This window comes from Caretta caretta, chromosome 7 (assembly GCF_965140235.1).
Source record: "Caretta caretta isolate rCarCar2 chromosome 7, rCarCar1.hap1, whole genome shotgun sequence".
Taxonomy (NCBI): Eukaryota; Metazoa; Chordata; order Testudines; family Cheloniidae; genus Caretta; species Caretta caretta.
The window spans coordinates 30,371,830-30,439,290 of NC_134212.1; the positions used below are offsets into that span (position 1 = coordinate 30,371,830).

Genomic DNA, 67,461 nt, shown 5'->3' on the forward strand with positions numbered 1-67,461 from the left:
GCCAGAGCATAAGTTTTGAGGTCTAACTTCACCCACACTCCTAGGGGTGCTCTGAGTTCAGTGAGAAAGATCTGGCCCTAACTTCACCCCCACACCTGGAGTCACTCCAGTTCAAAGAGCAAGATCCAGTCCACAGTCAAGATAACAATTCTGACCTGGCCCACTCTCCCCCCTGCGTCAACTGGCTTCACTCACACACCCATGACATACCCAGGCAGCCCCTGCAGGAGGTGCTGGAGCTACACTAGTACCAGCTCAATTCTGGGAGCGATGCTGAGGGAATGGGAAGCAGCTGAATGCTGGCAGGGGCTGCTGCTGATGGGGTGGTTTGCGATAGCATGGGACTTCATGACCCAGGAGGTCAAGGCCCTCCATGGACTGTCTCAGAACAGATCTCTATTTGCCAATAAGAAGCCGGGGGCTGCGCTTTGACTCAGGTTTATTAGGAACATAAGTCAGCGGAAAAACTGGGCACGGAAGCAAGTCCCTGCGCCCCAGAGATAGCAAATACATTAATAATACGTGTCACTCACGGTTAAAACCGTCCAGCTACATTTAGCCAATAGTAAGACAAACGACAGTGGAAGCCAAAATATAGGGTGAGGAACGCTATACAAACCCTGCAATGGTGAATGCAGAGAGGGGCAGGAGGCCGTGATGGGCCCAGGTGCTTTGTAGCACTACTCTCTGGGCCTTCCTGCTGCAAGCCGGTGCCAGCGGGAGGAGTAGCTCAGAGCCTCTGATAGGTTCATAGCCTCTCTTACGACACCTAGCAGGGCCAGCTTCATTTTACAGACCTGGAAGAGTGCTCTGTGCAACAGGGCACCTACTGCTGGCTGTTTTGGGCACTGCCCCCACCCCAACTGCAGGCCCAGCTGAGTCCTCTGAGCCATGGAGCAGGGATGGGGAGATCCAGGGGCACTAGGCATGGAGGGGCAGTGCCACCCCTTCCTACCGCATAGCAAGGCACATTATAATACAAGAATTGGAGAATGCCCCGAAACAAGGTGCAGCAACAACCCTCATCCCCCTTACACAGCTTGCAGAGCTCTCAAAGCCAATGTGCAACAGGGGGAGGAGACCCCCCCAGCAAGGGGGTGCTGGGTCTCCCACAGCTCACCACAGGCCCTCTGCTGGGTGGGAGGGGTCCTGTTCACACTCCCCAGCTGCAAAGGGGTGGGGGGAGTTAATGCTGCTTCTGCTAAGGCACCTTCTGAGGGTGGGAAGGAGAATTCCCCCTCCCACAATACACCCACAACACAGAGCCGGTCTGGATGCCAGAACCCCCCAGCCCTGCCTTGAGGGAACCCTTTCTGATTGGCTGCCCATCCCCAGGAGGCTGGGAATGGGGATAGGCAGCCAATCAGAGCTGCTGCAGGAGCTAAGGCAGAGCTCCCCCACCCCAGCCAACAGTTTTCAGGTAAGGGAGGACAGAGCAGAAGGAACCCAGAAGCTCAGGGCAGCTTCACTCCCCTCCTCTTCCCTCCTGTGAATAATGGGTGAAGCCTGTCCCCTCCCAGTCCTGACAATGGATCAGTCCATTGTCTGCTCCTCCCCCCTCTATTCCTGTGAAAAGAGGGTCAGGCTCTTTTTGCTCCTCCCGCTGCAACAGGGGAGGGAACTAACCCCTGGCGCTGCCCCCTCAGCCTGACAAGTGGGAGACCCCCCGTAGTGCAGGGGATGGAGTGGGGGGGGATACAGAGCAGGGCTCTGGGGAGGCATGGGGTGGGCGGACAGTGAGATTGATAGCCAAATGAAGCCAGTAATACAAGGCCCAGGCAGGCCGGATGGGGGACCTGAGCTGACTGAGTCCAGGGCAGAGTCCGATCCCCCCGGTGGGAGGGCTCTCGGTGGATGAGCAGTTACCCCCCGAGTCCCTTGCGCAGAGCCAGGTGGGGGGTGTCACCGTCAGTCCGTCTTTCCCAGCGTCCCAACTAAGAGGAACTGAACTGGCTGAGCAGGGCGCTGAAGTCCAGATCCCCCATGGAGGTGAGGTTCTCTTCCGGGAGGCCGCCCAGGACCCCGTTGATGAAGCTGTTGGCACCGCTGGCCCCCCCACCCCCGCCGTTGCCCTGTGGCTCCTCCCCTGTCACGCCCACCACACCACGCTGGCTGCTCATCAGGCGGGTGATCGACTCGGGATAGGTCAGGAGCATGCTGTGCCCGTCAGCACCCTCGGTGGACGACCCCTGGCTCAGCAGCTGCCGGAACTCAGTAGTGTTGATGGACTCCAGGCTGGTGTAGGTGGTGTCCTCCAGCAAGGCCCCCAGCTCCATGGCGACTGAGTCGCCCCCGCCCTCAAACGGCAGGTGGAAGAAGGGGTCAAAGTTGGGCTCGGCCTCGGGAGCAGGGGGTGGGGGCTGGGCCCGGCTTGAGATGCCCAGGCTGGAGAACTCCTCCAGGTTGACTGTACTGAAGCCCAGCTGGGGGGTGGGAGGAGGAGGAGCTCGGCTGGGCCCGGTGAAGGGTAAGGGGGGGTGCTGGGCTGTGGCCTGCGGCTTCTGGATGGTCGGCAGCTGCCCCATGGCGCCCGCCATTCCGGTGAGACCTAGAGAAGGGAGAGGTTAGTGCTGGGAGGTGGGGGGGCCAATCCCATGGGCAGGGACCCCAGTGCCTCCCCTCTAGGACAGCATGGTACAGAGAAGCATTACGGGGGATTGTGCAGTCCCCCCAAACTGGTGCCCCCTTGAGAGGAAAGGCCCATTCCCCACCCTGCGTAGAGTGGCTGGAGCCCCCTTACCACTCATACTGGGTCGGATGAGGCTGGGTTTGGGCATGGCAGCTGTGCGGGCAGGGACAGCAATCCGACGCGGGGAGCGTGACTCCGGAACCACCACTGCTGGGAGGAGAGACAGGGTCAGTAACATGGGGGGGCACCAGAGCAGAGGACCCCCCCACAGCAGCGAGGCCACCCTCAGTTCCCCCTCCATGTAGGAGACTAATGGGCTCCACCTCCCAACACCACAGTCATACCCCCGACCCTCGTACTAGAGACAACCAGGTTCAGTCTCCTCTCCCTCAACCCCCCTTGGCTTAGGTGCCTGAAGCCCAACTCTAAGACCCCCCCACCCCTGCCCCTCAAGAGCCACCCACCCTCCTGAGCTGCCCTCCCCCAAAGAGCCCCTCCTTCCCAGCCCCCTTCCCAGCTAAAAGGCTCTCCCTGCCCAGCTCAGAGACCACCCCTTCCCCCCTCCCAGCAAAGAGACCCCCCACAATCTCCTCCCCATCCCCCTAGATACTCTGCCCCCCTTGCCCGTTAAGAGTCATCGCCCACCCCTGGCCTCACCTGCGAAAGGCGCTTTCTGCACAAAGTTCTTGAAGGTGTCCCGCGTTCGCTTGCGCTTCTCCTCGATGCGGTGGAAGTCACCTAGGGGAGAGCATGGCCCTTTATCCCTGGGGGCTGATTCCGCCCTGCCCCGGGGTGGGGTCACATTCCCCACCCCTGGAGCCAGCCAGTCCCGCTGCCCTCGAGCCAGGGTGGAGCTGGCGCCCCCTCGAGGAAAGGCCCCCCTGGTACCTTCATCTGGTAGGTAGCGGAACTCCATGGCCTCGCTGACCTCCTTGTCAGATGGGCGCCGGAGCTGCATCTGCACCGTCACCGGCTCCCTGAGCGCCTGGTCCTGGTAGGGCGGGGTTTTGAACACGATGGCAACCTGCCGGTGCACGTCTGCCTGCGAGAAGGAGCCCTTGGCCTCCCACGAGTCCTTGAAGAACCGGACCTCAATGTCCTCTGGGGGGAGGCAAAGGGGAGGTGAGGGGGCTGCAGGCACCAATGGGAGAGCTGGAGATAGAACCCGGGAGTCTGGGCTCCCAGCCTCCCAACCACTAGGCCTTACTGCCCTCCCAGAGCTGTGGATAGACCCCAGGCCGCCCCATTCTAACCACTGGCTTCCGCATCAAAGAGCAATGGAGCCAGCTGCTTGGGGGGTGGGAGTGTATGGGAGTGGGGTGGGGTTGGAGTCACCATCCCTGTGGGAGGAGCCAGGCTGGAGATCCAGCATTTGGGGATAAAGCCAACTGTGCCCTGATGGAACAAGAGGACCTCTGTACTCATCCCCTCTGGGGATGCCCAGCACACCCATTCATCCCCCCACCACACGCTAGGAGCCCAAGGCCTGCACCCACACCCTCAGGGAGTAAGCCCCAGCCTCACGGCTCCCCCCCAAGCACTTACCTTTCTGCACCTTGTCGCAGAGCAGGAAGATCTCATCCCCACCCAGACAGCTCCCCGAGTTGCGATTGACCCGGCAGATCTTCAGCTCAGCCGTGTTGGGGGCTCCTGGAGAGTGGAAGGGGGAGTCATAGAATCATAGAATCATAGAATCTAAGGGTTGGAAGGGACCCCAGAAGGTCATCTAGTCCAACCCCCTGCTCGAAGCAGGACCAATTCCCAGTTAAATCATCAGGGACCCCAATACAAACCAACATGGGGGCACACATGAGTCTCTTCCTCTGGACCCCACCACATCCATGTGCTAGGGACCCCCTCCCCACTGCAACCCTCAGCCCCTCCATTGTCCTGTACCACCCCCCATTGCCGCTCCAGAGACCCCCACCAACTTCCCCAATCTCTGGGCCAAGGACCCTCCCCAAGGTACCCTCTCCCCCGCTGCTATGCTGGTGACCCCCACCCCCAACCCCTGCAGCTGGGCCCGGCTCCCTCCCTCCGGGGCTCACGGTTGTCGTAGATCGGCTGTGACACCACGAGGGACAGCGGGACGAGGTGCCCGGTGCCCACAGGGTCCTGCACCCACACCTGGAAGCAGAGCCGCACGGCGTTCAAGTCATAGTCCCCCTTCTGGTTGTCCAGGGGCACTGTGGGGGCAAGAGAGGGGCAATGAGGCTCACACAGGGTGGCTGAGATCCCCATCCCCACCTCCCCTCTCCCGGGATCCGTGGCTCCAACCCTGCCTGGGCAATTTCTCCTCCTCCCACACTGCATGAAGGGGCTATTACTGGCTCTGGCCCCCTCTTATATCGAAGGGGCTGCGGTTGGTTCTCCCTCATCCCCAGGCAGTCCCCCCCCATCGAAGGGGCTGCGGTTGGTTGTGCCCCACCCCCCCAGGCAGTCCCCCACTCACCATTGAAGGGGCTGCGGTTGGTTGTGCCCCACCCCCCCAGGCAGTCCCCCCCCATCGAAGGGGCTGCGGTTGGTTGTGCCCCACCCCCCCAGGCAGTCCCCCACTCACCATTGAAGGGGCTGCGGTTGGTTCTGCCCCACCCCCCCAGGCAGTCCCCCCCCCATCGAAGGGGCTGCGGTTGGTTGTGCCCCACCCCCCCAGGCAGTCCCCCCCCATGGAAGGGGCTGCGGTTGGTTCTGCCCCACCCCCAAGCAGTCCCCCACTCACCATTGAAGGGGCTGCGGTTGGTTCTGCCCCACCCCCAGGCAGTCCCCCACTCACCATTGAAGGGGCTGCGGTTGGTTGTGCCCCACCCCCCCAGGCAGTCCCCCCCCCCATCGAAGGGGCTGCAGTTGGTTGTGCCCCACCCCCCCAGGCAGTCCCCCCCCCATTGAAGGGGCTGCGGTTGGTTGTGCCCCACCCCCCCAGGCAGTCCCCCACCATGGAAGGGGCTGCGGTTGGTTGTGCCCCACCCCCCCAGGCAGTCCCCCACCATGGAAGGGGCTGCGGTTGGTTCTGCCCCACCCCCAGGCAGTCCCCCCCCATGGAAGGGGCTGCGGTTGGTTGTGCCCCACCCCCAGGCAGTCCCCCCCCATGGAAGGGGCTGCGGTTGGTTGTGCCCCACCCCCAGGCAGTCCCCCCCCATCGAAGGGGCTGCGGTTGGTTGTGCCCCACCCCCCCAGGCAGTCCCCCCCCATCGAAGGGGCTGCGGTTGGTTCTGCCCCACCCCCAGGCAGTCCCCCCCCCATTCGAAGGGGCTGCGGTTGGTTCTGCCCCACCCCCAGGCAGTCCCCCACTCACCATTGAAGGGGTTATTGTTGGTGCGGATGCGCTGTGCCACAGCCTCGTCCAGCTCCCGTTTCTTCACGCACTGGATGCCCAGGTTCTGGAAGCTGAGATGCAGGCAGCAGTTACCCACCGCTCCTCCCTGCACGGTGCCAGCCCAGCCCCGGGAAGGGTGGGGGGCAGGACCCCTGGATTCCGTCCCCAGCTCTGCCCGACTTGCTGAGAGATCCTGGGTCAGGCCCCTCCCATCGTAGTGCTGCAATTTCCCACAAAGCAAATCAGCAGCAAAGCTGAAATAGAACCCAGGAGTCCTGATGCCCGGCTCCCCACCCCGCTTTAACCCACTCGACAACCACCCTTCCCCCAATCCAGGGACAGAACCCAGGAGTCCTGACTCCAGCCCCACATCTCTACTGCAGCAGACCCCCACGCCCCTACCAAAGCTGGGCATTGAACCCAGGCGTCCGGGCTCACCTGTGGATGTTGCGCTCAGGTGAAAGCTCAGCCTCATAGTAGCCGTCCTTGCAGTCCTTGCCCACCAGCTCGTGGGGGTGGGGTCGGTGGGGGGCGTCCTTGGTCACCAGAGAGATACGAACCTTCCCGGGGCCTGTGTAATTATTGATCTGGGGGTGGGAGAAGGGGGCAGAGGTTAGGGGCTCCAAGGATCCTCAGCAAGGCTGGAAAGGAGCCCCTCCCTCCCATTCCCACTGGAAATCAGGCTGAGACCTTCCATACTCACCGCACCCATGAGCCATGACACCTGCAGTTGCAGGGGTCTGGGGCCTTTGGCATCAGGCATTGTTGGGGTCCTGCTCCACATGGGAGCTCGGGAGTGTTAACACTCAGAGACCCTCCTCAAATCTCACGGGGGCATGGGGGGGGACTGAGTCACAGAGTGGGGGAGCAGCACACTCTGGGGTCATGCAGCAAATCAAGACAGCCAGAGAGAGAACCTAGCTCTCAGCTCACCCTCACCCCACCTACTCTGTCCCACGAGACTCCACTCCCTTCCCAGAGCTAGGGATAGAACCCAGGAGTCCTGGCTCCCAGCTCTCTGCTCTATCCTTTAGGCAGTGATCCTTCCCCCCAGATTTCGTTAGGGGGTCCAGGCCACCCGCCCAGAAGTGAGGGATTGGGAATGCCTAGGGGGCATGGGAGGGGGCACTGGAGGTGCAAAGACCTTGTCTGTGAGTGCAGGGAGGGGCTGATCTTGAGGTGGAGTGTGGGGGAGAGGTGCACTGGGGCAGGGCAGGGGCTGACCTTGATGGTGGGGTGGGTCTTGGTGGTGTCAGTGCTGTGCTCCCCGGGGATGCTGCCGGCCGAGCGCCCCTCACACTTGTAGCGGAAGCGCATGCCGCGCTGCTTGGGCTGTTCGATGATCTCCACGTAGGGGGTGCTGCTGGGGGTAGGGTCTGAGGGCACAGAGAGACAGACATGAGCAATGGACAGACCCACCCTTGGCATCACCCACCTGTGCCCACACCTCTGCAATCAGCAATGGGTTTAGCCTGAGGGACGTAAATCCAATGGAGGGAAACTGAGGCACATGGATTGGGTCAGTGGCCAAACTAGGGAATAAAACCCAGGAGTCCTGACTCCCAGTCCCTCCTGCCCTATCCACTAGATCCCACTCTTCTTTCAGAACTGTACAGAACCCAGGAGTCCTTCTGAACAGCCCCTATGCACCCCTCCTTCCCCACCCCCAAGGTGGCTGCAGCTCAGCATGGGGCAAGGGATCCCTGTATAAACAGCCCCCACATCTCAGCACAGGCCTGTCAAGTCTGGGGCAGCTACTCCCTCTTGTGGATTTCCCCTGACTGGAGCTTTAACACAACAGTGGTATGTACAGCCCCCCATGTCACACTTCGCTGGCATTAGGCCAGCAGCCCTGCAGGGAGGAGATGGAGTCCCCAGGAGATCTCCATCCAGAGCCAGGCTTGAACCTTGTCACTCAGGGCACAGCCACCGACTGCAGCTTCCACTGCAGGAATCCACCTCACAATGTGACTAATCCAGAGTCCACAATGAGTCATCCCAACTCCCACCCCGCCAGGCTGGGGAACCCCTGACACCAGGATCCCAGAGTGCTGAGATGCAGCCGCCTCTGGGGAGGGGTAAGGAGGCTGTTTAGACATGCATCCCTCACCTGGTGCTGAGATGTAGTGTCACACTTGTGTCTCCTGCAGTGAATGGCACTTCTAGCACCACGGCGTACCCTAGAGACATGCTGCGGTACTGGGGTAGCATTTACTCTGGGGAGAGAGTGCCCCCTACTGAACCTCTGCCCCACTCACTGTAGCACAGCAGCCTCCTGCATTCTATTCCTGGCTCTGGGACGAGAGTGGGATCAAGTGGGTTAGAGCAGGAGGTGCTGGGAGCCAGGACTCCTAGGTTCTACGGGGATAATCTCTAGTGCTTGAGATGGTTTTGCAAGGGACTAATGCTTCAAAAGACATAACAGACTTGGAGGGCAGCTGCTAGTGAAATACATTATTAACAATCATAATTTTGTTAATTACATTCAGTTTAGTTACACAAATTGAATCATGACTCACCCTGGAGGCCCCAGTCCTGCTGGAGGAAGGCAAGTGGCAGCAGGTCTGAAAGGCAAGAATGGGAGTGGTTACTGGCATGACAGAGCCAGGGTTTTTGCAACCTCCTGCAGCAGGGAGTTCCACAGGTACAGCATGCAGCTAGGGCGCTGGTATTTTCCCAACCCAGAAAACAGCTCTCTTGCCATCAATCAGCTCCACCTAGTGTACAGACCTGGTATTGCACCTCATCCTCTCCACTCTCACTCCCCATGCCTATTACATGCTTCTATGAGGTCCTCCGTGCTGCCCCCTGCTGCCCAGAATCCTGACTTGCCCACCGGCAACAGGGCTCATGCTTCCCCAGGGGAAAGAGTGGGGGTGAGATGCAACTGTCTCTGGGGTAGGCACATGGCTGGCTAGCAGCTGCACAGTCATTTGGAATTAGAAATAAAAGATAATGGTGAATGGGGTTAAAACAGAAGGGGGTTATTCAGGGAGGTAGAATGGAATCTTCTGGGGTGGGAGGTGTCCTGGACATGGGGGTTCACATGCCAAGTGACATGCAGCTCCACTCAGGGCTATTTCACTCCTTGATGTCCAGGCAGCATGAGGATTTGGGGAAGTGGGCAGGCAGTGCAGGGGGCTCATGACGGGAGTTAAAAGCTCCTGATCTCAGATCCTGTCCCAGAGGTGGCAAAGTCCCAGCTCCCACACAGTGCTGCCCTTTCCCATAACTCACATGGGGCCTTTGCCAGCCTGGCACCACTCCCAATTGTCACAGGGCACCCAGACTGCAGGCACTGCCAGGTCAGGATGCAGCTGGCACGCCTCCAAGAGAAATAAAGAGTGCTGAAGGAAACAGGCTCTCTCCCATTGCAGTCAGGGCTGGCACAGATGCCCCCGTGCAGCACTAGGGGACACTGTGCTGATCCTGACCCCTCAACCCCACTGTCCTGAGGAATTTCCAGCTCAGGTAATTCCATTGCTCTCCCTAGATGCACTGGCAGTTCCAGCTGTTCTTACTCGCCCCAGACACCCTTGTGCGGCGTTGATGTGCGGCTCTTGTACACTGCTATGCTCCACCCTAGAAGTGGCTGCATTTCGTTGGAGGATGAAATGAGGCATGCTTTTTATAGCAGCTGTAGAATGGGCCGCACACTAGACACGTCATTCCTACAGGACCAGAGAGGCCTCCAACTTTCGGTAACAGCAAGCACCAGACAAACCCTGTTACAGAGAGCGTCCCCTCCCAAGCACACATCTTTCAGAAACACACCTAAGGGATCCCTTGCCTGGCACTGAGATACAGCCACTTCTGGGGCGGATCGTGGGAGGTTGTTTATAAATTATACAACACAGGGTTTTCCCATTGAACACCCCCAGGCACCTGGCTTCTGGTTGCTTCCTTTGGGAAGACAATCCCCTGCCTTCTCCCTGGTGCATGTTGTCCCAGCCAGGTGATCTGTGTGGATTTCAGGCATGGGGTGATCAGGGCCTGGCCCGTTTGTGAAGGACCCTGCCCAGCGACACACCCAAATCCTTCCAAGTGGGGAGGGAGTGGGGCACCATCATGTAGGGCTCGTCCACACTTCCAGCGCTGCAGCATCTGCCGTCGGCGTAGGTACTCAAGCTCCCCAAGAGGTAGGGGTGGTTGGTGGGAGAAGCCCTCCTGTTGACTCAGTCTGCCCTGGGAGTTAGGTCGGTTAACGGTGTCGCTCAGGGGGATGAATTTCCCACATCCCTAAGCAATGTAGTTATACCAGCGTAAGTCGGGAGTGTTGACCCAGTGGAGATGCAGGCAGGTCAGCACGGAGTAAGTATTAGGACTCCTGGGTTCAAGTCCCAGCTCTAGGAGAGTAATGGTGACTAGTGGTTAGAGCAGTGGACTGGGAGTTAGGACTCCTGGGTCTCATTACTGGCTCTGGGAGAGGAGCCGTGGTTTTGGGTGCCCCAACCACCTCCCAGGCAGGGCCCTGAGCCCCCAGTCCCCACAGAGCACCTCCATGGAACAAAGGCTCCAACAGGGAATTCCTGGGAAGACCGAGCTGCTGAGAACCAGAAGTGGGACTTGACCGGCGCTTGAGGGCAGCCGGTTGCCCTGTCACGTACAAGCAACTGACGCTGCCCTCCAGTTCCCCACTCCTCTGCTGGGCGAAGACATCACAGCCTTGGGTGCATCTGCAGCACCGTGCACCCTAGCACCAGGCAGGGATGCTGGGGCCAGGACTGACTATGAGGGGAGATCGCCCCCTACTGAGCTCCCCCAGCCCGCTCCCTTTGGCATGGCACCCTCATCTCTGGGCTGGGGCCAGCACAGACTGTGAGGGGAGAGCGCCCCCTACTGAGCTCCCCCCCGGCACACACTAAGGCCTCCAGGTCTGCAGCCTGATTCCGCCAAGCCCAGGGGCTCCCAGCTTGGCTCAGACCAGCAGTTAGTGCCCTCGGTTTCTGTTTGCAGAGCTGGGAGCTGCACCCTGGTTCCCAAGGGGCCCAGCTCACTCATTAACCAGGTGCCATTGTCCCAGCAGCACTGCTAGTGGGAGGTGATTTATGGGGCCTGTGCAGGGACCAAGGGAGGCAGCAATTTAGGAAGAGGAAGAACAACAGAATCTGTATTTCATATCAACTCAAATCCCACAGGTGGTGGGGGAGGGGAGGAGTAACCCAGGGCTGGGCTAGCAGAGGGCTGTGGGGCAGGAGGGAGGGGCTCCAACAGAACTGTTGGGGGGGCCCAGGACTGGCCTAGCAGGGGGCTGTGGGTCAGGAGTGAGGGCACCTGAAGGGAGTTTTCTGCCTGTTTCAGCACTAAGTTTTTAAAGTGGAAATAATGAGGGGTGGGGGGCAATATTCTAACCACTGCCCCATACGTATCCACTGATCCCGGGACTGCCAGCTCCGGGGATGGAGAGCCCTAGTCCCCTAGGATCCATGCCCCCTCCCAGCATGCTGCAGCTGCTGGGATGCAGAGGGAGGGGCACAGAGAACACAATTCTTTTCCCTTGAGGACATTTGTTCTGTGCGGGGAATCTTGTGGCCAGAGGCTGGGCTGACAGCCCCCCAGCCAGGGGTGTGGCAGGAGCCCAGCACACAGAGGACAAAGAACTGGAGCCCTGGGGGACAATCCTGCCCTGGGTGCTGGAGCGGAGGGGACAGAATGGAACTAGATGGGGACTTCTCATCTCTGTGAATTACGGGCATTACAGTCGTGCTGGGCCCCGTCACGGGGGGGCGCTGCACAGACACACAGTGAGAGACAGTCCCTGCTCTGGAGATCTAACAATTGACACAGAGAAAGGATGGGAGGGGAAACTGAAGTACAGAGAGGGGAAGGGACCTGTCCAAGGTGACACAGCTCATCAAGGTGGCAAAAAGAACCCAGGAGTCCTGTGCTTTATGCACCGACCGGGCTCTGCTGCCTCCATATGCAGGTCCATTCAAGTTTCAGGAAACATTTGGTGACTTGTCAGACTCCTGGGTTCTAGCTGCAGCTCTGGGAGGGGATGGGGACTATGAGTCTGGGAGGCAGCAAGGTTTTCCTCCCGTCCCCTTCCAGAGACAACCCAGCTATGCCTCCCCACTGACCCCTGGGGCCAGTACCCCCCCATCTCTCCCCAAAAGCCATCAAAGTTGGGATGCCGTCAGGAACCGCCTTTGTGTCCTGCTTGTCTGCAAAGCAGATGACAATCATGCATGTATGTACAGTGGAGTAGGATAGTGTGTCCATCGTCTGTAAGGCCAGACGGGCCCACTGCGATCTGGTCTCTTGTGTGCTTTTACCCTATACTATATAGATTTCACAGGGGAGACCAGCGTTTCTCAAACTGGGGCTCCTGGCCCAAAAGAGAGGTGCGGGGGGGGGGTGTCACAAGATTATGGTAGGAGGATTACAGAATTGCCATCCTTACTTCTGTGCTGCCTTCAGAGCTGGGCAGCTGGAGAGTGGCAGCTGTTAGCCAGGTGCCCAGCTCCGAAGGCAGCGCCCCACCAGCAGCCGCACAGAAGTAAGGGTGGTGATACCATACCATGCCACCCTTACTTCTGCATTGCTGCCTTCAGAGCTGGGCAGCTGGAGACCGGTGGCTGCTGACCGAGGGCTCAGCTCTGCAGGCGGCAGCGCAGAAGTAAGGGTGGCACCACCATACCAGGCCATCCTCACTTCTGCACCGCTGCTGGCGGCAGCTCTGCCTTCGGAGCTGGGCTCCCGGGCAACAGCCGCCGCTCTCCAGCTGCCCAGCTCTGAAGGCAACCCCCCCCCCCCAACTCCTTTTGGGTCAGGACCCCTACAATGACAACACTGTGAAATTTCAGATGTAAATAGCTGAAATCATTAAATTCATGATTTTTAAAATCCTGTGACAGTGAAATTGACCAAAATGGACCCTGAATTTGGTAGGGCCCTATATATAAGATAGGCTGGCCTGGAATTAGTTCATCCGGGACAGAGCAGATCTGCTAGAAAACCATCCAATCTTGATTTAAGTATTGCCAGTGATGCAGAATCCACCACAACCCACGGTTGGTCCACTGGTGAATTCCCCTGACTGGTAAAAATATGTTGCCTTATTTTCGATCTGCATTCCGCAAGCTTCAGTTTCCAGTTGCTGGATCACGTTACACCTCTGACTGCCGAACTGAAGAGCCCTCATGTTATCCAACTTCTGTCCCCAAGTAGGTACTTTCTGTTCCCTGTGTATATGCCCGAGAGGTGCATACAGGGGAGTGTGTATGTAAAATACACACATGCAGGACAGCCACAATCCTGGCTGAGCCCAGGGACTGAACTGGGGATTTCCCGAGTTAAAAGACTGAGGCCAGATCGACACTCAAAACGTTTGCTGGTAAAAGCAATGTCACGGGTGAGATCTGTTAACATTTTATACTAGCAAAAGCTCCAATGCAGATACGGTTACAGCAGCAAACAGACTGAGAGCACTGATAATTATGATAAAAAAGTCCTTTTGTCAGTGGCTTGTTTTGCTCAGGGACCCGGTATAAGGAGTGTTTTGCCGGTATAAGCAGAGTCTCCACTAGGAAGGTTTGCCGGCATGACTGTACTGGTTTGGCAATACCGACAAATCCTTTCTAGTTTAGACTAGGACAGCGTCATTACAGTTTGAGCTACAGAACTAGGCTGGGTAGCTGGGGGCTGTGAGACTCCCATCCTCTGTGCATCATCATACAGGGAGGTGAATATTACATATGGACCTCACAGTGTGGCTAGTGGGTAGAGCATGGCACTGGAGATCCGGACTCCTGGATTCTATTCCTGGCTCTGCCACCAGCCTACTGGGTGACTTTGGGTAAGTCTTCCCTCTTTGTGCCTCAGTTTCCCCATCTGTAAAATAGGGGTAATTGCAGCTGCATTTCAGTGCTGGGCAAAAGGGATCTCTGTATAAACAGCCCCAGTGGCCCACACCAGAGGTGGCTGCATGAGAATGATATCATTCCCCTTTGTAGCGTGCTTTAAAATCTGATTAAAAGTACTAGATAAGAGGTAAGATTATTATACACACATGAGATTGTCTACAGAGCAGTGTGTGTGTGTGTGTGTCCTGTGTGCATAATTCACACAAACACACTCCCCTGCGCATGCATCTTGTGAAGGAGTTTATATATCCCTTAAACCAGTGATTCTCAAACTTTTGTACTGGTGACCCCTTTCATATAGCAAGCCTCTGAGTGTGATCCCCCCTTATAAATTAAAAACACTTTTTTATATATTTACCACCATTATAAATGCTGGAGGCACACAGCTCATGACCCCCACATAATAACCTCACGACCCCCTGAGGGGTCCCAACCCCCAGTTTGAGAACCCCTGCCTTAAACTAAATAGATTGAGCTCCTGGAGTGTCACTAAGCCATTAGTTAGCAGGCAGCTTGTGGCTTGAAGCAGGAAGCTCCAAAGCCCTTCCAAAAGGCTTGCTTGTCTTTTTTTTAATCTTTTCTCGGGATGTCTCGATTGCCCTATGAGCATCCAGGCCCTATGCAATTCCTCCTGAGCTCTCTGCCACAATAAAGTCATGTGGCAGTGAGTCCCATGGATTAATTGTTGCAGTGGGAAAGTATTTTCCCCCACAAAAACAGTTTTAAATTTGCAGACACTCTGTTTCCAATGAACATGCTGAAATCAGACAAAGATGGGCCAGATTTAAATCCTCATGGCAGCGGCTTCTAAACTGATTTTGTTTCCATGATTGCAAAAAGACAGAGACTGTCTACATTAAGATGACTGTAATCAAATCTCATGCTTCAGGGCTTCAGCCAGTCACTTTCTGGGGTCAGGAAGGGATTTTTTCCCACAATGTACAGCTAACTAGATCCGTTTAGTTAGTTAAGACTGGGACTTTTCAGCTTGGAAAAGAGACAATTAAGGAGGGATACTATAGAGGTCTATTAAATCATGACTGGTTTGGAGAAATAAGGAAGTGTTGTTTACTTCTTCTCATAACACAAGAACTAGGGGTCACCCAATGAAATTAATAGGTAGCAGGTTTAAAACAAAGAAAAGGAAGCATTTTGTCACACAATGCATAGTTAACCTGTGGAACTCTTTGCCAGAGGACGCTGTGAAGGCCAAGACTATAACAGGGTTCAAAAAAGAACTAGATAAGTTCATAGAGGATAGGTCCATCAATGGCTATTAGCAAGGATGGGCAGGGATGGTGTCCTAGCCTCTGTTTGCCAGAAGCTGGGAATGGGCAACAGAGGATGGATCACTTGATGATTACCTGTTCTGTTCATTCCCTTTGAAGCACCTGGCATTGGCCACTGTCGGAAGACAGGATTCTGGCTAGATGGACCATTGGTCTGACCCAGTATGGCCGTTCTTATGCTCTTATGTCTGGGTTGGGGATTTTTTTCTGACTTCCTCTGAAGCACCAGAGATCAGCCCAGCTGAGACACTGGATGGGGTGGGCCAGTGCTCTGAGATGGTATCAAATCCTCTCTCTAGCTGCCTGGTGGGTGGGTCTTGCCCAGATGCTCAGGGTTCAGCCCATCATCAGACTGGGGGTCAGGAAGGAATTTCCCCCAGGTCAGATTGGCAGAGTCCTTGGGGGTTTTCACCTTCCCCTGCAGCATGGGGCGCAGGTCACCTGCTGGGATCAGCTGGACACGGCTCATCACAGCGATTCCCTGCCAGCGCAGGTCCCTTGGGCACTGGGGGTTCCTTGGTCTTGCCTGTTCTCTGCATGGGGCTCACAATAATTTAGCCTCCTGAGGATTCAAATGCATTGTGCTCAATACAAGCAGGATTGGATGAAAATGAACCCCCCGTGTTATACAGAGGGTCAGACTGGAGGATCTGATGATCTCTTGCGTCCTTAAACTCTAGGAAACCACGGTGGACTGATTTAAAATCAAGGTGATTTAAATTACGAAGTGGGAAGCCTCAATTTCAATCATCCATTTTCATAAACTTTGTACTTCAGCAATTTTCTAAAGAAAGGTGCCTCCTCATTAAAACATGCTGAGTTACAACTAAACAGAGCCTTTACGCGAGATTTGGTACACCTTTTTGCTGCCTAAGAGAATACACTATAACAATATGCATTTATTTAAGCAATTATATAGCTTAATATTTCAGATTCTTATTAACTGAACATCTTTAGCATGTTAGAAAATGGTAAAAAGACATATAGCTTATTTACTAGATAGTTAACTTTTTGCTCATTATTTGTGTCAAGCTGCATTAGGATGGTGACTGGAATTTAATTAAACACACAAAACAGCATCTAAAATGCATTTTTATTAAACAAAACCTTAAATGTTTTGGATCCATAAACTTCTCTTATCAAAACAGGCTTCACATTTAAAACTAAATTAAAGAAACGGCGGGATTAACTGTAGCCAGTGAATTAAATTGATTATTTCAGGTCAGCCTGGGAAAATTTTCAAACACGCCTAAGTGAGAGAGACTGGAGTTTAAATTCCTAGTCTCGCCCAAGTCTCTTTAAAATGAGACCGGCTCCTAAATTACTTAGGCTGACGTATTGTGCCATATTTCTAAAGCCTGAACTCAAAAAGATGTTTCCCCCTGATTCTTTCTATTAAAAAACCCTTTGAGTTCAAGGCTGCCTTTCTGTATAAAGAATCTCATGGATTCAGCAAATTTTTAACAGGGAGGGGGATTAACCATTAGAACAGCTGACTCTAGGACTGGGTGGAGTATCTATTACTTGGGGTCTTTTCATCCAGCTCACACGTCACTCTAAAACCAATGTTCTAGCTCATCCACCAGATCTGGGCTGGAGACAGGAATGGCTCTCTGGCCTGGAAATCTACTATGATGCATGACTGACAAGAATTAAGAGGCAGCATGGTCTAGTGGATAGGGGCACTGTCCTAGGAGTCAGGACTCCTGAGTTCTATTCCCAGATCTGCGACCGAGCTGCTGCGTGACCTTGGGCAAGTCCTTTCCCCTCTTGGTGCCTCTGCCTCCCCATCCACCCCTCGTCTATTCAGACTGTGAGCTCCTCCAGAGCAGGGACTCTCTCATATTGTGTGTCTGTGCCTGGCACAACAGGATGGCCCCTCTCCCACCCCCAGCTGTGCACATGGGGGGACCCTGATCTCAGTTGGAATCTTGAGTTACAACCATAATACAAATAATATTGAATATGTGCGTTAGACCAAGGGTTCAGGCGTCTGATGGGACGAATTGATTAAAAGCAGCAGTCAAAAAGCAAACAAATTACACAGTGCCCTAAGAGCGGGATGAAGGGTCTTCCAATGCCAGCATATAAACCAATGGTGCAGTCACACACAGCACTAGGCATGCCACCTCCTACAGGGCCCAGAATTGCAGGTGGCTCCTAGTAGGCTGAGAGGCCTGGAACAGTGGAGAGCAGTGAGGGCTGCTCACCTTGGATCTGAGCGAAGGATGGTAAAGAGGAGAGATTGGGAGCATCCCTTGCTTTCTGGCAGCACTAGGACAGTCATAGATTCTAAGGCCGGAAGGGCCCCCTGAGATAGGCTGACCTCTCTCACACAGACCATAGGCGTGCCCTGAATCGAGTCCTGGCTGAGATCAGAAGGCAGCAAATTCAGAACTGATCAGAGGAAAGGATTTCCACGCACGGCACCATTCACCTGCAGAACCCATTGCCACAGGCTACGACTGAGGCTGGGGGCTGAGCAGGAATCCAGAAGGGACTGGCCATTTCTCTGGTGAACAAGACTACATGGAGTTGGAAGGGCAAAGGCTGGAAAGCCAGACAGAGTTTTGGATGGGACATCAAACCTCCTGCCTCAGCGATGAAGCTGCTCTTATCCAGTCAGAGTGGGCAGGAGACTACTGAAGGGGGCCAGATTATTCCCCTCAGCTGCTCCCACAGGAGGCGTCTTGTGCCTGCCTCTGCAGCAGCTGGTTTCAGAGATGGGGCTAGAAGGACTTCAGGCCTGATCCAGCCTGGCAATTAGCCTGAGTTCAAAGTCATTCACTGCAGTAACTCCCAGCCAGCTCTTTGGGGCAGGGAGTACCTTTGTCCTCTTCGTACAGCGCCGAGCACAATGGAGTCCTGCTGCGGGACTGGGGCTCCTGGTGCTACCAACACATATGAAATACACAGCAATATCAATACTCATGCTGGGTAGAATTACACACAAGCACCTTGCTGAATCAGAGCCTACGACTGGGTGGATAACAGAGAGCAGAATCAGAATAACCTGTTCCATTATTATTACTCGTATTACAGAAGTGTCTACAGGCCCTGGCCAAGACTGGGAACGCTTTGTGATGCCAAGAGCCACACAGCCCCCCACCATGTCTGGTACTGCAGAGACACACACTGAAAGACAATCCCTACCCTGCACCAGGGCTAGTGGCTAGGGCACTGAACTGGGACTCAGGACACATAGGTTCTATTCCCAGGTCCGCCACCAACTTTGGGCAAGTCCCTTTCCCTCTCTGTGCCTCAGTTTCCCCTCTCACCCTGTGTCTTTCAACACCCTGTCTATGCTAGGCAGAGTATACCAGCAAAGATGTCTCCACTGCATTGGCCGTGGGTTCTACACTCCTAGCCAACATAGCTGGAAAACCTTTTACCTTAGACAAGGTCTCAGTTGGAAGCTCTTTGTGCAGAGCCTGTCCCTCGCTGTGTGTCTGGGCAGTGCCCACCACAACTGGGAGCGCTAGGTCTCAGCCAGAGGTCTGGAAAGCATCCAGTACCATCCCCTGACCTCAGTCGGGGGGATGGGGAGGGGGAAGAGAGTCTAGGTGCTACCACAATACACCTAATAAATAGGTATTAGCAGCAGGGAAAAGATGGTGTTATTTATTTTAACCCTAAGGTCTTGTCTCAGTTGCTGCTGAGGCACACTAGCCCCAATGGTATTTGGGCTTCTGGTTCTGGTGGCAGGGTCTAGTTAAGGCACTTGGAAGTTTTAGGATTAGCTGTACCAGATCAAACCAGTGGGCTCCATCAGCCCAGCACCCCACCTCCCTAAGGCAGCTGGGTGGGGAGCAATTCCTTCCCAACCCCTCAACCGGAGCCCTGACACGTGAGGACTGGTGACTTCTAGGGCTCGTTGTAGTTCCCCACTTCGGAGCCTACAAGGGTAGGAAAGGAGCAGAGAACTGGGGGTGGAGATAGCCTGAATTGATGGGGGTGTGGAAAATGGAGTTTGTTATATAGATATATCCATCCTTTCTAGCTCCCTAGGTTGTGAAAAAATAGCCCTTTAAAAACAGAGCGTCACCAACATGCTCTTGCCCGCCCCCCCCCGCAACAATCGCCACCTTAACTTTGAACTCTAATGAGGACCGTCCCAACACATCCACACAATCAGCTGTTTCATGTTGAGCCATTCAGCCAAAATGGGTGGCTGGCTCAGTCACAAACTCTTCTCCAGAGCCTACAAGCCCAGCTGCCCAAACCTCCCCGCTCCGCCACCTCCAAATTTCTAAGGAAGGCAACACCGAGGACATCTTCATGAAAAGTACATAGGCAGAAGAGAATCTTGACTGGAGTCCATAGGTGGTACAGTTCTAGTGAGCTACAAATCTGGAGGATGCACCCAGCACATGAGCCAGTCACAGGGTTAATTCAGTAGGAACTGTCAGCTTGTTGGGGCAGGGACCATCTTTCTGTTCTGGGTCTGTACAGCACCCAGCACAAGGAGTCCTGGGCTATGACTGGGGCTCCTACATAGTAGTGCAATACAAATAGATTTGCTGATTCTAAAGCCAGAAATGACCACTGTGATCATCTACTCTGAACTCTGGTATAACAGGCCATATAGGTCAGCCCCGAATTAATTCCTGATTGAACTAGAGCAGATCTCTTAGAAAAATCATCCAATTTAGTTTAAAAGTTGCCTATGATGGAGAATCCACTGCAGCCCTTAGGAAGTCATCCCAGTGTATTAATTCCCCTCGCTGTTAAAACAGAAACACTTTATTTCTAGTCTGAATTTGTCTAGTTTCCAAGAACTGGAGCTTGTGAGGCCTTTGTCTGCTAGACTGAATGGCCCATTATCAAATTTCTGTTCCCCACGTAGTGCTCACAGATCAAATCAGGCCTTCTCTTTGTTAGGCTAAACAGATTGAGTTCCTCAAGTCTCAAACACATAACAACAAAACACTTCCGGTTTGAAGGGATTAATTTACTCTGTCACTGTATTTCTGCCCTGGTTGGCGAGACAGAAGAGCTCTGGGTTACGGGATAATACAGAAAGTGCCACACTATATAAGAACTAGGTGTTCAAATATGATGGTTTACAGGCCTAATATATCACGTCAGAGCTGCCGTTTCTATGCTGTACAGTGTCGAGTCAACTCCAGCCCGGCCCTTCCTCCATGCCGAAGGATTCTGCTATCTGTGTTTTTCCCAATGTGTTGGCTTTTTTTATGGCACACAAATCCTCATCTCTTCCCCCCACACCACATTTCAGCCCCCAAATCCACTGTGCCTGTCTGACCCCCAAAGCAAACAAGGAACTCGCTGCCAACCAAGGCCCCGGAAGCAGGTCTCACCAGACACCACCACAACAAAACTTTTTCAAAACAAGACAGGGACCCAGAAATGCAGCAGCTAGAGAAATAATGGGCAGCAGAGGATGGGACAAAGCGGGGGAAACCCACGTTCCTGGGGAATCCCAGCTGCTCTCCAAGCCCCCCATATTCAGAACCAGCACTCCAATAATGGGGGCTTCCTCCCCCCCCCCCGTCCCTATAAGCTCAGCTGCTTCCACACACCCAACTGTCTCAGCGACTCCCATTTTACACACGCCCCTCCAGAGACGGGGGTGAAGGGAGTAGAGACACCCCAGAGGTAAATGGGGGTTCTGGATTTGTGGGAAAGCCCATATTGCTGGAGTGGGGGTACACACTTACCATCCATTTCTGCCAGAAGTCAGGCTAGGACCCAGGCTGGGAATCAAGAAGGTACGGGGGTGGGGGCTCCCTGGTTGGAGGGAGTCGAGGAGGGGGGCTCCCAGTTTGGGAACCAGAAGAATCCAGGGGATACTAGGTTGGGGGGGGAGGGCTCCGCAGGCTAGGGCTGGCCCCTGCGTGGGGGCTCAGGAGATGGACCCCAGTCCACAATAAGAGCGCGTGCGGGGATGGAGGTGTCCCAGTACCACAGCTGCTCCCACCCCGAGACGGGGGGATGTAGGCGCCAAGGGGGGGGATTTGACAGGGAATGGGGGGATTCTGACTCCTACGGGGGTCCCCACCCCACTCGGGAGAGGGGTGCCGCTGGGGATGCCCCTGGGAGCCCAGCTAGGGCGGGTCCAGCCCCTCGAGGGGCTCCGAGGCGGAAGCGGGGCTCCGGCCCCGATCGGGGGTCCGAGGCAGGGGCGGGGCCGAGGGGGCGTGGTCCAGGCGGGGGCCTCCGGCGGGATCGGATCCAGGCGCCGCCGCTGTATCCGTTCGCAAGCTACGCCGCTCGCGGAAATGCCCGCGCCACGTGACCCGCCCCGCTGCTGGGAAAGCCCCGCCCATCATGCAAAGGAGCGGGGGATTCCACGCAGGCGCGGAAGCGACGGATCCGGAAGAACGGCAGCGCCAGCGAGGAAGGGAGCAGGGGCGAATCCCAAACCAGAGAGGGAGGGGCCGAGAAATAGAGAGAGGCGGCAGGTACCAGGGCAAGGCGTCACAGAGCCATATGGGTGGGGTGACCGGATGTCCCGATTTAAAGCGACCGTCCCGATTTTTGGGTCCTTTTCTTATGTAGGCTCCTATTACCCCCCACCCGCTGTGCCGATTTTTCACACTTGCTGTCTGGTCACCCTATATATGGGACCCATAGGCTGGGTGTCATGTGACCATACGGACTTGCGTGTGTGTGACACTATTAGGCTATATAGGCACTAGGGTGCAGCACTCTAGGATTGGAGGGGCAATAGGATGGAGCATTATATAACAGCAGTTCTCAACTAGGGGTGCGGGGCCCCAAGCAGGTTTGAGAGGGAGGGAGGCGTCCACCAAGCAGGGCCAGTGTTAGACTCACTGGAGCCCAGGGCAGAAAGCCAAAGCCCAGCGGTGCAGAGCTCAAGCCTGAGGTCGTAAGCTCTGCCACCTGGGGCAGAAGTTGAAGCCTGAGCATCTTAGCTTTGCAGCACCCGCTGTGGCGTGGGGCTTTTATATGCAGAAAACCAGCTGTGGCAGCACAGGTGGGCCATGGAGGTTTTATAGCATATTTGGGGGGCAGGGGCTCAGAAAGAAAAACGTTGAGAACCCCTGTTATATGGGAGCCACACATTGGGCAGAATAGGTCCATATGGGCACCAGGACAGGGTCGAGGGAGAAGCACTGCTGGGACATATAGCGACTGGGAATTTATGGGCTAGTATAAGGACCTAGCCAATGAGTGCTCTGGGGTTATTTAGAAACTACAGTGGGTCATTTTGGGGCCATATAGGGACCAGTTCATGAAACATTGGGACTAGGGTGGGGCACCCCTGGATTATACAGGGACAGGGACCAGCATGGGGTGTTACAAGATTATATATGGGGCTGCACATGGACATTACAGTGCCATACATTTTGTGACAAGGCCACAAAGGAAACAGGAAGCGTAGGAGTCTTACCACAGCTGCTGTGGCCTCCCCAATGGGTTTTTAGGCCAAATGGCCACAGCAATAAATGGCCGAGTCAATGTTTGATGGCCCTACAGTCGCCCCGGGGGCTTCGGACCTCAGAGGTGAACCCTCAAGGCTGTTTCTTGGCAGAGCTATTTTTCTATTCTCTGTCTCTAGGACACCATGGGCACCATTAGCAAATAAACTCACTCACACCAACCTCCCTTAAGGAGGACACAGCCACATCACCTTACCTCTTCCCCCAGAAGTCTCTGAGGGAGACCACTCCTTGTTGTAAATTCCTTTGCTGGTGCGAAGATCATTCTCCTAGGCCCTCACTTTGACCATGTCACCCCTCTCTCTGCTTCCCTTCTCTCCTAGATCAGTCATAAACTGCTTCTCTTCCCTTTCAAGGCCCTCCATGGACAATCCCCACCTGACCTATAATCTCTCACAATGGTGCTGGAACAATTTGTATAGTGGAGGTGCTAAGAGCCATTGAACCAAACTGTAAACCCTGTTCCTAATGGAAACCACTTCAAGCCAAGGAATGCAGCAAAACCCCTAGTTCTAGCAACTATGATTTCTCATTTAGTACAAAGAAGCCAATTCCCATCCCCAATCAGCCTGTGCTGCCAATATCCACTGCCCACTTGTTACACTTGTCAACAAAGTCCCTTCATCCTTTCTCCCATGCTATCACTCATGTTTGTGAGGAGCTCACTGTAAACACCCACAGAGCCATCTCATTGTCCTCCTTCAAACTATCCTTTGTTGGGATGCCTGTCACGGAGTCTCCGGGGTGAAGCTCTGGAACTACTCCCTATGAAGCCAGACAGGAATCTGGGGGAGCATGCCTCCTCTCTCCGAGCATATTGTCACCATGGTAAGAAGCTTACACAGCTTTGACCTGCCTGGGTCTGACCTCGGAGCATTCAGCATCCCCTTCCATACCGTGCACTTGGCGCAACAAGTCCACCCAAGCGGGGTTCCTGGGGAAGCCAGAGGGCCCTGCACCCCAACTCTGCAGTCAGATGTGACTCTCGGCCAGCCGGTAAAACAGAAGGTTTATTAGTTGACAGGAACACAGTGTAGGACAGAATTTGTTAGCATAGATATCAGTGACTTTCAGCCAAGTCCATCTTGCAGGGGAGGGGATTCCAGAGCCAGGGCTCTAGCCCTCCCCCTATGCCCCAAGCCAGCCACGACTGACTAGCTTCCAGTTGCCTGGCCCCTGCCCTGCCCGTTGTTCCTCTTCCGGCCTTTGTCTCACTTCCCGGGCCAAGAGTCACCTGGTCGCATCCCCCTCCTAGGTCTCAAGTTATGAAGGGGTGGCCATAGCATCCATGCAGGCAGCTGGAGCAGCCCCTGTCAAAGTCACACGCCCTTATTCCCACCACCTAGACATTGGTGCAATACACAGGGAAACTGAGGCACACAGCATTCATGCAAAACAGTAAGACTCACATAGGCTCACGTACAACATAACAAGGGAAAAGCCCCACTATGTCACAATGGCTACAAAAAGCATGACGTTTAGGTAGTTGGTGTTGTGAACCCACTGCCCAGCATGCAGACCAGGATTGTCTCATTGCTCCTGTCTGGCTGTATCTATCTGTCATTTCTTGATTTATAGATTGTGAGGTAGGTTCTATGTTTGTACAGCACTTTGCTGAATGGGGCCCTCATCCTGGGCATGCTGAGAGAAGAGATTGCCTCTCTAAGGCTGAACTCCTGATAAAAGGGTGATTAAAAGACAGACCTGGAAAGCCCCCAGAAAAGGGATTAAAGATTCCCTGGGGAAACTGAGGCAAGGCAAGTGGTGGCCAGCGAGTGCTATGGAGGCACTAGAGAGATGGGCTCTAGGCCTAGCTTCACTTTAAGTGCCCCTAGCTTCCTAACTTCCAATAGAAAGGATGCTAGTCGCTCCCCTAGCTAGAGGGCTGGGAAGCGGGTGGAAATATTAGCAGCAAACAATGGAAGCCCCTTGAACTCCTGATCCCTGGCTCCCAGCCCCGGAGACGAGTCCCTGGGGCTCCACGTCCGGTCGCTGTGGGCCCAGGCTGGCTGGCTGCTGTGCCGGGCTCGGGGGCTCTAGGGACAGGTTTCACGCGGCTCCCGCTATCCCGGGGTTGAGGGAGCGGAGCCGAAACTCGGGGACCCCTCGACACACGCTGCCGAGCCCTCAACTGGCCTCGTGCTGTGTCACATGAGGCTAAACGCGCCTCAGGCCGCGTCACATGACTTCCTCCCATGAGCCCAGCTCGCTGCCCCGGTGCTGGGTCAAACCCCCGCTGCCGCCATTTACATCTCGCTCCCTAACCGCGGTTCCGCAGATTGCCTCTCCGAGCCAGGCGGGCGCCAAGAACAGCCCCACAGTGGGGCCTAGCCGGGACCGGAAGGGGTCCTCATGCTCCCGGAACTAATTCTGAGCAGGGCCAAGGCGGGACCGGACGCTACCGAAGCTGATATTGAGTGGGCCGGAAGTAGCTATGACAGACCGGAAGGGATCCTACGCGTTCCCGGAAGTGTCCCGGCGCGGGGAACGGAAGAGAAGGCCCCGCTCCCCGGCGAACATCCAAGATGGCGGAGGTGGTGAGTGGGGTCCGGAGGGTGGGGTCCGGCAAGGTGGGGGTGGGATTCCTGGGAGTCCCCGCTAACCGTTTTGCATCCCGCCCGCAGGGGGAGGTGACCGAAGGCTGCCGCCTGCCCGTGTTGCGTCGCAACCAGGACAACGAAGATGAATGGCGTAAGTGAGGGGCGGGGCCAATTGGAAGGGGGTGCGGCCTAAGGGGGAGGGGAGGGGCTAGAGGGTATATGAGTACGATGGGGGCTATCTGGAGAGGAGGAGGGGGTGGGACATGTAGGGCTGTGGTGCTCCCTGTGGGAAGGGAGGGTCTTAAGGAGGCTATAAGGTTGGGGCCAATGAAGAGATGGGGTGGAGGGGGAGATGGGCCAATGGGGGGGCCCTATTTGCAAGAAGGGTTAAGGTTGGGATATTTATGGAAGATGGAACAGGGAGTGTGATGGGGCAGTAAGCATGTGGAGCTGGGCCCCTCTTTCTTGGAGAGCCCTTGAACCCAGATTGTGGGGGTGGTTGGTCATCTCAAGTCCTTGACATCCTCCAGGTCTGAGTTTTAGGCTCCCTGGGGAGGGAAATGTAGGCCAGTCATTTTGGACCTACCTGCCCATCTCCTGAATAGGATATGGGGTGCCCTAAGTGTGTGTGATAACCACCTCCTCTTCAGGTTATGATCGAGGACCCCAGGGCAGCATTTGAAGGCAGGGGCTAGTCACACACTGGGCGAGGGAGACACTGGGTAATACCCAGAAAGAACAGGAGTACTTGTGGCACATTAGAGACTAACAAATTTATTAGAGCACAAGCTTTCATGGGCTACAGTCCACTTCATCAGATACATAGAATGGAACATATAGTAAGAAGAGATAGATATAGATATAGATATATATATACAGATAAGTTGGAAGTAATACGCAGGGTACTGCCCCAGAATCAGAATGGTCTCATGTAACTGTAGAACTGTATTGAGGACATGTACTGCAGGAATGCGCTGGCCTCTGAGTGGTCATTGGTAATTACAAATACAGATGATTCCTTGTGCACCTTTCTCCCCAGTTGCTTGTTACCTCTCATCATATCCTTGGACTGTGAGCTCTTTCCAGCAGGGATTGTCTCTCATTTTGCAGTGCCTGGCACCATGGGGAGAAGCCCGGATACTGATAAGGGTCTGGCTGTTGTCTGGCACAATGGGCTCCTGATCTGTAATTAATCTAGGCCCTATCATGATACAAATAGTGAATAATAAAAAAGGTGTAGATAGTAATGCCAGAGATCTCAAAGCTCCATGAAGCCTCAATCCCAGGCAGGTCACTAGTATTATTCTCATTTTATAGATGGAGAAATTGAGGCATAGGGAGGGAAAGAAACTTGTCCATAGTCACATGTCAAATGGCAGAACTAGGAACAGCATCTTCGAGTCTTGACTCCTACTCCTCTGCTCTTTCCAGTAGGTTCAGAGATTTTTGAAGTCCATACTCCCTTCCCAGGGCTGTCAAGAGAACCAATAAGTTCCATGCCTCCGATGCTACAGTTATGGACGGCAGTACAAAGCCCCTTCTCTAAAGATTACTCTTCACTCCCCTCACAGAGCCAGGAATAGAGCTCAGGAGTTCTGACTCCCAGGGCACTCTTTTATTAATATATAATTAATCACACCATTTGTGTATTAATTATGATTTATAATGAATGACATAGACACAGAAAATGTTGGCTGTAGTGAAATGCTGCCAGAGTTGGGACAAAACCAAGCTCTAGCATGAAAAATGTTTTATTCCAGTGAAATCCAAACAGCATGTGTTTTTCCAGACACTCCTGTAATAACATGATAACTTCTCATATGTCTATATTATCACCCTCCCAAGTTCTGCGACTATTTATCCTGCTACATTCAATAGAATCATGTGGGGCATTGCCCTAAATATGTAACTAACTTGCAGAGGGTATTTTTATTTTATACTCTTCACAGCCTTCCCACTTAAACAATTCCACGAGCATAGGTGTAAAATCTCTTACTTCGCAGTGGAATAACCTGATACAGGGTGGATTCCCCCAATATTTAGAGGATGGGAGGATTCCAAAACTCCTGGTTTTTTTCCTGTTGACCCTGGATAGTCTCATTATCCCTATAAACCCCCAGTCTCTTTTGGGATCCTGCACTCAGCTGTGTCAATGAGTTCCAGAGGCTGATGGTGTATTACATGAAAAAGAATGTCTTTTGATCGGTTTTGAAGTTTCTCTGAAATTCCCATTGCTCTTGTGCTATGAGACATGGAGAACAGAGGTTCCCATCCCCATTCTCGACCCAGTCATTCTTTTATGTACTTTTATCATGTAACATTTTCTTCATCTCCTCTGTAAGACAAACAATCCCAGTCATTTCATCTCTCTTCCCAGGAGAGTTCCCCCACCCCACCCCCCGCAGGTGCCTATTGCTCACCTATCTCTGAACCCCCCTCAAATTCTGCTACATCCTTGTTGAGCTGGGGTGACCAAACCTGAACGCAGTGATCATGGATTCCAAGGGCAGAGAGGACTGGCCATCCATTCTGACCACCAGCATCACCCGAGCAAGAGAATCCATCACAGCCATTCCTGCATCCAGCCCAGATGTGGTGGTCAAGCTAGAGTGCAGCTTTTAGAAAGAAATGTCTAATCTTGATTTTAAAGACTCATTTCTAGCCTGAATATCCAGCTTCCAGCTGTTGGATCACCTTCTAACTTTATCTGCTACATTAATGAGCCCTCTGCTGTCAAGAATCTTCTCCCCATGTAGCATGGTCCAGTCACTTTTTAACTTTCTCCTGTATAAGCGACATAGATTGGACTCACTGTCAGGCAAGTCTTCCAGACCTCAAATCATTCTTTTAGCTCTCTTTCCAATTTTTCAGCTTCCTTTTTGAAGTGTGGCCATCCGAATGGGACACAGTATCCAGTAATGCTATTATATTATTATTATAGTCCATCGTAACTCCTGCTTGAGGTACTTCTGCTTATCCATCCAAGAATTACATTCACCCTTTTAGCTACAGCGTCACACTGGAAGCTCATATTCAGCTGGTTATTTATCATGAACCTATGTCCTTTTCAGAGTTGCTGCTTTCCACAGTACAGTACCCATCTTAAACAGTTGACCTGCACTCTTAGCTGTGTGACCTTGCGCCTTTGGGACCTATAGTAGTTAAAAGTAATGCCCAAGATGACTAGAACCGAAGGAATTGAATCAAACTAATATACATATTTTTCTTTTTACCCAGATTGTTCATTGTGTGCATTTGACAGCTCAATGCAGTTTCACTCTTAACTATCCATAGTCAAATTCTTCATTGCTGGAAAAAAACCCTTATAAGCATCAACATGGGGTTAGGAAAAAAAACCCTTCTAAAAGTGTTTTGAAAGAAAACAATATTTGGGAGATTGCCCCTGATCCCGCAATGCCCAGCACTTCCCATTGAGTCCTCTAGCATGTTATAGAGCGCAGCATCACAGCTGAAGTGTTTCGTGGGAAACAGTGTCACAAACTCAGGTCTTATCAAAATATGGCAATTTCGAAAAATTGTCAGTCTCTGTGTAAAATATGCTGCCTTCACCACTCATTGTTGGGGTGGTATTTATATGGAGGCAGTTGGGTCTAGTGGTTAGAGCTGAGGGCTGGGAGTCAGGACTTCTCGTTTCCACAGCCTGGATGCGGAAAGGGAGTAGAAAACTAGGGGCCAGGCCACCTGTGTTCTTTTCTCAGCTCTGGGAGGGGAGAGGGAGAAGCAGGGGTGTGTGGGGGGGGGAAAGAGATTTGGGCACAACCCTCCCATTGCAGCACCTAACTTCATGCAGCCTGTTGTCACTGTGTTTCCCCCTGCCCATTTCTGGTGTCAAGCAGCCACTCTGTGCATTCTGTTCCTAGCGCTGGATCCTTGTGGTGTATAAACATTACAAGGGAGGGTTTCTTGCATCTCTGCTCTGACTGGAAATTTCCTCTGAAATGCTATTTCCTTCTCCCCCTGCAGCTCTGGCGGAAATCCTCAGTGTTAAGGACATCAGTGGCCGGAAGCTTTTCTACGTGCATTACATTGACTGTGAGTAAACTGGCTGGCCCTTGGCTGATTGGGAATCAGACTAGGAAATTACTGACACAGGCTGGTCCAGAACATGAATAAAAATAGGGAGTTCCTCTGGATTCTGGGGAATTGGATACGGGGTTTTCCCCTCTAGTGCATGTTGTCTCAAATCTGGCCTTATACTGTGGGGACTGGCTGGCTCAGAGGGGGAGTGGGACACTGGGCCTTTCCCCTCTAGGGGGTGCTGGTTCTGATCCAGCTCAAGGAACTCCGGATCCTTTGAGGTTTCCCATCAGAGTACTGTGGCAAGTGGGGTCGGGGACCCAGTAGGTGGTGCGCTTACTTCAGAAGCAGAGCTGACCCCACTGCCCAGGGGGCACTGTGCTGTTTGTCCTGTTTGGGGGGGTCCCCTGTTGCGCACACACACACAGGTGGGGGCGTTACGTATATTGGCCGTAGTTATGAATGTCCCAAGTTCCTGGGCGTGTTACTTTCCCGCCTGAAGACCTTTCCCCTCTCATCATACACCTCACTCATATGAGGAAGCCAGGACTCCTGCTTCTGGAGCCGAGACTGATGGAGGTAAATGTTCAACGGTCCAAATGGCCAGAGGGTGGTGCTGTTCACCAGTATGAGGCATTGCCTTCCCCTCTGCAGCTCATCCATCCCTCTCTAGCCTTGGGCAGTCTTAGCACCACTTTTCTGCCTGGGACTGGCTGTCTGCAGGGGCCTCTTTCCTCCTCTCCCATCACCCTAACAGAGAGCACCACTAACCTGGTCTCCCCACCACCGCAGTTAACAAGCGTCTGGATGAATGGGTGACCCATGACCGGCTGGACCTGAAGAAGATCCAGTTCCCCAAGAAGGAAGCCAAGACTCCCACCAAGAATGGGCTGCCTGGCTCCCGACCCAGCTCCCCAGAGCGGGAAGTGGTAAGAGGAGCTAGCCACAGGCCAGGGAGAATGCTAGTGCTGCTTTGGGGATTCTATAGGGGGCAGTCTGGGATGAGAGTGCTGGCCTGGGGATCAAGATGGTTGGAGGGTCTTGGGATTGCAGGGAGGGATGGGGAGATGTGGATGCTTACCCAGAAGAGTGTTCTCCCTGATGGCTCAGGCCGGCTCCCTCCACCTGATCCTGACTTAGGGGTTGCAAACACAGGTCTCCAAGGCAGGGATGCTAGAGTACTCCTTATCCCAAGAGCAGGGCCCACATCTCTCTGGACCCACATATTCCTCTCGCTGCCTGGCCCATGCGAGCTGGGACAGTGGCGCCATGCCCCCCTCACCTGACCAGCAATGCATCCTCTCCCCCAACGGGTGTGTTGGTAACTCCCCCCCACCATCTTCATCCCTACTCAGAGGAAGACCTTGGATCTGTCTCTACAACCTGCCTCAACTCCAGCCAGCGGTAAGACCCTGCCCATCCCAGTGCAGATAACGCTCCGCTTTAACCTACCCAAGGAGAGGGAGGCTGTTCCCGGGGAGCCTGACCAACCCCTCTCCTCCAGCTCCTGTGTCCAGCCGAACCATCGGACAACGGTACGCACCGGTGCTGGGGATACCTCCCCCACCTCGTGTCCTCAGCATGGTCTGGGCATGGCCACAGGCTGGGATCGCGCCAGGTCACACAAGCTGGCCGGGGTCGGGCTGGGTCTGGACTTGCATGGGAGGCCCCCAAGGCATGGTGCTGGGGATTCACTAGGGGGCATTCTCCCCACACCCAGAGCCACACAGAGCTCACTGTCCTTCATATCATGATGCTAGTGTGGGGAATAGGGGCTCAATAGGGGGCGCTCTTCCCTCACAGTTAGTGTGAAGCTAAAGGGTGCAGTGAGACCTCAATCAAATGATGCAGATAAGGAACCACTCTTGGTCATTAAAAATCTCTCAACCCTTCCCTCAGAGTCTTGGGGTGAACCACGGTGTCCTAGCCAAATCAGAGCTTGGATGATTACTTTCTGCCTCCCTAGAACTTCATGCAGTTTTAGCTGGAAAAGAGATTCTTATCCTCCTGCTCTACGCTGTCTTGCAGCACTGTTGTGTGCTGTTAAACAGCCCTCAGATCCCACCCCAGAGCGGGACGTCTCTCAGCGCCAGGCCAGGGATCTCTGTATAAACAGCCCTGTGCCCCACCCCAGAGGCAGCTGCAAGTCAGTGCTGGGTGAAGGATCCCCATATAAACGGCCTAGAAAGTTTTTTTTGAGATTACAAGACACTGTGATGCCCGTACATCTGCAGATGAGAAGCTGCGTCCGTGGGGAATGCTGTGCAGGGGCGGAGGACTGTGAAGCTTTGCAACATCCCATGTGGATGAACCATTTTTTGGGTCTGTTTCAGAAACGGAAGGTGGAGGTGGTTTCCCCAGCAACCCCCGTCCCTGCTTCCACAGAGACCACTCAAGCCTCTGTGTTCCCCCAGGTAAGAGCAGAGGGGTTGATAGGATGTGCAGGAGGGAGGGGTATTTCCATCAGGAGGAAGAGCTCTGGGCACTGTTCCTTGCTCCTTCCTGCCCAGGGCTGGGTATAGGCCCAGGAACTATTACCCTGAGACCAGGGCCTGAGCTCCTACAGTCATGTGATCAGGGCAAAATCACAGCTTCTCACTCTCATGCTTGGGGAGAAAATGTAACCCAAATGCAACCAGTACAGTAATGCCTGAGTCTGCAGAGAGCCTGAGCCAATCCCTCCAAATACAGCTGCCCTGGGCAACTCCAAGGGGCATTAACTTCCAGCCCCACTGCTTAGTGGACTCAGCAAGGCACTCTATGGGGAGCAGAAAGGATTCATTCCCAGTGGAGATGACACCTGCCTGCCTGCTGGGGGAAGTTCTGATGGGTCCCCATGTTCCAGCCCTGACTCCTTGGCTCTAGGTGGGGCCAGGGCCTGCCTTGTGATGTTGGATTGCCTTAAAACTGCCTTGTTCCTAGCTCCATCCCACTGGTCAGGTGATGATGGGAGGCAGAGCCCCTCCCTGTGCTGCTGCCAGGAAATGGATGATCCCTCCTCCTGCCCATGGCCTGCACATAACACCCCTCTCACCTTCTCTTCCAGAACGGCTCAGCCAGGAGAGCCGTGGCTGCCCAGCCTGGCAGGAAGAGGAAGTCCAACTGCCTGGGCACAGATGAGGTAAACTCTGCCCTGACTTGAATGGAGGGATGGGGTGTTAGCTTCCCCCAGCCAAGGAAGCCACCAGCCATAGCCAGCAGTGGAGGAGCTCTTTCAAGTTCCCAGGGCATCGGGCAGGGATCCACTCCATGGGTGATCAATGGGGTCCCTCCAGGATTTGGCCTGGAGCAGCTGTTGACTGGAACTGTATCTCCCCAGCTCTCTGCTAGCTCCTGCCCCTTTCCCTGGGGGAGATGCTGCTGGCTCAAGAAGCAGCCCTGAGCCCCAGTATAGGTGAAATCATAGCCTGCCCAAGGCAAAGGCTGCAGCACCATCAGGGTTGGTTGTGCTGGGTGGGGAGAAGTGGGGTGGGGGATCTCCCAGGCCCATTCTCTCAGAGCTGGATTCCCTGCAGGATCTGGGAGAGAAGCCAGGATTCCTTTCTGTGCCACAGCGCATATACCATCAGCAGCCAGCCTTGGGTTCTGGAGGCCCTTGGGAAGGGCACAGGGAGGCCTGGTTTGAGACTGAGTGGGGAGTGGGGCCTAGAGAGGAGGGGTTAGGAGGGCATGTCCAGCAGCTCCTGACCCTGCCTCTGTGCTGCCTGCAGGACTCCCAGGACAGCTCTGACGGCATCCCCTCGGCCCCTCGCATGACGGGAAGCCTTGTGTCGGACCGCAGCCATGACGACATCATCACACGCATGAAGAACATAGAGTGCATCGAGCTGGGCCGGCACCGCCTGAAGCCCTGGTACTTCTCACCCTACCCACAGGAGCTCACCACCCTGCCTGTGCTGTACCTCTGCGAGTTCTGCCTCAAATACGTCAAGAGCCTCAAGTGCCTGCAGAGGCACCTAGTACGTATCACCCTCCCCGTGCCCCTGCATGGCCCCCGGCAGGCACAGCCCTGACTCCATGATCCCAGGGCTTCTGTCCCTGAGTGTGTTCCCTAGCATGGCACTAGGGGCTCTGGCCTGCAGGGAGCAGGGTGGGTGACTCAGTAGGGGCTGCATTTCCCTCCAAGTTGGTGCTGACTCTGGCCCCACTTGGCACCAGGCCCCTGTATAAACAGCCCCCTTGCCCCACCCCAGAGGAATCGCATCACAGTGCGGGGTGAGGAGTCCCTGTAGCTGTATAATTCTCTAATCCTAGTTCTACCAGCTGGAAGGAGAGGAAGAGGCATACTCGATCTTTGGGGGGTTTACTCTTTGGCTCCAAGTAGCCTGTTAGCTGCTCCCCTGAACTCTGCTAGATGCATCCAGTTCTTTCCCTCTTCCCTTGGAACTCAGTCCCTCTGACCCCCAATCATTGGTGTCATTCTGCAATCGAGCTGGCTCGTGTGCAAGCTGCAGGGTCTGACTGCTCCCATGGGATTCTCTCTCCCACAGACCAAGTGCGACCTGCGGCACCCGCCTGGGAATGAAATCTACCGCAAAGGCACCATCTCCTTCTTTGAGATCGATGGGCGCAAGAACAAGGCAAGGGGCAGGTCTGGGGCAGGAGGTCCCCTCACTAGGGCACGGCTGGGGTGGGGTGCTCTGTTCCACCTTTAACCCTTAGGAGACTGCCTGATTCCAGGGTGTGGGACAGGGATGTCTGGCTGTGGGAATGGGTTCTAGTGGCTACAACAGAGAGGAGTCAGGACTCCTGGGTTCATTCCCAGCCCAACTGATGCCTCTCTCGGTAACCTCAGGGAAGTTCCTGCCCGTCTGTGCCTCAGTTTCCCCTATATGGGATTCTGTCGCACCCTCCTCCATAGAATCTTAGAAATGTGGGGCTGGAAGAGGCCTCAAGAGGTCATCTAGTGCAGCCCCTGTGCTAAGACAGGACCAATAAACCTAGACCATCCCTGACAGGTGTTTGTCTAACAACCTTTAAAACCTCCAGTGACTGGGATTTTATAACGTCCCTTGGAAACCAATTCTAATACTTAACTAGAATTGTAGCATCCAAACCTGGACACAGTTCTCCAGCTGAGACCTCACCAGTGCCGAATAGAATGGGACCTCCCACATCTCACCTACAATACTCCTGTTAATACAGCCCAAAATACTAGCCTTTTCTGCAACTGCATCACACTGTTGACTCATCTTAACCCCCAGATTCTTTTCAGCAGGACTACCACTAAGTGCTGTACTTTGCACTTGTCTTTATTGAAATTCGTTTTGTTGATTTCAGACCAATTCTCCCAATTTATCAAGATCATTCTGAATTCTAAGCCTGTCCTCCGAAGTGCTTGCAACCTCTCCCAGCTTGGTTGTCATCTGCAGATCTTATAAGGGTAGTTTCCACTCCAATATCTAAAGTCATTAATGACAATATTGAATAGTACGGGACTCCCAGGACTGATGCCTATGGCATCCCACTAGCTTTGCTCTCCCAGTTTGACAGTGAACCATTGATAACTACCCCTTGAGTAAAAAGAACAGGAGGACTTGTGGCACCTTAGAGACGAACAAATGTATTTGAGCATAAGCTTTCATGAGCTACAGCTCACTTCGTCGGATGCATTTGAATACGGTCTTTTAACTAGTTGTGCGCTCACCATAAAGTAACTTTATCTAGACCAAAGCTGGTCCTTGGGATCTCCCTGACACAGGTCAGGAAGGCAGCAAGCTGGTCCCTGGTATCAAAAAGGTTGAGAAACACCGACTGAGACATTTCTCCAGTTTGCTTATGACAGTGTCCTGGACAACATGCAGCTTTAATACTGTGGCCTGAGCCACTCTGATGAAGCGGGCTGAAGAAGGTCTGAGTGCAGATCCCCATTGGGCCAGGGGGCTGGTGACTAGAGCTGGGGCCCTCCCCAGCAGCCCCCTGAAGCGAGCTGACATACACACACACATCCTGGCAGTAGAGTGGGGATGTTAATGCTTCTGGCTTCTGCCGTCCCTGCAGAGTTACTCACAGAACCTCTGCCTGCTGGCTAAGTGCTTCCTGGACCACAAGACCCTGTACTATGACACTGACCCCTTCCTCTTCTATGTCATGACGGAGTATGACTGCAAGGGCTTCCACATCGTGGGCTATTTCTCCAAGGTGAGGGGGCACTGCCCTGTGCTCCCCGGATGAAACCCTCCATCCCTGCTCCTGTCACAGCCCTTGCTCTCCCACTGTTCTCTGGCCAGTCAGAGCGGGTCACTGTGGTATGATAGGTTTCAGAGGAACAGCCCTGTTAGTCTGTATTCGCAAAAAGAAAAGGAGTACTTGTGGCACCTTAGAGACTAACCAATTTATTTGAGCATGAGCTTTCGTGAGCTACAGCTCACTTCATCAGATGTTTACCGTGGAAACTGCAGCAGACTTTATATACACACAGAGAATATGAAACAATACCTCCTCCCACCCCACTGTAGAGACTAACCAATTTATTTGAGCATGAGCTTTCGTGAGCTACAGCTCACTTCATCAGATGTTTACCGTGGAAACTGGAAAATATACTGAAAAATATACTGAAAAATATGTTTACCGTGGAAATATAAAGTCTGCTGCAGTTTCCACGGTAAACATCTGATGAAGTGAGCTGTAGCTCACGAAAGCTCATGCTCAAATAAATTGGTTAGTCTCTAAGGTGCCACAAGTACTCCTTTTCTTTTTGTGGTATGATAGGAATCCCATGGGCTGGCCCCGCTGCCTGATGGGATCAGAACCTCCTCATGGGGGATGCCTGAAGAGTCACAGAAGTTGGGAGTATCTGAGACACTAGCCGTTGGTCAGGGAATCACTGTGCCTTGTCACAGCCACTCCCCCATTGACCAGGCTCTGTCTGTGGGCTGCTGTTGCTATCTGGAATGAGGGGCCACTGTGACCATGGATGGGAATTTGTGGCTGTGGTGGAGGAGGGGACTGGTGTGGCCATGGCCATAGGTGGGGATTGAAGGCCCAGATGAATGTGGTCATGGTCCCAATCTGTGCCAGGGGGCCACAGTGGCTGTGAGAGAATCTGTGGGAGGGTGTGTGAGCAGGAATCTCTGGCCAGGGTCAGGATTTGTGGAAGGGGGCATGAGCAGGAATTAATGTAGGGGCTGCAGTGGATGGGGCCAGAACTCATGGTACAAGGCATGGGGATCTGTGGCAGTCTTGATGGCAGAGGAGTCACTGGAACACCCAGCATCAAAGCAATCTGCAGCTACTGGCTGAGGTGTGAATCCTTTGCTGTTTGCCATAGGAGAAGGAGTCCACAGAAGACTACAATGTGGCCTGCATCCTGACCTTGCCCCCATACCAGAGGCGAGGCTATGGCAAGCTGCTCATCGAATTCAGTAAGTGGCACCTTCCCATCCCAGCTCCCTCCCCAGATCTCCAGCTCCCTCACCCCGTCTCCTCCCCCCACCAGGCTATGAGCTCTCCAAGGTAGAAGGGAAGACGGGGACACCAGAGAAGCCACTCTCAGACCTTGGGCTCCTCTCTTACCGCAGCTACTGGTCCCAGACCATCCTGGAGATCCTCATGAACCTGAAGTCTGAGAACGGGGAGCGCCCACAGATCACCATCAAGTGAGTGCCCTGCCCACAATCCCAAACTCCACCCTCAATCCTAGAGCAGAGGATTCTGCACCAATAATCAGTGACGGAGAACAGACCCAGCTGTCATTCAGAGTCAGAGTTAACACTTCACAGAGGGCTGCTTCAAAAGCATTTCCTCAACTGTGATTCCAGGGCTGGTCGCAAACAGAATGGCCTCAGGGCACACGGGGAAGGTGCTGTTGGCTCCCATAGCCTCTCTTCCGACCCCACCCCCCTGCCCGCCAGTGACCCCCCAGGCCACTGACTTCCACCCCCTCATGTCTCCCATTCCCTTTCAGCGAAATCAGCGAGATCACCAGCATCAAGAAGGAGGATGTGATCTCCACACTGCAGTACCTGAACCTCATCAATTACTACAAGGTATCCACCCTGGGAGGAATGCTCTGGAAGCAGGCAATGAGATTCCTAGCAGTACCCAAGAGGGGCAAGTGGCTTCCTTGTATATGTCACTAGCATGGAGAGATACCAAGGCATTAGGGTAGCTGAATTAAAGGGGGTTGGGAGGCAGGACTCATGGGGTCTGTCCCTGGCTCTAGGAGACAGTGGGTGCTGATTGGGCTGCCCCCTGGGACCGAAACACATCAGTGGAACAAGCAGCTAGGTTGGCTCAGGTCCCTTCACTAATTTTCTCAGGAACCCTGACAAGACATTTCTCTTGAACCCCATCGCTAACCTGGGCCCCTGTTGTCTCCCTTAAAGGGCCAATACATCCTGACACTCTCGGAGGACATCGTGGATGGGCATGAGCGGGCGATGCTGAAGCGGATCCTGCGCATTGACTCCAAATGTCTGCACTTCACCCCCAAGGACTGGAGCAAGAGGGGCAAGTGGTGAGAGGCAGGGCCTATCTGCCACCCACTCCCCCATGGCCCTGGCATGGGGCCTCACAGCCATCCAGCTAATGTGCAGCTCCTGGGAGTTTATCCCAGGGCCGGGACAGACTGGGCAACAGCATCTCCAAGGGTGATCATGTGCTCTACCACAGGGCTAGGCTCCGGTCGTGGCTCGACCCCCATGGGAAGGGGCAGAGGCCCCCATGCTGCTCTCCTTGACTCAGTGCCAGGATGAGGGCCCCATTTGTATGTAGGACTTGCATCTTGCCAGGCCATCCTGTACAGTGTGGGCTATGACCGAGGAGCCCAACGACTGGGAATGGGTGGCCCTGGGAGCTGGCTGCTGGCTGGCATCTGCGTTTCTCTGTCACTCGAACTGAGTTTTTGATAAAGATCCTGGAACTAAAACGATTGATCATTTTTAATCAGCTAGAAAAGGATGAGGGGTGCTCAGGCTGCATTATCTTCCTCAGGGCTGTGCAGGACCCTGAGCAGCATCAGGCCTCGACTTCCAGGGATTCTGGGGGGCCATCACTTCTTCCACTAGTGCCAGCAGTGACTGCTATGTGTTACCCCAGAGCCAGCTGCTGCACTCCCTGTGCAATGAACATGCCCGAACCCTGGAAGGGTGCAGGCTGGCTGAAGCTGTGGCCAAACACAAGTTTAGGATCTCAAAGCTGCTATGCTCTCCCCCTGCCCTGGTAGCACATTTCTTTCTCCCTGGGAGCAGCAATTACAGCAGGATCTGGAACCAGATGTCCTCCAGTGCCAGGGGCTGCACTGAGCAATGGACAGGTGATGGGCTGATTGCCATTGGGCCAAGACACTTAGGGCTGAGCACTAAACTCTGCTCTCCCCCCCCCCCAGCTGTCTGGCAGACTCATGGTGCTGATCCCCATCCCACTACTTCGGACAATCCTCTGGGCCTGACTAGCCTTGCCCCACCCTCCCACTACAGGTCTGGCAACAGGCCCACCTGCAAACAGCAGCCACACAGTGGAGTTAGGCCTTGCTAACAGGGTGCTCCCCCCATAAAGTAACAATGCTGAATATTCCCTTGGCAAGAATGGTTCTGGGTGGGGACACGCATTGTGCCAAAACTTGTGACAGCCTGGAGAGAGAGGAAGAGAAAAGAGGCTGCAAGCACAACCCTGCTGCCCTGTACTGCCTCTAGCTGGTCAGTCCTGCCAGGGTCTTTTGAATGTGCTAGCACTCTTCCCTGCCTCATTCAGAGGGGAAAATGGAGGCACAGCAGGCACAAGGGGGAAGAGAACCCAGGAGCCCTGGCTCCTGCATTAGAATCCTTCCTGGGTAGCATGAGACATCTAGAGAGAATCATAGCCATGTAGTTTGAAGAGTGGCTGGGAGTCAGGACACCTGGGTTCTATCCCACTCAGCTGCTGTGACTTGGGCCAGGCTTCAGCATGCCTAGGTTTTGCCCTCTGCCAGATGTTGAAGCTGCCTGTCCCAGGGACCTGAGGGATCAGTGTTTTCAGCATATAAGGCCCATAGCATTCAGCCCTCCCCTCCCCAATCTCCAGCACAGAGGGCAGCCAGCCATGGACCAGGGGAGATGTTGTCCCACCCATTTCCAGGTGCTGGCTCAGTGAGCTCTGGAATCATGACTCAGACCAAGCAGGCATCTCTGTGAGATCCATGTATTCTTAGCATGGAGCCACCGCGCAGGGTGGTGAGGCCAAAACACTCCCCCGTGCAGACCCCAGAGGCAGCCAGTGGCTAGCAGTCCTGGGACCACTGCCTCCATTATGGGCTCACTGTTCCTTCTTCAACACTGGTGCGTGGATCTGCAATGAGAGAGGTGACCTGTCAAAAGTCACCTGCCCCCTGCAACCATGGGCTTCCAGCCCTAAAGGGACAGAAGTGCAGAAACAGCTGCTGCTGTTAGGTGTAGCACAGTACTGCCTCGAGGCCCTGACAAAGTGGGGAGGTCCCCCATTGTACCAGGCACTACACTGCTCCCCCGAACTGAGACTGGGGCTCCTGTTGGGCCAAGCATTTCACAAACACCCCATGAGACTCCTTGCTTTATGAAGCTCCGTCTAAATCAACAGAGTGGAGGGGAAACTGAGGCACAGGTGGGGGCAAGGACTTGCCCAAGGGCAGAAGTTGTGAGCCCCAGTCCTGCACTGCAATTACTTTGCCTTTGCACATTCCCCCACAAGAGGATAGTGCCCACCAGGCTGGGCAGAATACCTTGGACAGCATCTTCCATTTACCTAGTCAAGGCCCAAGAACACCCAGCTGCTCCTGGCAGGCCAAGACAGCCTCACCACTCTGCCCCCTGCTAGGCCTGGAGGCATTCCCCCTACTCACAGCTGCTGGGATACCAGGGATATATTATGGGGAAGAGGCATGCCTGGATATCCATGGAGGGTATATATCATGGGGTATAATTATTTCATCCCAGAGTATTTGACTCACTCTGAGGGGACAATCATTATGGCATTTACCAGGCCCCATTGCTGCACACCCATACACACAGCCAGCCCCCCTTCACTAGCAGTGTGTGTAGGTGAATGCAGGGGTATTATGGGCTGTAATGATTGCCTCATCCCTAGCAACTCAAGGGACACTGGGTGAACCACAGAAGCAGCCTGATAATTGGATGGGACAGGGTTGAGAACATACCTGTTCATTGCTATAATGGACCAAACGCAAAGCTAGTGTAAGTCTTTGTGGGATGGGGGGGATCTAGCCCTCCTCCACCCCTTTGTAGTTGCTGCGGCAGCAACACCAGCCCCTCTTACCATTCTGGGGGGGGGGGGGGGGGAACAGACAGGAGAGCAGCACACCAGTACTTACGGCCTCGGCGATCCCTGGCCAGCTCAGAGCCAGGAGCAACCCATCATCCGCACTTGGAGCCCGCTCCAGGTTCCACACAGTTAGCGCCCCAAAGGTTGATTTCAGCCGCACTGTCCGCTCCTGCAGCATGGGAGGCTGGGAGTCAGGGAGGGACACAGGCAGTGGGACTGAGGGGGACCCCAGCCAGCTCCAAAACGTGAAGGTTAACACTACACTGTTCCCAGCTCTGATGGCCTTGTCCCCAAAGGGGCAACACCACCCCTCCCACCCAGCCCCAAAGGGGGCATAATGTGTCCCCAGAAGCTACCAGTGCCCCCTCCTGCTGGGTTCCAGCCCAAGGCAAGGCCAAGGGTCCAGCCCCACAGCCTTCCCCCAGGCAGCTGCTAGCATCCCAGGGCTACTTCTCCCCTATCCATCCAACACACCCCCACAGGGCTCACCTCCTCCTCTGTGCAGGGCCTTTGATCCTCCTTCAGAACCAGCCCCACATAACCTTGGGGCACCATCACCTCCTGCCCCTTGAGGCTCCTGCCACGGAAGGATACAGATTTCTCTGCAGGGAGAGAAACTGACACTGAGCTGGGGAGACAGGGGGACCTGGCCAGGGGATGCACTCGACTGAGAAATGGGCACAGCAACCCAGGTTCCATGCAAGGGTACTGGGGTCTATGCTGACTGAGGGGAGAGTACCCGTTATGGAGCCCTCACCCCATCCCTGCAACAGCACAGCACCTCCTGAGGTCAGCATTGATTGTAAGGGGCACGACCCCCCTAGGGAACCCTCATCCTGCTCCCTGCAGCACAGCATCCCCTGGCGAGTATGGAGGGAGTCACCAACCCTGCGAGCCCTGGCGGATGGCTGGGGTGAAGTATCTGTCCACAGGGGCGCTGCCATTGTGCTCCACCTCGCAAGGCAGCATATGTAGGACATCTTGGGGCGCCTCCCGCAGGGAGCTCAGGTCCAGCCGAACGGGGCTGCTGCTCTCAGACATCTTGCTCCAGAGGCAGGCACTGCTCAGCTGGGGCCTGGCAGGAGAGACAGCGAGAGGGGACAGCACAGCTCGGACAGCGGGCGGGGGAGGGTTGCGAGGACCGTTCCTGACCAGGGCGCCTCGTCCCTTGGCGGGGGGGAGCGGGGCAGCTCCTGACCAGGGCGCCTCGTCCCTTGGCGGGGGGCGGGGCAGCTCCTGACCAGGGCGCCTCGTCCCTTGGCGGGGGGCGGGGGGGCGGCAGCTCCTGACCAGGGCGCCTCGTCCCTGGGCGGGGGGGGGGGTGGTTCTGGGGGCCAGGGGAGGAGCCTCGTCAGGAATCCACATCCCCACGTGGGCAGGACCCTCCCCGGGACGGGGCAGGAGTGTGGGGGCGTCTCCACTTCCGCCGGCTCGCCCAGCCTAGAGCCCCGCTCACCTGCCGCCCTCACCAAGCGTCCCGCGCGCAGCCTGAGAACGGGATCACGCCGACGGGAACCCCTTCACACCGCGCCGCACGCCTATCCTGGTGCATGCTGGGGGATGTAGTCCTGAGGCCAGCGCATTCCGCAGGAGGTAAGCCTCCCCCGCGATGCATGATGGGAGTGGCAGTCCCGCCCCTGGTGCATGATGGGGACGGTAGTTCCCAACCTGAGCAAAACCCCTCCCTCCGATCATGCTGGCCGATGGAGAAGCAGCCTCTGGAGCGCCTCCGTCTCCCCGCTGACCCACATGCTCTCCCGGAGAGCAGGGCCTGGCTGGCGTGGGGGCAGGGATAGGACACTGGGTTGCGCGCTGGAGGGAGCCGTGCTGGGGGGCTGCTGTACCTGGGGGGGAACATCCCTAATTCAGAGCCTGCTCAGCAGTTGCCATGGGGACAGCTGACTGCATTGCAAGTTGCATTCCCAGCAAAGCAGGGTCCCCCTCCCTGCACATTCCCCCACAGGCATGACCCAGGAGAGCCAGGCTTCAGGGGGCAGGCCAGCCTGGGCACCAACTTACCTCATTTGGGGGCACCAGAGCCAGGCATGGGGCACAGAAAACCTTTTCCACCCTGGGTGACAAAACACCTAGGGCCAGTCCTTGCTCACCAACCCCTGTACCAGCAGAGCAGCCAGGGACCGAACAGGCCTCAGAAACCAAACCCTCCTTTCAGCATCGGGCCCACAGGGCAGGCATGGAGTCCTCCAGCATGTGAGGGGGGAAATGCATCCCAACTGTCCTTTCAGCACTATAGCTCAGCTGCTCAAAGCAGCACCAGTGTTGGAGACTCCCCATTAGCTGGGAGCAGTACAGGAGCTCGGGCACACAGCACCACCTCATTGCACTCCCACAGATGCATAGCACCACCTCCACACTCCTCCAGCTCCACCCCATTGCATCTGCCCCCAGAACTCCCAATGCACCATCCCTGTCCCCACCCCAATGCACCCCTCCCCACATGCACTAAGTTGTTCATTTCACTGCAAATTTTACTTGCAAAAGGCATTTGTACAGAGCTTCAGAAATGTACATTTCAGGCTCCCAGTCCCACTCAGATATTGGCCCCTCAAGGAGATGTATGCCCCTATTCCCACTCTCAAATCCCCCCCCAGGTGGCTGGAGACATGTCCCCTTTACTCCCACTCACAGATACCCCTTGCTGGGGGATGCCCTCAATCCCTATTTCAGGCTCTGTCACTCCACCACCTTCCGCAGGTAGGCACTCAGATGGGGGAGCACCTTCCAGTTGTCAGTGCGAATGGTGACGCACGCTGCCCCCTGGGTCGTCTGTGCCTGCAGCAGCACATGGTAGTGGGGCGGAAGGGCTATGGCAATCTTGTAGGTGCCCGGATCCTCTGCCACCAGGTAGCTGGCAAAGTGAGCCTGCACCAGGACACCCAAGGGCTGTTGGGTAGTGGGCCAGCAAAAGAGGCTCTCGGCGCAGTCACCTGACCCATCTGGGCACAGGGAGGACCAGAGGGTGTCAAAGAGGTGGCACCGGCTCTCACAGTCCCAATTCACGGGCAGCGCCAGAGGCAGGAAGATGTCCGGAAAGGCCACCTGCAGTGGTTCTAGCTGGCTGCAGTAGGTGAGGCCAGTCTGTGTGGTGTACAAGGCGCTCACTGCCAGCTTGGTGGGGTAGGGGCAGCGGGGCTGCAGGTGGAGTGTGAGGAGGGGTGAGGGGTGGGTGGTGGAGAGGCAGGGCACACACACATCAGGCACTGGCTCATAGAAGCTGTCAGAGTGCTCGAAACGCAGCAAGAGGCAGAAGAGTCGCTCAGGGGAGGATCCTGTGTGGAGCAGCCGGTACGTCAGGCTGAGCCGAGCTGGAGAATGCAGCTCCAGGAGCCGTCGGCAGCAGTCCTTCACCTCCTGAGCATCAGCAGGGCACGGCTGGGAGGCTGGCGCTGGTACCAGGGTGGGCTTGGCTGGGGCCTCACGCCGCAGCTGCAGCAGGGGTTGCGGGGCTGGATGCACGGTGAGTGCAGCGGTGAAATTCTCACTGTCTGCCATGATAGAGGAGGAGAGAGTCCGGGCTTTGAGGCGCCCACCAGGTGCCAGCACTGCCCCCAGCTTGTCCCCGGACAGGCAGGACAGGAGCGTGTAGTAGAAGCGGGCCCGATCCTGCACGTCCACATCCGGGTAGCTCAGTGCAATATCTTGGAGCAGCTCGGCCAGCTGGCACCCCATGGCAGGTGGCGGCTGGTGCTGCAGCAGGTTGCGGCAGACGCTCAGCAAAGCCTGGCCAATGTGCCAACCTCCCAGCTGTCCTGCACCTGCCAGGCGCCCCAGGCGCTGCAGAAATCCAAGTGTGCTGCCCTGCGGGACCCCACTCTCCTTTGCCACCCGGGCCAACAGCTTGAGGTGCCAGCCCAGATCCTGATCCCAGGGTGGCAGCAGCGACACACCCACAGCCAGCTCCTGCAGAGCCTTGCTCAAGGATGTGGGCCAGGCTGGGTCATCCAGCACCGCCTGGGTCTCATTGAGCAGGTTGATGAGGTTGGGGGCCAGGGAGCAGCGCTGGCGATACAGCCTCACCAGGGTGCCCGTCAGCTCTGCCATGAGCTGTGGCCTAGAGTCAAAGTAGCGGGCAAAGAGGTAGGCAGCTCGGAAGAAGAGCCCAGTGGCTTCACGCCCACCTTTGCCTGCCACGGTGTCTGCCAGTGCCAGGACATGCTCAAAGATATATCCAACACCCTGGTCAGCCTCGGGGCCCTGGTTTTCCAGGCACACCAGGCTCAGCAGGTTGAGGCGTGCCAGCATGGTGCCCGGGTCGTTGAAGAGGGAGGGGAAGAGGCAGGAGGCCAGGCGGGGTGTAAGCAGGACGGGCAGCCCCTCCTCAGAGCCAGAGCCCAGCGGGCGGTTCTCGGGGAAGTGCAGCAGGCAGTCGAGGTAGAAGAGTTTGAGGGGCGAGGGCAGTGAGGGATGCTGGGCCATGCCCACCAGGCGGCGCAGGAGGAAGGCCTCGTCCTCGGCCGTGAAGAGGCTGTCTGTGAAAAGCCCTTTGAGCTGTAGGCTGGCGTGCAGCAGCGCCACGTGGGCTGTGCCAAACAACCGCACCAGCTGCGCCTTGAAGATGGCAGGTGACTGGGTGCGGATCACGCACACCACGTGGGCCAGATGCCACAGAAGCTGGCTCTGGGCAGGTGGTGTCAGCAGATAGGAGCCATCCAGCAGCTGGGACAGCACCGACTTCAGCTCCTTGGTCTCGGCCGGGGTGGGCAGCAGCAGCAGGCGGTCAATGGAGGCTGGAGAGACTGCCCCGGCGTTCCCCACCGCCTCCCAAGCTAGCCCCTCGTTGCCGGCCAACAATTCACTGAGGGCCCCCTCTCCCCGGCGGGCCAGCAGCAGCACAGCGTTGCGCAGGGCCAGGCTGTACAGCAGTGTATAGCCCTGGTGGACAGGCGTGAGCTCCTGCTGCTGCATGGAGTGCAGTGAGTCCAACCGCCGGGAGAACAGGCCAGGGTAGCAGCACTCCAGCTCCCTCAGACTCTCGCAGGCAGCCGCCCGCACCCCGCGGTCACCCGGCCCCTGCCGCTGGTCATTGAGGTCCGAGGCCAGGTGCAGCAGCAGAGAGAGGTAGTCACGGGAGGCCTGGGAGCCCTCCCTAAAGGCCTCAGTGGAGATCAGCACAGTCCCCACCACCACCAGCAGGTGGCGCCGCAGCCAGGACAACTTGGGTGAGTGGGGCAGCTGGGCAAAGTTAGCCAGGAGAGAGCCAGCCACCTGCTCGCCCACCTCGGGGTCTGGGCACAACAGGGTGGGAAACTCCAGCAGAAGGGTCAGCATGGAGACCTGCAACAGAGAGAGAGAGAGGAGTGCAGTCAGGGGGCTGCCACTGTGGGCTGTGATGCACAGAGGCACCACCATGAGATAGAACGGGAGAGCCACTAACGGAACCCAGGAGTCCTTGACTCTACGCCCCTGCTCTAGTCCTTCCCAGAGCCAGGGATAGAAGCTAGGTGTCCTTGACTTTAGCAAAGCATTTGACACAGTCTCTCACAGTATTCTTGCCAGGAAGTTAAAGAAGTATGGGCTGGATGAATGGACTATAAGATGGATAGAAGGCTGGCTAGATTGTCAGACTCAATGGGTAGTGATCAATGGCTCCATGTCTAGTTGGCAGCCGGTATCAAGTGGAGTGCCCCAAGGGTCGGTCCTCGGGCCGGTTTTGTTCAATATCTTCATTATTGGAGGATGGTGTGGATTGCTCCCTCAGCAAGTTTGCAGATGACACTAAACTGGGAGGAGAGGTAGATACGCTGGAGGGTAGGGATGGGATACAGAGGGCCCTAGACAAATTAGAGGATTGGGCCAAAAGAAATCTGATGAGGTTCAACAAGGACAAGTGCAGAGTCCTGCACTTAGGACGGAAGAATCCCATGCACTGCTACAGACTAGGGACTGAATGGCTCGGCAGCAGTTCTGCAGAAAAGGACCTAGGGGTTACAGTGGACGAGAAGCTGGATATGAGTCAACAGTGTGCCCTTGTTGCCAAGAAGGCCAATGGCATTTTGGGATGTATAAGTAGGGGCATTACCAGCAGATCGAGGGACGTGATCGTTCCCCTCTATTCGACATTGGTGCGGCCTCATCTGGAGTACTGTGTCCAGTTTTGGGCCCCACACTACAAGAAGGATGTGGAAAAATTGGAAGAAGTCCAGCAGAGGGCAACAAAAATGATTAGGGGTCTGGAACACATGACTTATCAGGAGAGGCTGAGGGAACTGGGATTGTTTAGTCTGCGGAAGAGAAGAATGAGGGGGGATTTGATAGCTGCTTTCAACTACCTGAAAGGGGGTTCCAAACAGGATGGATCTAGACTGTTCTCACTGGTAGCTGATGACAGAACAAGGAGTAATGGTCTCAAGTTGCAGTGGGGGAGGTTTAGGTTGGATATTAGGAAAAACTTTTTCACTAAGAGGGTGGTGAAGCACTGGAATGCGTTACCTAGAGAGGTGGTGGAATCTCCTTCCTTAGAAGTTTTTAAGGTCAGGCTTGATAAAGCCCTGGCTGGGATGATTTAGTTGGGGATTGGTCTTGCTTTGAGCAGGGGGTTGGACTAGATGACCTCCTGAGGTCCCTTCCAACCCTGATAGTCTATGATTCTATGACTCCCAGCCCCACTGCTCTAACTACTAGACCAGAGGTGGGCAAACTTTTCGACCCGAGGGTCACATCGGGGTTGCAAAACTGGATGGAGGGCCGGGTAGGGAAGGCTGTGCCTCCCCAAACAGTCTGGCTCCCGCCCCCATTCACCCCCTCCCACTTCGCACCCCCTGACTGCCCCCCTCAGAACTCCCAACCCATCCAACCCACTCTGCTCCTTGTTCCCTGACTGCCCCCTCCCAGGACCCCTGCCCCTAACCGCCCCCCTGGGACTCCACCCCCTATCCAATCCCCACTGCTCCCCGTCCCCTGACTGCCCCCCCACCCCATCCACACCCCTGCCCTCTGACAGGCCCCCCGGGACTCCCACACTTATCCAACCCCCCTGTCCCCTGACCGCCCCCCTCCCAGAACCTCCACCCCATCCAACTGCCCCCTGCTCCCTGTCCCCTGACTGCCCCCTGGGATCCCCTGCCCCTTATCCAACCCCCAGGCCCTCTTACCATGCCACTCAGAGCAGCATGTCTGGCAGCTGTGCTGCTTGGCTGAAGCCAGACATGCTGCCTCGCTGCCCTGCAGGAGCGTGCAGCCCTGCCACCTAGAGTGCTGCCCGCATGGCAGCGTAGCTGCGGGGGAGGGGGAACAGCAGGGGAGGGGCCGGGGGCTAGCCTCCCCGGCCGGGAGCTTAAGGGCTGGGCAGGACGGTCCCTGATGTGGCCCATGGGCCATAGTTTGCCTTCCTCTGTACTAGACCCAACTCACCTCCCAAAGCCAAAGAGACAACCCAGGAGTCCCACAAAGCTTTAACCACTAAACCCCACTCCACTCCTCTGTCAAAGCTGAAGATAAAACTGGGCAGTCCCTGTATAAACTTGCATTAGCCCATTACACCCCTCCCCGAGCGAAGAATAGAACCCAGGCGTCCTGCCAACCCCGCATACCTTGGTTTGCTCACTGATCCTCTCGCTGCTCAGGTCCTGAAGCAGCTCAGCCAGGAAGGTATCATCACTCCCATGGGCCAGAAGGAAGGCGGTGGGGCCTGCTCGGAAGGATGTTATAAGCTGGGCCCAGCTCTCCCCACTCCGCACACCCATGGCAACCCCTGGGAGGGATCACCTGGGTGGGAGAGAGAAGCCAGTCAGAGCAAAAGAGTGTCCCACACCAGAGCCACAAGCTGCTAGTCTCACTCAAGCCCTGCCCGAGAGGCGGCAGCACTGGACAGGGATCTTTGTATAAGCAGGCCCCACACCCTACCTCAGTGGTGACCACATCTCAGTGCCAGGGGAGGGGTCCCTGTATGTAATGGGATTATTGAACTGAGAATCAGGACTGTCTCTGGGGGCCAGGCTGCTACTAACCCAGTTTTAATCCAGGGGAAACTGAGGCATCAAAAAAATGGGGCAAGTGGCAATCCCAGGAAAAGGGGAGGGGGCAGCTGGAGCGGCCCTGTGGGACACACAGATTGAGCCCAGGGACCCTTGGGGTTTCTGGGTAAGAACAAGCGGGGGCTGGGGGCGGGCAGGGTGTCCAGAAGAGTCAGAATCCTGGAGAACTGACCACTGCTGGGTGCCCGTCAGGGCTCCCGGGAATGGGAGGTCAATGGCCCAGAGCCCCAGGCACGGGAGTGTGGGCAATGGGGGAGGGGCCCATGATGGCCCCACGCAAGGGAGTGTGGGTAACAGAGAACATGGCGGTGCTGGGTCGGGGCCCCAGGGGATTGTGGGGGGTAGGGAGCGGGGCGTGTTGGGGCAATAGCCGGGGAGGGGGAATTGTGAGTAACGGGGGCGCTGGGGTGGGGCTTCCTGGCGGGTGTGTTGGGCGCGGGGTGTCGGAGTGCGGCAGCCCCAGATGGCCCCAAGGGGGGCCCAGGGACTCCCCACCCCGAGCTCAGGAGGGGACGCTCCCCCTACCCGCCGCCTGCACGGGGGAACCCCGGGGCATCCCCCTGAGTCCCAGCCCGGCCCGCTCACCACCCGACGCAGCAGCCGCCTCGGCCCGCCTTCCTGCTTCCCCGCCGGCCGCTAGATGGGGCCAGAACCGCTCGGCCGGGCGGTATTCCCCGGCCTGTGCCCGCGTCACTGCCCGGCCCCGCCCCCGGGTAACCCCCTCCCCGCGTCACTGCCCGGCCCCGCCCCCGGGTATCCCCCTCCCCGCGTCACTGCCCGGCCCATCCCCGCGATATCCCCCTCCCCGCGTCACTGCCCGGCCCATCCCCCGCGGTATCCCCCCGCCTTGCTGCCCCCCGCTTCTCTACGTCCGCCCAGTATCCCCCTCCTCGCGTCACTGCCCGGCCCCGCCCCGCCCCCCGGTATCCCCTCGCCTTACTGCCCTCCCCGCGTCACTACGTCCCCCCACCCGGTATCCCCCTCCCCGCGTCACTGCCCGGCCCCTCCCCTGCGGTATCCCCCCGCCTTGCTGACCCCCGCGTCTCTACGTCCCCCCAGTATCCCCCTCCTCGCGTCACTGCCCGGCCCCTCCCCCGGGTATCCCCCTCCTCGCGTCACTGCCCGGCCCCGCCCCCGGGTATCCCCCTCCCCGCATCACTGCCCGGCCCATCCCCCGCGGTATCCCCCCGCCTTGCTGCCCCCCGCTTCTCTACGTCCGCCCAGTATCCCCCTCCTCGCGTCACTGCCCGGCCCCTCCCCTGCTGTACCCCCCCACCTTGCTGCCCCCCCGCGTCTCTACGTCCCCCCAGTATCCCCCTCCTCGCGTCACTGCCCGGCCCCTCCCCCGGGTATCCCCCTCCTCGCGTCACTGCCCGGCCCCGCCCCCGGGTATCCCCCTCCCCGCGTCACTGCCCGGCCCCTCCCCTGCGGTATCCCCCCGCCTTGCTGACCCCCGCGTCTCTACGTCCCCCCAGTATCCCCCTTCTCGCGTCACTGCCCGGCCCCTCCCCCGGGTATCCCCCTCCTCGCGTCACTGCCCGGCCCCGCCCCCGGGTATCCCCCTCCTCGCGTCACTGCCCGGCCCCGCCCCCGGGTATCCCCCTCCCCGCATCACTGCCCGGCCCATCCCCCGCGGTATCCCCCCGCCTTGCTGACCCCCGCGTCTCTACGTCCCCCCAGTGTCCCCCTCCTCGCGTCACTGCCCGGCCCCTCCCCTGCTGTATCCCCCCACCTTGCTGCCCCCCCGCGTCACTACGTCCCCCCCATTCCCCTCCTCGCGTCACTGCCCGACCCCTCCTCCCGGGTTATCCCCTCTGCCTTACTTAGGGTGACCTGACAGCAAATGCCAAAAATCGGGACAAGGAGTGGGGGGTAATAGGAGCCTATATAAGAAAAAGACCCCAAAATCAGGACTGTCCCTATAAAATCGGGACATCTCGTCACCCTAGCCTTACTGCCCCCCCATTCCCCTCCTCGCGTCACTACCCCCCATCCTCCTCCGCCTAGTCACTGCCGTGCCCCTCCTGCCTCGCTGCTCTGGGTATACCCCGTCGCCCCGCAACATTGCCCGCCCCACAGCTGGGGCATCGCCACTCCTCTCTGTCCCTGCCTGCTCCGCCTCGCCCCCCCAGACCAATGGGCCCATCCAGTCAGGGATTCCTCTCACCCTCAAGGACTGTCACCCCACATCACCCCATCCATGCAGGATCCTCCTCAGTTTCAGGGCACTGGGTGGAGGGATATCAGGGGGGTGCAAATCTAAGCTCACTGGCAGAGCTGGTGGGGAGCCCAGGGCTGGGTTAGCAGGGGAGGGGGGTCGAGACTGAGGGGCACAGACAGCGCTATTGGGGAGCCCAGGGCTGGGACAGCAGGGGGTGGGATTGAAGGGGGTGGCAGAGCTGGTGGGGAGCCCAGGGCTGAGTTAGCGGGAGGTTGGGGGTGACACGCAGGGCTGGCCTGAGAGATGGATCAGGGAGGAGTGGCAGGGCTCTGTCCCCAGAGCACCTAACGGAGGAGGCGATGGCTGAGTCCTGGCTCCGTTGCCCCAGAGGTCTGGGATGAGGGGGCAGAAGCAGGTGCCGACTTGCTTCAGTTTCGTTGTGTAACCTCTGAGTAACAGTCTCATGAAGCCACCCCAACCTGAGCCGCACCACAGACCTCGGCTAACAGGTTGCAAGTACCTAGGGGCTGAGCGGTGCCCCCTACCCTGCTATCGCAGCCTGCCCCCCCCCAATGTCTGCTAATGCCCCTCAATCCCAACCCACAGCCTCTTGCTATCCCAGCACTGGATCCCCCCCACCCCAGCTCTGCCAAGGCCCCAAAATCCTGACCTGCAGCCCCCTGCTATCCCTGGGACCCCTCCACCCCTGCATAGTTCTGTAGGGCCAAAGAAGACACACACGGAGGCAGATTGCGCCCCACTGAGCCGAGGGCATGACATGGGTTGGGCAGATGGGGAAAGAGGCACAGGGCAGCCCGTTGTATCGCCCGCTCTTCTTCCCACTCCTCCATCCCCGTCACTATTTCACGTCCTCGCCCTGATCCAATTCCTGCCTCTGCCTCCCCCCTCGGCCAGCAGCCATGGCACTGCTGGGTTGGAGATTCGCTCTTGGCTTGGGGCTCAGGCACTGCCAGTGATCAAGGAGCCTGGGGCAGGTCCAGATCCCCCAGGGGTAGGGGGTGAGGAGAGGGAGTTACTTGCACGGGGAGGCTGAGATAGGTTGGAGTGTGGGCGGGCGGTGAAACTTAACTGTATGGCAGCGGGAACGGGGCCTGCCTGGGGCACAGGGAGAGGCCCCCACATGGAGCCGGGAGCTTCCTGCTCCCCTAGCCAGGCGCGGGGGCGAGAAGGGAGGAACCCAGCGGCAGGAGGAGCAGCAAGGCCTGGCGTGAAGAGGGCCGGAGTCAGAAATCCTGGGTTCTGTGTATGGCTCTGGGAAGGGAGTGGGGGCTAGTGGTTAGAGCAGGGTACTTCAGCCCAGGGCCCAGACAAATTCCACCTCTGTGGTCTATAGCCTGTCTTAATAAACGCTGCAGTTTCAATCGGATACAAAATTCTTTTTCGCTTCCTGTCCAGAACTGTTATGTGATGTTACTGTGAATTGTTAAACAGCCCCGAGGCGGCTGCATCTCAGCCCTGGGCAGGGGATGAAAAGCGCTGGTGGTGTATCTTAAACATGGATCCATCTGGAGCTATTCAGTGTCTCTGGGCAGCCTCTCAGAGACGCCATCCCCATGAGCAGATGGGGAAACTGAGGCAAGGAGCGGGAAGGATCACCAGTGAGTCAGTGGCAGAGCTAGGGACAACCCTCTCACCCCCCTGGTTCCGGCCGCACCCCTCCCGTCCACATCCAGACTGGTTCCCCCGCGTCTGCCCCATCCCTGCCACGAGACTCATCCCCCCCTGGGGCTGAGGCTGGGACGCGTCCCAACACCAGGAAATAGCCAGGTCGAAACTCTAGCTGGGATTTTGGGAGCACCCCAGCCCAGAGAGCCTGGCTGAGAGCCAGGACACCTGGGTTCTATTTGCAGCTGTGGGAGGGGAGGGGAGCCTACTGGTTTGTGGGGGCTGGGAGTGAGAACTGAGTTGTGTCTCCTCCTGCCCTGATTCTTGGGCTGGCTCCGAGGAAGTGGCGGTGCCTCAGTTTCTCTGTGTGAGTGGTTTTGATGCTGCTTCACCTGTGGGTTAATTAGCTAAGGTCTTTGAAGGCATGTTATAGACCCAGGCTATGTGCTGCAGTGGCTGTGCCACGAGCCTGGGCAGTGCCCAGCCCGGCTCATCATCACCAGCCTCATAGCTTGGTGCCCACGGAAACCGGCCAATCAAACCGCCCAGCCAGGAGAATCCCCTCAATGGAGCGAGGGGAAACTGAGGCATGGAATTCAGGGGTTCTGCCTCACAGCCCCCGGCCGGGAGCAAGGCTAAACCCCAGGAGGCCTCGCTCCACCCCTAACCACTAGGTACGCTGTCATCCCAGAATTCCTGTTTGTTGTCTTCTCCTCCCTGAGGTTATTCACCCGGGGATTTGGTTGAACCCGTTGGGCTGGCACCACCTGCCTGGCCCTGGGTGTTTCCCACATCCCAGACATGCTGACATCCGCTTTGCCTGTGGGCTGAGGCTCAGGAGGAAGCGGGAGCCCTGCCTATGCTGGGATGCCTGGAGATGGCATGCTAAGCAGGACTGGTTTCAGTTGGGATGGGAGGGGAGACCTGCAAGGGAGCTGCAGGGAGTGGGTAGCGGGTGCTCTCCCTTCGCAGTCACCGCTGGTCCCAATGGTCAACAGCAGTGCGAAGGGCCGCTGTGCTTCAGGGAGTGCGGTGGAGGGCTCATTGGGGTACCCTCCTCTCACAGCCGGTGATGACCCCAATGCCCCAGTGCAGCACCAGAGGGGAGCTCAGTACGGGGGGGGGGGCTCTCCACTTCATGGGGTCACTGTGATTCACTGACTCCAGGGAGACGTAAAACCCTGACACTGCCCCACGTATGGCTGTGAAACCTCCTGGCACTTTCCCCGCATGCTGGGGTGCGAACTCCAGTGTCCTGGCCAAACCCCTACTCTGTTGACTTGGGTCTGCCTCTCTGCGGCCCAAGTTCAGGCGGAACCTGGACCATCTCTTCCCGCCTCCGTCCCCAGCCGCCGTTGCCGTGTGCTGTTACACTCCTCCCCGGCTCCAGTGCGTTCCACCCCAGGGCTGGCCGCATTGCAGCTGTGGGTGGGGTGATCTCTGCCCCTCTCTGGCGTGTTGTGGGACAGGACCACTACAGGAAACATAGGCAGGATAATTATATGTTTCAGGCCTCACACTTTTCCTTGGTACTAGTCCTGAGCGGGCTGGACAGATAATTAATGGGTCCCTACCTTCCCCGCCCAGAGAAGGGGCACATATTCTGGGCCTGTTGCTCCAATTCAGGGTGGAAGGAGGAGGGAATGGGGTCTTTCCCCTCTAGGAGGCACCAGTTCCCATCCAACCCCAAGTTGGTAAGGGAGAGGCAGTGTCCCATCCCCCACCTCTCTGAGCCAGCCAGTCCCCACCTCCTGGACCTGGATTTGAGCCAGCAGCCCTTGCAGTGCATGTGTTCCGCTCCCAGGTTTATGTGTGTCAGGGCCTGGCTTGCGGGACTCCTGGCCCCAGGAATGTGCTGCGTGTGCCAGGAGCATCTCAGCCGACAGGTGCCAAGCCGGCTGCAATTAAGATTCTTTGGAGCTGGGCCTAGCGGGGCCCGCGGTTCTCGTCCCCACTCCCCCCGCACCCGCCCGGCGTTGGCTTCCAGCACCCGCCCGACGCTCCGGCTCTCCTGAGCAGCGGGTGAATCACAAACTGTTCCTCCCCGCTCCCAGGCGGGGGAATCTGCTGGGCCGCACGAAGCAGCCGCTCGGGGAGGTGGGGCAGAAGCTGGGGACACGTGGTTAGGAGGGGCTACATGGCTTTAAGTGCTATGATGGGTGGAGCATGGCTAAAGCTTTTCACTACCTCCTGCTTCTCCCACTCTCCTCCCGGAGCTGGGAACAGAACCCAGGGGTCCTGGCTCCCAGCCCCCCTGTTCTAGCCCAATTAACCCCACTCCCTCTTAGGGCAAGGAATAGAACCCGGGGTCCCGAGCCTCAGCCCCCTCTGTTCTACCACGGGGACCCACTCTCTTCCCAGAACCAGGGATAGAGCCCGGAAGCCCAGACTCCCAGCCTTCCCTCCTCTAACTCTCCCCCAAAGCCTCTCAAAATGCCACCCCAACTTCCCCCACAATCCCTTGCTTACCCCAGCCATTCACTCCAGAACATCTCATCCCCCAGTCCCATATATTCCCCCGCAAAACACTCCTCCCTTCACACCCTTCCCTCAAAACTCCCCCCTACACGTTCAGACTCAGGGCTTTGGAGACCTGGGATGTGCCTGCTTCTATTTCCATGCGGGAGGGAGAGAACTGCTGGGGTAGTGTACGGGATCTGAACTCTCAACATCCTGCGCATTAAAATTTGCTCCATGGACCTTTGCAGACGCCCTCCCGACGCGTGTGTCTCAGTGAGGGAATTCATTCATTCTTAGTCTTGCCATGAAGGCAGGGGGCTGGCCTGGATGACCCCCCTTCCAGTCTTTCCAGTCTAAAAGTTTCCTGCCAAGTTGCTTTTCCGGCCTGGCTAAGTGCAGCCTGGCTAACGTCCAGCCAGCGAACCCACACCGTGCTGACATTCCCCTCCAACGCAACCTGCACCACCCCGCTGACTTGTCCCTTGAAACAGGAGCAGACGCCTCCAGATGGAGCTGAGCTGCACCCCGGAATAAACAGCGCAGCTTCTCTTTCCCACCCCTTCCCCTGGGGCTCTTGGGACTAACATCTATTGTTGGCTGCAGGAACCCTGAGACATCTGAGGCCTGATTCCCAGGGCTTCAGTGCCCCACAATTGAGGGGGTGGATTTTGCACAGGGATCCGTACCACCAGCCAGGTCTCATTTTGGGGGGATTGTCGTAAGAGATGGGGACGCGGAGCCCTGTGGAGAGATCTCAGCAGCTTATTTCCATGCCTAAATGAGAGGAGAGCAAGGTGGGGTTATGGGAGCTCGGTGCCGCTAGTGATCAGGTGCAAGGTGTCCCTGGTCGGGCAGCCATGAAACCAGGCCTCCTCCTTGATTCTGCCATCTCCTAGGCATGGACAGAACCCTGTGCCAGCCACTGAGAGTTAGGCTTGGGGTCCTGGGGACCGCCCAGTGAGATCTGGCCTGTTAGTTGATGGAAAATCTCAGAGTGAGTCCTTGCACCTACGTGGGTGCATTAGTGCAGGTGTTTTTTGCACCAGATCACACTCATGCAAACCACCTTGGCACATGCACACTAGAGGGTCACACTAGTGCGACTCACTATGAATTCTGGTGCAGTACCTCCACCACCAGGCCAATGCAGTGTAAGTTGCTGTTCACACCAGTCCAGTGTTGTGCGCATTGGGGGTGTGTGTGTGTGTGATACACTGGGACGGGGGGCGGGAGAGGGGAGGAGCGACACTGGTTTAAAACACCTGGAGTGTGGCCAGGTCCTTACGGCCAATCACGGACCTGGACCAAGAAAATACCTTTCCTGGTGTTAAATTCAATGGCATCAAGGTCCAGTTGTTCGGGTCAACCTGGGTTGGACTGATCGGCACTCACGAGCACAGCGTGTTCACTGCACCTCCTCCTCTCTGCTCTGCCTCCCGCTGCACTCCCTCCAGGAGTGTGTGTTCACGCCCCTGGTCAAGCCCCCGCCCCAAGCGGCTCCCACTTCGGACACGCTGAAGCATCAAGAAAACAAAGGGGGGGCGCCCCCAGCAGTGGGTGACACACAATCTCCTCCTGGCAGGGAACCGGTTGGGCAGGTAGCGCACAGGTGGGTGACACCGTTATTTCCAAACGCATGCGCCATCCCCACCCCCTCCTTCAAAAACAAACTCGCTAATGAGCTCAGCGCAGGTACAGTTCTTTCCCCTTCCCGATCCGATCTGTCCCTCCGGATCGGAGCCCGCAAAAGTCCTGGCTCTCCCGGCAGGGGAGCGGTTAGCGGAGAACCCGGGGAGCCTGCCTGCTCCGTAGCCCGCCCCGGTCGCTTCCCCCGCCACTTCAGCGGCTGTACCTGCTGGGAGGCTGAAACTGACCGGAGCGCAGGCTGCGCGCGAAGAACGGCGCTGGGTGAAACCGACCAGGACCCAGCGGTCCATCCCCAGGGCGCTGCGGGCCTGGCTTGTTGTAAGGTTCCATCCTAGAACGTTGAGGAAACTTTTGTTCGCTGCTCTCCTTGCAACGTCACCTGCTCCCTGGAAATCCCTCTTGCTGCTGACTTATTTTATTTTATTTTATTTGAAAGGAAAAACCCCTTCCCAAGTTGGGTGAAAGTTTGTCCCTGTTTTTATGCTAAGAGGCAGAAGCCTTGGTATTTATTTATTGATCTGTTTAAGAATCCCAGGCAATTTAATTGATCTCGGAGATGCCTCGGGCTTTCTTAGTGAAAAAATCCCGTGTGTCTGTGGGCAAGAGGAACTGGAGTGAATTGCCTGATGAAGAGAGAGGAGAGATCTATGTACCAGGTGAGTCTGATTGGAGGAAGGATGCTAGATCTGTGCAGATACTTATCTGCCCCCAGCACCTGCAATCTGAGCACCTCACAGCCCTCAAGGGAGACAGGACAGGGCAATCATGCCCATTGCTCAGAAAGGGAAAGTGAAGCACAGAGAGGCTAAGTGACTTGCCAAGGTCCTAAGGGAGAAGGGGGGGGGGGGGGTTCTGTGGCGGAGAGGGAATTTAACTCGTCTCCCGAGGCAAGAGCCCTAACCGCTAGACCAGCCTTCCTTGCTGGAGATTAGAGCTCTTTGAAATATTGCCATTCGTGCTTGTGGATAGCACACAACCGTGCCGGCTGCTGGAGTGGCAAGTCACCTGTTCAAAGCTCAGCACAGGAGGCTGGGGACAGCAGCGCTGGGGAACCAGGTGAAGTGGCTTGGCCTGGTGGGAGTGGGGCTTGCCACACAAAGTAATGGCAGTTCCCTGACATACAGCTCCAGGCCGGCTGGAATGTGGGGGCCGATGATTCGTGCTCCCTCTCTGCACGGAACAGCCCGCAACGGTTTCTTGGTGCCGGGAGTCGGATTCCAGGAGGGTGACCTTTGGACCCAGCTCATTTCCTTAACTGATCTGCCGATGGCAGCCTGTGCGTGTGTCTAGGGCCTGGAGCCAGGATCCCAATAGGGACCCACGAGGGTTTCCAATCAGCATTTTCTGGGCAGTGCTCTTCCCCTGGGACTCTTTGCCAGGCCAGCCTCCCATTTCCTCTCCTGGCCATTCAGCCCGGGGAGCCCCCGGGCGGTGCCTGCTGGGGCAGTGGGGGAAGCGCAGTTATGCAGAACTCCAGCGGCCATGATTGGGAAGTGGCTTTTAATGTTTAAACTCCCTCTTGGGATTGGCTTGTTTGTTAGCTGAGGGGCTGGGAGGTGTGTGGGGATGCTGGCTCCCAGCTGTGAGGGGGGCAGGGCCCGGGAGTGCTACAACTGCCAAGTCAGGAACACCAGAACCAATTGTACTGTCACCCTTCTTGGGAAGGATCCCAGAGTCCTGACTCCATCTAACCACTGGACCCCACTCCCCCCTTTGAGCTGAGAATAGAATCCAGGGGTCTGGACTTTCAGCCCCGCTTCCTAACCCTAGACTCCACTTCCTTCACAGAGCTGGGAATGAGACTAGAAGTCAGGACTCCTGGGTTTACTCTGCTCAAGCCACTAGGAAGCCCTGCCATAGCTTTAATTCTAAGAGATGTTTTGCCAGCTAGTACATTTTAAAGAGCAAGGCTGGTGCTGTGGTTAGGGCACTAGCCTAGGACTTGGGAAACCTGGGTTCAATTCCTTGCTCTGCCACAGACTTCCCCTGTGACATTGGGCAAGTCACTTAGCTTCTCTGTGCCTCTGTTTCCCCATCTGTAAAATGGGGGTGATAGCACTCAAGGTGTGTGTGTGGGAGAGATTCTAGACAGTGAGGCACCCAGGTACCTCTGTGATGGTGGGCTAGACAGGTACTGGGAGAGTGTTTTTCTTCTGGAGGCTAGTGAAATATCTTTGATCTGTGAGTGCAGGGTGCTGGGTCTGAATGCTCCAGTGAATGGAGCTTTAGAAACCAGTTTAATTGAATGGTCTCAAAGTTTAATTGAATGGGTTTTTTTCTTTTTTTAAAAAAGAATCCCATGCAAGCAAAGAAATCCTAGCTTGGGCCTATTCTACCTGTTCAACCTGTCTAGAATCCAGACCAACCTTAAACTCAAAGGCTGGAGAACATGAGCTCAAGCCTCTCGCTGGAAGGCAATCTGATTTAACTTCTCAAAAAGAACCTTGAGCGGTAACTTGATGACAGTGTCTAAGAGCAAACAGTGTACTGAAAAGTCTTTAATCTAGCTGTGAGAGGCAGAACAAGAACCCATGTGTGGGTTAAAGCCAAACACCTTCAAGTGAGAAAGGAGGCCCCAGGTGTTTAAGTGTGAGAGTGATTAACATTGGAACAAATGGCCAAGGCATGTGGTGGCATCTCCATCTCTTGGAGATGCCTGGATGCCTTTTGGGAACATGCTTTAGTCAAACACAAGTAACTGAGCTCAGTGCAGGGGTGACTAGAGGGTCTAAAGGTCCCTTTAAATCTATGGCTGTTGGGGTAGATTAAGGGATTTGCCACATGTCTGGCAGCAAGTCAGAGCTGGGGCTAGAACCCAGTCTGGTGCCATAAGCGCTTGACTGTAAACTTGGATGTCACTTATTTTTGGTTGGGTCCAGGTCAGATCCTTCCCCTGCTGGTGCCACCGGAGCACCCCTTTGAATTTGGGTGTCTCCCCAGATTGGTGGCAGGGAGAGCTCCCTCCAGCAGGGAGCTCCCCCAGCTCCTCAATGGGGGGAGAGGAGACTGATCTCTATATCACTTCTGTCACTTTTGCCCCCTGATGGGCAATAGGCAATGGGCTCAAACCACTAGACCCCACTCCTCTCCCAGAACTGGGGATAGAGGCCATGAGGGCTGCAGGAGATGATCAGAGCAAGGGGACCTGTAAATCTGATGGTGGGAGGGGAATCAGGGCTGGTGAGCAAGGACCCCCAATGAAATCAACGGGATACTGAGTACCTGGCTCATGACCCACCCTGCAGCACGCAGGGAGTGTGCATTAGCACCCCACCTGGGAGTGCCTGGCCCTGGAGTCTGTAATTAGCTGGTAATTAATACCCAGATGCTCTGTGAGTAGCTGTCTGTGGATTCCAACCTGCTGATTCCTGGCAGAACCTGGCGTCCATCTGGGTCATTAACTAATCCAAAGGGCCTGATTTCAGTTAGACACCCCCTGCCCTGCCTGGTCCTCAGGGCCAATGTGAGATCTGAGGGAAAACGGAGAGCCAATGAGGGGAAAGAAATTGACCCTTTCTGGCAGAGCTGGCATAGAACCCAGGAGTCCTGGGTCCCAGCTGTATCCACTTCTCCCTAGACAGATTACTAACTCACTGATTGGCTGGTCCCGATTCCCTTTAACCCTGTCTCATCCCCCTGACGGGTCAGGCTTTGCTGACCCCTCTGATCAGATAAGTCTTTCAGCCCTACTCTGGGGTGTCCCTTCAAATTGGCACCACCCCTTGGAGCCAATGGCTTAAATATCAACCAGTGCAGGTTAGACACTTGTAGAGGGGGCTGGGCGCCAGGACTCCTGGGTTCTATCCCAGCTCTGGGAGTGGAGGGAGGGCTGAATCCTGGTCCCGCCTTTCCCTCATGAATTCTGGCATGACTAAATCAGGCCGTGATATGATTGGGAGGCTCAAGGGAGGGCATCAGAAGTGTGGGTGCCAGTGATCCCATTAGCACAGCAGGTGTAGGGGGAAGTGCTGCTCCTGGAAGCTGTCTCTGCACGTGGGACCAGCTGATCGGACACTGGGACTAAGGACACCTGGGTTCTATTCCCAGCTCTGCCACTGACCCTGGGCAAAGTTTCCTCTCTGGGCCTTTGTTTCCCCTCCCATCCTTTGGCTGTTTACACTATGAGCTCTTGGGAGCAGGGGCTGTCTCTCATTGTTTGTGGGAGAGATCAGATGGCTACCAGGGTCTGCAAGTAAGCCAGGGCCAGGGAGGCCCCTACATGTCACAGGCTCTGGGGGCCGTGTGCATCCTATCTCTGACCCGGTGCTCCTGGCCCATGCTCCAATGTTGGGGGGGGAGGGGAAAGGTGAATCCCAGCATCCGTTCCTGGGGAATTCCCTGGGGGACAGCAGTGTTGTCTGCCCCCTGCAGCCTGTATTCCTGGCTCTCCCCTTTGTCTTAAGCGCTGGCCGCTCCATTCCAAGCCACAGCAAGGTAGGGGCTGATCCCCTCTCCTCACCCTTACCGTGTGAGCAGCACTAGATCCTCACCCCTGCCCTCCTTTCTCAGGGCAAGGAACCACGAGGTAGAGATAGCACAGATGACCCAGGAGTCCTGACTCCTAGCCCTGCCCGCTCTTACCCGCTACACAGCACTGCTCTCCCAGAGTCAATATTCTACAACCTAGGCAGTTATAAGCCTGTCAGCCTGATGTCATTCCTGGGCAAGATAAGGAGTGACTGATGCAGGAGATAATGAATGCCAGTCAACCTGGGTTTATGGCGAACCTGATCCTGTCAAACTAACTTGATATCTCTTTTGGTGTGATTACAAGTTTGGTTGATAAAGGCCATAGGGGTGATGTAATAGATGTAGATTTCAGTAAAGCATTTGTTTGGGTGTCACATGCTATTGTGAGGTTAAAACAAACTAGAATGATACCAGATCAATATGGCCCCTGGAATGGATTGACAGTGGGTCAGCTGATAGGTCCCGAAATGTAACTAAACAGGGACTCAGCATTGAAGAGGTGTTTCTAGTGGGGTCCCACTAGGATTGGTTCTTGGTGCTGTGCTTTCTGACATTTATCAAGGACCTCAAAGAAAACAAAAAATCATTACTAATGACGCTTGCGCAGACAGATGGAGAGTGGGGAGCGGGGAATAATGAAGAGGATAAGTCACTGCTACAGAGCTATCTGGATCACTTCGTAAACAATACGCATTTCAGCTGAGCCAAATATAAACCTATACAGCGAGGAACCAAGACTGCAGCCATACTTACAGAAGAGGGGACTCTATGCTGGGGACCAGTGACTCTGAGAAAGGTTTGGGAAAGGGGTGTCCTGGTGGCTAATCAGCTGAACGTGAGCTCTCAGTGCAAGGCTAATGCAACCCCTGACTGTATAAACAAGGGAAGCTCATGTAGGATTAGGGAGGTTCTGTTACCTCTGTATGTGGCACTGGTGTGACCACTGCTGGAATCCTGTGTCCCATTCTGGTGGCCACAATGCAAGAAGGATGCTGATAAATTGGAGAGGGCTCAGAGAAGAGCCACCAGAATGATTAAAAATGTGGAAAACATGCCTCATAGTGAGAGACTCCAGGAGCTTTGTCTATTTAGCTCAACACAGCAAAGGTTAAGGGATGACTTGATCCCAGTCTATAACTACCTACCGGGGGTGGAGGGGAGAGGAAACATTTGATAAGGGTTTCCTCAATCTAACAATGGTCTAACAAGATCCAATGGCTGGAAACTGACATTGGACAAATTCAGATGGGAAATAAGGAGCAAATTGGTACCCATGAGGGTAATTAACCGTTGGAACAACAGACCAAAGATTCTCCATCACTGGCCATTTTTAAACCAAGACTGGCTGGCTTTCTAGAAGATCTACTCTGGTTCAGCCCGGCTTTCACACAGGTCCTAGGGCTTCCCTATGCTACACAGGAGGTCAGACTAGGTGATCCCAGCGGTTCCTTCTCCCTTTGGAATCTGTTTACGTGCACACAGGCCCTGATCCTGCAAACAGGCTCCCAAGGCAGGTTGGAGCAGCACTGTCCTTGGGGGGGAAGGGGGTTTAAGACCAGGTTGGACAAACACCTGTCAGAGATGGTTGGGGTTTCCTTGGTCCTGCCTCAGCAAGGGCTGATGGACTAGGTGATGCCTCGAGGTCAGCCCCATATTTCTATGTCTGACCACACATGTGCTTTGCTGTCCTCTGGTGGCTATTTGGGCCCTGTTGTGCTTGGCGCTGTACAATCCTGGCCCCCAGGGGCATACATATTAGGATGTAATTGTTCAGTGGCAGACAAAAGTTGAAGGAAGAGCTCTGGCTTTATAAATGATCCCCCTGCGAAAGCCTCCAGGAATAGCCCCCGCTTCTAGCAACTTTAGCAGAGGGGTCAGAATTTCAGGCCATTGTGCAGCGAGCTGGTGGGGGAAAAAACGGTTACTCACCCTTTTTGTAACTCTTGCTCTTCCAGCTGTGTTGCTCATGTCTATTCCAGTTAGGTGTGTGCGAGTGATGTGTGCATGGCTGTCGGAAACTTTTCCCTAGCAGCTACCCGTCGGGCCGGCTGTGGAGCCCCCTGGAGTGGCGCTCTATATACCACCCTGCCGGCCCGGCCCCCCTTCAGTTCCTTCTTGCCGGCAACTCTGGCCCCTGGGTAGGCAGGCTGAGTCCTTTTTCGGTGCCGTTCGGAGGAGCGCTCCGCACTGAAGCGCGTGGGGCTGGGTCCTGCTGCGACCGGAGGGCTGACTCCATGAGCAGTTGTTTCAATTGAATATCCCTCTCTTTTCTGGTGTGAGGCTTGAAGGCCTTGCAGATCTTCCACTTGTCTACCTGATGGGCTGCTCCCAGACACCGGAGACAGGAGTCGTGGGAGTCGCCCGTGGGCATAGGCTTGGCGCAGGAGCTCCAGGGTTTGACGCCCTGGGACGGCATGCCCCAGGGCCCCGCAGGGCACTTGGTGAAGGGGAAAACCCCCTAGCCGTTAAAGACTACAATTAACAACTAGAAGAGAAACACTTAACTAACAATGGGTAACTATATACAAAGATAAGCAGAAGAGCTAGGGATTTGTGGGACACCTGCGAGCAAGAGACTGGCGGTAAGAAGAAGCTGAAGGGGGTCCGGCTGCAGGGTGGTATATAGAGCTCTGTACCGGTGCCACTCCAGGGGGCTCCACAGCCGGCCCGACGGGTAGCTGCTAGGGAAACCGTGCACACAGCGCACGCACGTACCTAACTGGAATTGATATGAGCAAGCACTCGAGGAAGAACGCTGCCGAACCACTTGAGAAAATGCAGAACTTTCCATGGCAGAGGTCCAGATAATCCCTGTCTCTCCTCCACAGCAGCACCGGATCTGCTTTAATTCAGCCAGGAATTAATGCAGGGAAGCCCTATGGCCTGGGTCCTACAGGAAGTCAGACTAGATGATCACACGGGGGCCAGCTTCAGTGAACGATGCACAGGCTCCAGCCAGTACAGAAAGCAGCCATAGCTCAGGTCTGTGCTTGAGTCCCTCCACTGGCTCCCAGCTGACTCCTGGGGTCAGTTTAAAGCCTTGATCCCTAATTTTCAAAGCAATTAGGGGATCATGCCCCAGCTGCACCAAAGCCCGTATCTGATCTATAAACCGCAGTGAGTGCTGCACTCCTTGGGACGTGCAGGTCCCATCACCCAGTGTGAAGGTGAGCTAGGGACAAAGCGTTCTCCAGGGAGAGGACCCAGCCGTGCGACCGTCCTCCAGAGACCAGGCTAGCCCGGAGTCTGATCAGCTCTAGGAAACGCTGCAAAGCCAACACCAGCTAAAAGGGACCTCCTGCGCCGTTGTGTCCACGCCCTGCTATCACAGCCATCCACCCCCCTGACAGAAATGCATCCAGCTCCATCCTCAGCTGGGTTGGGCTCTCGGCGTTGGTAAATGCAAAGTAACACACACTGGAAAACATAAGCCCAACTATCCACCCAAAAAGAGGGGGGTTTAAATTAGCTGCTACCGCTCAGGAAAAAGACCTTGGTGTCACTGCGGGTAGTTCCCTGACAACATCTGCTCAAGGGACAGTGGGAGTCAAAAATGCTCCGCGAATGTTAGGACCCATTAGAAAAGGGTGCGGTAATAAGACAGAAAATATCATAATCCCACTGGAGAAAGCCCTGGGACGCCCACGCCTTGAATCCTGCATGCCATTCTGCTCACCCCCAACTCAAAAAAGAGACGTTAGAATTGAAAAAGGAGCAGAGAAGAGCAGTGAAAATGATGAGGGGGATGGAGCAGCTTTCCTATGAGGAGAGATTAAAAAGCTGGTGTTTGTTCAGTTTAGAAAAGAGATAACTAAGGGGGGGATGTGAAAGAGGTCTATAAAATCCTGAATTATTTACCCCTTCCCATAACACAAGGACCAGAGGTCACCCAACAAAGTAACAGGCAGCAGGTTTGAAACAAATGCAAGGCCGTATTTCTTCACACAATGTACAGTCAGCCTGTGGAACTCCTTGCCAGAGGATGTTGTGAAGGCCAAAAGTCTAACTGGGTTCAAAAAAGAATTAGGTAAGTTCCTGGAGGACGGGTCCATCAATGGCTATCAGCCAAGATGGTCAGGATGCAGCCCTGTGCTCTTGGTGTCCCTAGTCTCCGACGGCCAGAAGCTGGGACTGAATGACAGGGGATGGATCACTTGAAATTGCCCTGTTCTGTTCATTCCCTCAGAAGCATCTGGAACGGGCCGCTATCAGAGACAGGATACGGGGCTAGATGGACCATTGGTCTGACCCAGTGTGGCCTTCTTGCATTATTTATTTTGCCTCCACCCTTCCTAAGGGGAGGCTGTTCCAGAACATCTCACCTCTGATGGGTAGAAACCTTCTTATCTCCAGCCTCAGTTGCTTCCTTCCCAGTTTATCCCCATTTGCTCTTGTCCAACACTGTCCTTTAGCTTCAGTAGCCCTTTCCCTTCCATATTTATAGACACAACCAGATGCCAGCTCAGCCTTCACCAGGCCAGGCTAAACAGGCCGAGCCTTTCAGTCTCCTCTCGTAAGATCAGTTCTCTGCTCCCCTGATCAGCCTGGGAGCCCTTCTCTGCACTGGGCCAGTTTGGATCCCTTGTTCCTGAACACGGGTGACCAGAACTGCACACGGTGTTCCCGCTGAGCTCTTCCCAGTGCCTCGCCCAGGGGCATTAATGCTTCCCTATCGCCCCTGGAAATCCCTCACCGGATCCAGCCTAGGCTCTTTGATGGAGCCTTTCTGCTCTCAGTGACACTCACAATTTGATCACCCCCTTCCCCATGCAGGGTTCTGACCCTGTAAAGGGAGAAGGGCCAGAGACTCCATGGAGTCCACTCAGGACCTTTGTGTTGCTATTGGTTTCATGTGGAAGGTGCCGGGATGCTATGGTGGTGGGCTGCAGGACAAAAAACTTGGAGGGGCTGGACCCTGTGGGGCAGGGGAGATATATTGAGGCTGTTCTGCAGTGGGAGGGGAGTGCTGGGGTGACTGGCTAGCTGGACTAGTTCTCCCCCCACCCAGCTGGCCTAGGGGCAGGTGACACCCAGGTGGAAACACTCAATTAACCAGCTGGGCTGGGCCAGACTTTTCAATAACATCTCGGGGAACCGGTTCCAGGGGCTTGTTTACTGCAGCGCTAGGCAATGGGGTACAGGGAGGTTCCCCTCTGGGGGGCACTGGCTCCAATCTGGGTGGGGAAAGGGATATGGGAGCCCTTCTCCTCTAGGGGGCACTGGCTCTGATCCATTGTACAGGTGGGGGACTGGCTGGCTCGTGGGGTGGGGACTGGGTGTGGGTGTGGGTGTGGGGTTCCTCCTGTGTTGCCATGACCCTAGCCTGGCTCCCCCCTCTCTCCAGGCTGCCAGGCTGACCCCCTCCCCAGTCCGTGGCTGCTGCCCTTCGGGGGGGGGGGAGTGCGAACAAGCCAATGACTGCCCCATGCGGGTGACGCCACCTGGTGCCTCTTTCACCTTGTTCCATTCTGATTGGGGGGGCCGGGGGCGGGGAGGGAAGACAGTGAACACTGGGCTTGAGGGTGGGGTGGCAAGCCTGCTGGGGGAATGGGGAATCCCCTGGAAACTCCCCACTGCTGGGGCATCACCCCCCTGTTGCATGCGGTGTGGGTCCGGTGGATGATGGGTGAGGCCGGCTGGGGGCGAGGGGGCTTGCAAGCTCATGGGGCCATGCGGAGCCCAGGTGGCTCATCTACCATATGGCCTTGGTGGAACGGGCCTGATTCCCACCCTCCACTGCCTGTACCCCTCACCCCAGATCTTAGGGAGCAAAGCCCTCCCTATAACCCTCCCCTCTGCTTTCTCCTAGTCTGCCTGGGGGGCTGTGCCCTGGGCAAGGACTTGGAGCCCTCGGTGGCTGAAGCCCCCTCGTATCCGATGCCCCTGGACCTGACCCTGCGAGATCCAAGCTACACGGCTGCCCAGCTCCCCGGGGAGGGGCCCCCAGCTGGGGAGCACAATGGGTTCCTGCGGCCCAAAATGAAGGTATGAATTGGGGGCCAGGAGAGGCAGGGGAGCTCTTCCAGGCTCAGGGTGCATAGGGCCCCCGGGTGGCCAATCTGGGCTGTGCAGGGTTGATTGCCCAGGGGAACCTCAGGATCTATCTGTGCCCAGAGAACCCCCTTCTCGCCCACTGCACTGTGGCTGGGTACCAGGGAGGGTCTGAGTGTCATCATGAGCACCTGGCCGACCCGATGCCCAGCTTCCCTGCTCTCCCTGCCTGAGCTTCTTGCCCACACAGCTTTGCCAATGCTCCTCAATCCTGACACCCAGCTCCCCTGCTGTCCCACGGTGCTGGGGGGCAGAGACTGTGGGGGGTGTTTGGGGGTCCCTGTTTGTGAGTGTCCAGGGAGGTGGGGGCTGGTTTGGGGAGGGGAAGGGAGCAGTGGAGGATCTGGTGCTTGGGATGGCCTCCCCAGGGCTCCTGGGGTTGGTGGGGGTGCCCTTGGGCCTGGGGGAGGAGACAGAGCCCTGTCACTGGGCACCCCCTCCTTGGGATCCGGGGTGACAGCTCCATCCCCGCCCCCGGCAGGTGACGCTGGGCGAGGGGCCGGGCGAGCTGTTCTCCTGCCCCGTGTGCCAGAAGGGCTTCAGCTACCAGCGCATGCTCAACCGGCACCTCAAGTGCCACAGCGAGGTCAAGCGTCACCTCTGCCCCTACTGCGGGAAGGGCTTCAACGACACCTTCGACCTCAAACGCCACGTCCGCACCCACACCGGTGAGAGCCCTGCCCCCGCTGGGGCACCTCCCCACCAGCCCTGTCCCC

The 67,461-nt window shown here is 56.1% G+C and overlaps 5 protein-coding genes across 13 annotated transcripts in view; 2 read left to right on the forward strand and 3 right to left on the reverse strand.

Moving 5' to 3' along the window:
• Window positions 1-422: 422 nt before the first annotated feature.
• Window positions 423-21,381, reverse strand: RELA (RELA proto-oncogene, NF-kB subunit). 3 transcript variants are annotated; one of them, XM_048856037.2, is made up of 11 exons: window positions 20,778-21,381; window positions 8,462-8,506; window positions 7,167-7,318; window positions 6,381-6,529; window positions 5,922-6,013; window positions 4,678-4,815; window positions 4,175-4,279; window positions 3,518-3,730; window positions 3,287-3,367; window positions 2,741-2,839; window positions 423-2,548 (listed from the first exon to the last, which is right to left on the reverse strand). In XM_048856037.2, exons 1-11 carry the CDS (start codon window positions 20,782-20,784, stop codon window positions 1,935-1,937), a joined length of 1,695 nt encoding a protein of 564 aa, XP_048711994.1. In that variant the 5' UTR covers window positions 20,785-21,381; the 3' UTR covers window positions 423-1,934. The 3 variants fall into 3 exon arrangements, with proteins under 3 accessions (XP_048711994.1, XP_048711991.2, XP_074986474.1); XM_048856034.2 differs by lacking the exon at window positions 20,778-21,381 and adding an exon at window positions 9,828-9,849 and having other exon boundaries at window positions 2,741-2,836; XM_075130373.1 differs by lacking the exon at window positions 20,778-21,381 and adding an exon at window positions 9,828-9,849.
• A 3,561-nt stretch (window positions 21,382-24,942) lies between these two features.
• KAT5 (lysine acetyltransferase 5) lies at window positions 24,943-37,970 on the forward strand. 4 transcript variants are annotated; one of them, XM_048856038.2, is made up of 14 exons: window positions 24,943-25,060; window positions 25,148-25,214; window positions 29,048-29,116; window positions 29,894-30,030; window positions 30,457-30,636; window positions 31,435-31,515; window positions 32,148-32,222; window positions 32,812-33,060; window positions 33,592-33,681; window positions 35,102-35,242; window positions 36,372-36,465; window positions 36,540-36,699; window positions 37,008-37,089; window positions 37,429-37,970. In XM_048856038.2, the coding sequence occupies exons 1-14, from the start codon at window positions 25,049-25,051 to the stop codon at window positions 37,561-37,563; spliced, it is 1,572 nt and encodes a 523-aa protein (XP_048711995.1). In that variant the 5' UTR covers window positions 24,943-25,048; the 3' UTR covers window positions 37,564-37,970. The 4 variants fall into 4 exon arrangements, with proteins under 4 accessions (XP_048711995.1, XP_048711996.1, XP_048711997.1 ...); XM_075130374.1 differs by having other exon boundaries at window positions 24,967-25,057; XM_048856039.2 differs by lacking the exon at window positions 35,102-35,242.
• On the reverse strand, window positions 25,818-41,929 carry RNASEH2C (ribonuclease H2 subunit C). 3 transcript variants are annotated; one of them, XM_048856043.2, is made up of 5 exons: window positions 41,793-41,929; window positions 41,224-41,411; window positions 40,826-40,938; window positions 40,386-40,520; window positions 25,818-26,535 (listed from the first exon to the last, which is right to left on the reverse strand). In XM_048856043.2, exons 2-5 carry the CDS (start codon window positions 41,375-41,377, stop codon window positions 26,500-26,502), a joined length of 438 nt encoding a protein of 145 aa, XP_048712000.1. In that variant the 5' UTR covers window positions 41,378-41,411; window positions 41,793-41,929; the 3' UTR covers window positions 25,818-26,499. The 3 variants fall into 3 exon arrangements, with proteins under 3 accessions (XP_048712000.1, XP_048711998.1, XP_048711999.1); XM_048856041.2 differs by having other exon boundaries at window positions 40,386-40,505; window positions 41,806-41,918; XM_048856042.2 differs by lacking the exon at window positions 25,818-26,535 and adding an exon at window positions 39,205-39,367 and having other exon boundaries at window positions 40,386-40,505; window positions 41,806-41,910.
• Window positions 41,930-42,804: 875 nt separating this feature from the next.
• On the reverse strand, window positions 42,805-49,018 carry AP5B1 (adaptor related protein complex 5 subunit beta 1). Of its 2 annotated transcripts, XM_048858684.2 has the most exons (3): window positions 48,916-49,018; window positions 47,887-48,061; window positions 42,805-45,631 (listed from the first exon to the last, which is right to left on the reverse strand). In XM_048858684.2, exons 2-3 carry the CDS (start codon window positions 48,037-48,039, stop codon window positions 43,031-43,033), a joined length of 2,754 nt encoding a protein of 917 aa, XP_048714641.2. In that variant the 5' UTR covers window positions 48,040-48,061; window positions 48,916-49,018; the 3' UTR covers window positions 42,805-43,030. The 2 variants fall into 2 exon arrangements, with proteins under 2 accessions (XP_048714641.2, XP_048714642.2); XM_048858685.2 differs by lacking the exon at window positions 48,916-49,018 and having other exon boundaries at window positions 47,887-48,905.
• Window positions 49,019-56,780: 7,762 nt separating this feature from the next.
• Window positions 56,781-67,461, forward strand: part of OVOL1 (ovo like transcriptional repressor 1) — a 12,465-nt gene continuing 1,784 nt past the window's right edge. The window contains exons 1-3 of the mRNA XM_048858146.2: window positions 56,781-56,880; window positions 66,504-66,679; window positions 67,227-67,413. Coding sequence (XP_048714103.1) covers window positions 56,781-56,880; window positions 66,504-66,679; window positions 67,227-67,413 — 463 coding nt within the window. The remainder of the gene's footprint in view (window positions 56,881-66,503; window positions 66,680-67,226; window positions 67,414-67,461) is intronic.

Bases quoted from the DNA above. Each gene is read 5' to 3' on its own strand.
- RELA (XM_048856037.2), bottom strand. The intron at 7,319-8,461 runs GTGAGTCATGAT...CTGTGCCCTCAG, and splicing joins GCAGGACTGGGGCCTCCAGG to ACCCTACCCCCAGCAGCACC. The intron at 6,014-6,380 runs GTGAGCCCGGAC...CCTGCATCTCAG, and splicing joins CCTGAGCGCAACATCCACAG to CTTCCAGAACCTGGGCATCC.
- KAT5 (XM_048856038.2), top strand. The intron at 32,223-32,811 runs GTAAACTCTGCC...TGCTGCCTGCAG, and splicing joins ACTGCCTGGGCACAGATGAG to GACTCCCAGGACAGCTCTGA. The intron at 33,061-33,591 runs GTACGTATCACC...TCTCTCCCACAG, and splicing joins AGTGCCTGCAGAGGCACCTA to ACCAAGTGCGACCTGCGGCA.
- RNASEH2C (XM_048856041.2), bottom strand. From the start codon at position 41,888: ATGCACCAGGATAGGCGTGCGGCGCGGTGTGAAGGGGTTCCCGTCGGC. The intron at 41,412-41,805 runs GTGAGGGCGGCA...CTCTCCTGCCAG, and splicing joins GGCTGCGCGCGGGACGCTTG to GCCCCAGCTGAGCAGTGCCT. The intron at 40,506-40,825 runs GTGAGCCCTGTG...CCCATGCTGCAG, and splicing joins GGCCCTGCACAGAGGAGGAG to GAGCGGACAGTGCGGCTGAA.
- AP5B1 (XM_048858684.2), bottom strand. From the start codon at position 48,039: ATGGGTGTGCGGAGTGGGGAGAGCTGGGCCCAGCTTATAACATCCTTC. The intron at 45,632-47,886 runs GTATGCGGGGTT...TCTCTGTTGCAG, and splicing joins GGATCAGTGAGCAAACCAAG to GTCTCCATGCTGACCCTTCT.